Source organism: Nematostella vectensis, chromosome 8, assembly GCF_932526225.1.
Source record: "Nematostella vectensis chromosome 8, jaNemVect1.1, whole genome shotgun sequence".
Taxonomy (NCBI): domain Eukaryota; kingdom Metazoa; phylum Cnidaria; class Anthozoa; order Actiniaria; family Edwardsiidae; genus Nematostella; species Nematostella vectensis.
In genome coordinates this window covers 923,097-991,264 of record NC_064041.1, presented here as the reverse complement: position 1 = coordinate 991,264, position 68,168 = coordinate 923,097, and the positions used below count along the sequence as shown (strand labels likewise).

Here is a 68,168-nt window from a genome sequence, read left to right as displayed (position 1 = left end):
TGCAATAACATGCTAATCAGCTTCCTATGAATCTTTACCACGCATTCTTCATAAAATAGCCTTATTTTGACATCTGTGTTTGGTCACCCACAGCCCAAGCCTAGGTTGGGCGTCCCAATTTTTTCCTTTGAATTTTAATGTTATTCTAAAACAAAGTTATCATAACTTCAATTTCAGAGTAAGAACGTCAAATTGCCTAAAAAAGGACTGAAATAAAACGTATTTTGCCAATCTGTTTTGGGTTTTAACAATAAGTACTGATCAGTGATCGCAGGGAAACCGATGAGGAATAAAAACAGTAAACGGCTAGTTATAGGACGTCAATAACGGAATGACTTAATCATTTTCTTGGTATCCATCCGGGCATCGAACAGATGGAATATTAAGAGATCTTGGAGATCTTAAGACGAATTAACGTCAGAAACAAAAAGCGGAAGGATCATAAAAGGTCGCTTCAGAAAAGGATGGAAGATATTACGATTTTCTGCCTGAGAGCCTATGCTATCGAATCTCGATAAAGTTGGAATAAGAAAGACATTCTTGACAGCTAAACTATTTCGTTTCTTATTAGAAGCGCAATGTCCTTATTAAAACGAGTCCAACTGCGAATGATATGAGTTCGGATTAAATGTATTCAATATTTGTAAATGATTTGGTAAAAGCCGAACAGTCCAAAGACCACCTCACCCACCTCTCTGAATGAGCCAGAAGATGTAAAAGATCAAGAGGATAAGAAAAAGGCAAACTCAATTCTTTCAAGTCTCGCTCCATCTGGGATTTTCACCCTAACGTAAAATATCGAAATATTTGTTAATAATGTATCCAATGATCTACTTATTATAGAATCAAACTTTCTACTCTTTGAAGGCAATAAGCTTAAAAGCTAAAGCAAAATATTGACCCATCTCATTTGCGTTCACCACGTGACCTTATTTTGTCAATAAGAGGACACTGTCGTTTGTAATAAGCACCCGTGTGTGCACAGCGTCTGGAGGTAATTACTAAGAAATCAAACAATCCATTGGAGAACGCCTAACGTAAACGGCAGACAATTGCTTCTCACTTCTACAACAGGTTAAGATTCGAGTTGGCGATTTCATTTCCCTTCAAGGTCCTTTGCACTGAGAGCTGCGAGCATCGCGGATAATCCAAACACCCTTTTGAAGTCCAGCACTTCTCAACACAAGTCAAAGACGAGCCTACAAATATGCTAATGGTCTATTCACGTATTTCAACATTCAACTTTTAAGACATCAACGAAGCATAAATAATCCCACACCAGATTTTGGCTCAAAAAGGAAATAACAAGCTTGGGAGCCGTGAAGGAAAGAGTCCCCACTTTTATGATCAGCTGCAGCAATGAATAACACTACATCTGTAAACCATCTCTGGTTTACATCTTATGTGCTTCAAGCTATATTAATCGGTGAGGGATGTGTAGTAACTGTAGCCAACGCCATCGCGATTGTTGTACTACTCCGCAAGTCCTTCCGGACCAAAAAGTCGACCTTCTTTGTGTTGAGTATGACAGTGGCAGACCTTCAGGTCGGAATTGCGGGGATTTTGTATTACTTAAAAATTATGTTTTACACTCACTGGCTTGAAGTTGCCATACCAGCGTCTCTTCTCTCGTTAACTGGTGTTGCAGTAGAGAGGGCATATGCGGTGTTCTTTCCGTATATCCGAGAGAGATAATATGTCACGTGATAACCCTGCCATCGTTTTTGGTGACCTGGCGTCACGTGATCCATCTGCAGAGAGAGGCAATATGTCATGTGATAATCCTGCCATCGTTCTTGGTGACCTGGCGTCACGTGATCCATCTGCAGAGAAAGGCAATATGTCACGTAGTAATCCTGCCATAGTAAGTAGTGACCTGGCGTCGCGTTTCACTGTTTCTTGCGAACAGGAATCACGTGATGAGCCTAATATTCACACTGGTAAATAAGTTTCTGATGGCGATTCTATTTGTGTTGGTAAACAACTGCCGCAGATTACTATGACATTACTTACTGACAATTGACCTGTTCATCTCGGTCGAGCAGTGTTAGTTCGACATCCGAATGCTCAGCCGAACCTCAACTGCTCACCATTCAAGTGAATACCAGAAACACTTTTATATCGTCTATGAAAATTCAGTCCTAAAAGCGGAGTCAGCGGTTTTACAATATTTACTACATGTACTTTCCACTAGGCTACGACAGGTATCCCGGTGATAAGTTCAACTTAAAAAGCGACTCTAGCCAGTTAGGGTCATAACTAAAATTGGAGGCATTTTGTAAATAAAGAAATTATCCAATCACAGCAGAGTACCCACCCTCTCCCCCTTGGTATTTGTATGCCAAGCTATCACGCTATCAAATATACAGCCTAACCGTTTCTTTGAAGCTGTTTGACACCCCGAAAATAATATGCAATAATCAATATCGAAAAACACGCACTTATAGTTCACTAAGCGCTGAACACAGACCCGGGAAGCACCGTCGACTCGATGGTAATGCGTTGTAAAAAGCTAAGTACAGCAACTAAAACAAGAGTGTAAAAGTTTTACTTGATACAAAATTAAATAGAGAAGTGCTAACTTTGCCCCTCTGTTTTTCTATCAAAATGACGAGGTATTCAAGTTATTTTAAACTGTTCTTCAAGGCAGTTACTTCATACCAGGGGTCTACTATAAAGCCGGAGATTTTCCATAGATTTTACTTAATTTTCTCAATAGTTTCACGTGTGATCAAAATGCAACGGCGTACAGTGAATGTATCAAACAATAAAAGTACATATAAAAAAATAAGCGAGAGAGAGAGGGGGCTTAAACTTTAACAACCTATTCTGGGTGCAAGTTTACTTGAGTGACCACAGTCATTGTACTCCACTGGACACTAAAATCTTTTTTTGCTTCAAAAGCTTATTTTTCTCAGTCCACCCAAAATGTAGTTTTCATAATTTAATTCTTTATCATCAGGGCGTTGACTATATATTTTCAAGTGTGACAGTTTTTAGAATTAGGAGAGAAGTATTTTTTGGACACAACCCATGTATTCTAGTATAAAAAGGAACCTTAAAAAGAAATCCAAGGTGCTAAGCAAAAAATAATAGTTCCTTGTGTATAACCAGTGTGTGTAAGTGTATAACCTTACACATCCCTGGTGGAACTTACCCTCCTGGTGAAATTTCATTTGTCATGTCAACTAAGGGAAATTCATGAATGTTGTTAAATTTTACAAGTCTTGTGCACACTAGAAACAATTTTTCATTATTTTGGCCTAAAAGTGTGGAAAAGCAGCAGAAATGATCATAATTTGAATTTAATATGCTGAGATTGCATTGTTTCTATTATTTTGTGCCACTAATTTACTTTGCGTATTCTAGCGGGGAATTATGTGATCCTGTGCTTTGCACTTGTGCACCAGAAATTAATACTGTAGCCACCATCATCTCCAGAAAACCAACCTAACAACCCCTTTCCAAATACTCCAAAGCATTTAAAGCAGACATACTGTATGAGAAAAGTTTGGTGACAGTTAACTTATATGATGTATTCAGAAGAAAATCACCCCCATTCCCACCCCTGGATCTGTCTCTGTATGGGTGTGTTCATTAGAAATGAGGTATAGAGACATGAAAGCCCTACAGAAAATATCAGACAGGATAATTTTCGAACAGTTAAAAATTATATTTTTTGATATTAAATCAGGCATCCCATTTTAGCCTGACAATGTTTTGAAAATTACAAAATAATATAACTGAATGGTCAATTGTCAATTACACCCACATGAACTCTCTACTTTTGAACAGAAATTCTGTCCGCTTGACTAAAGGGTGCAACAGTTTACATGAACATTTCATCTTTATAAAAGAAAAGATAACAGGGGTTTGATGTATAAGCACTAAACTTCTGATTCCTTTCCATGCAGAAGTCTTGAAATGTAGGCATGTATTTTTATACAGAGCCAAAGAGAATACGGCAGAAATTGCTTTGTTTATTTGGCAGTATCCACTCAAACTTTACCATCTAACATGGTATAAGATAGGTGTGCAATGATTTATTGTAGAATACTGCAGAAAACTCCACTTGTCATGTATCTCAAGAGCATACCCCTTGAAAAAATATCCCAGATAAATAAGCTCCTACTCATGTGCTAACTAGGCCAGTCCCTTTCAATTTCATGATTTTTCATCGATCTTTATTCGCAACGGCTACTGTAGCACCTCAACCAAAACGAAAAGACAAGACAAAAAAGGTTCACCACAACTCTGCTTCTTGCTTGTTTTAGTCGGCTACCTTTCTTCTGCGACTTTGATGTATGCGAGTTACCTCAAACACGCTCTCAGGTACGTGAGATTCCATGATACAGCATGGGGTACCCACGAGGTATTCGCTTGCTCAAAGCATCAAAATGATGAAAAACTATTGTAGATTCTGTCGATGTATTTCCCTTTTTGCTGACACCGTCCGGACCTAACGAAAATCGCAACTTTCTCAGATCGATCGGGCACACATGAGGGCGAAATTTTGAGTGACGTTGGCCGTAAATCTTGAAATAAATATTTTCTCGCCACGATCGCCATGATTCTGTTTTACAACATGGCGTTCGGGTTTCTCTAGCATGCAGTAAACGCAATAAATCATAGGAAGGAGTATTATTCGGCCGACAGAAGAACGTTTTCTGCGTGGGTCTCTCGCCGCGGCAATGGCCGCCCTCAAATTTTAGTTATGACCCTAGCTGTTAGCAATATTGAAATTATTGAACAAAAACAGGCAAAGTTTCGGTTTTGTTAACCACGCAAAAGACGTATCACATCTTTAAACCTCAGTTTACCCTAATAAAAGACCAGTATACATCAATGCCTCTTATTTCAATTATGCTATCATATCTGTACCTTAAAGCCGAATTCGTTGTTGCGCGACCACGGCGAATCAAAAATCTTTGTCTCGTTTGGGAATAGCGTGTAGTCAGACAAAAGCTTTGGGGCGGTTTGTCTGGTTATGATTGTTTGGTTTGATTGACTACGCGCTATTTTGGATTCTGGGAGGTCGCGCAACAACGAATTTGGCTATAATGATCCGATCACTTTTCCTTTTCCTTAAGCCATCTCAGTACGACATTTGACATTATACCTCCTTGCACGTGGACGTTTGTACCTACTTGTGTCACAGAATGATTATGTAATTTTTGTAATTTAATGCAGTTAGTTTATTGGTCTTAAGGGTGGTACCTCGCATGGGACTCCGTGTCCCGTTGCCCCTTCCCTTTTCTGTATTGATTGTTTCGTACTATAATGTCCCATTGTACCTGAATGAGGTGGCAATTATTGTTGTTGACATAGAGTTCCGAAAAAATGCTCTGTACTCGTGGAAGTCTGACGAGAATGACGACTTAGACCAGGCCTTTATACCCGTGGTCTTTATTCCTTTGAAATACACTGCGCACCTAGTTCTTCGCAGGAGCGCGCACTATTTTTTTCAACATTGCGACACTTAACATGTGCACGTAAGTAAAATTACATTCTTTGCTTAAAAATTATTGTATAAAATAATGTTGCTTTCGAGATTTAGCGCTTAAACACAAGCTATAAAATTCTCAAAAGATTCTAATCATAACTCGTTTGAGAAATTCATTCAAAAGCACTATTTTATTTTATATTGTTACAATACGATGTTGTACTTTAAAAGAGCTAAAAACAGACTACAGTAGATTTACTATTTACTAGCAATAACCCAGGTAAAACTTTAACATATTGTCAAAGGATCTCGATTAAACAGGTTGCTATTAATTTTTTAAACTCGCAATCTTCATAAAATAGCTTTATTTTGACAAAAGCATATGGAGCCAATCAGAGGCCAAGTTAGAGTCACCTGGGGAACACGACACAGCATAGAGCCAATCAGAGGCCAGTTTATAGTCACCTGGACAACACGACACAGCATGGAGCCAATCAGAGGCCAGGTTACAGTCACATGGGGAACATGACACAGCATGGAGCCAATCAGAGGCCAGGTTATAGTCACCTGGGGAACACGACACAGCATGGAGCCAATCAGAGGCCATTTGGTAATTCTGCTCCTCCACCTTATGAAAACTCAACTACGGGAAACACACAGAGGAATCCGGGTTCTCGAGCAGGGCATACAGGACAAGGGAATGAAGGCGATGTGGCAGCTACGACCAATCGAGATTCAGGTAAACATCCGGGAAAAAGCACCGGAAAGAAGGAAGTGCATGCGATGATGTTTACACATCCGGGAGAGTACGATAATGTTGAGATTGTGTTGCCTCAGAGCAGACACCATGCGAGCAATCACAGAGCAAGTAGGCATCGCGTAACCCCCGTAACAAACTCCTATGAAAAAGGGTGTCTAAATCAAGATAATCACGTGACGTGTTGACATTACAGGACAAACCATCAGAGGAGGAAACGATTATTTCAGCATGCGCAGACAATATATTAATGAAGCAGACACTGGACTTGCGAGAATAGATATCTTCAAGCAATTGTACATATAGATAATGGCAGCAGCAGCCAGGCAATCGAACGTTAAGAGTGTCCCTAACACAGCCAATTCATAGTCTAAGGTCTCGCATTTTCACAAACAGAGTTATTTTTAGTCAGCCTTCTCGGAAAATTTAGTTGACGATTACCAAATTTTAGAATGTCGCTCGCTTTCATTATTTTTCTACTATATATTTATTATTCAACTAGGTATCTCAAAACGTCGTTTGTATAAAATCAAAAACGACCCTGAGTAGTTCGGACTACCCATTACACCAATTATACAAACTTTATTCATTTGGATTGTGCTAAGGCGCATACAAGCTATTAGTGATATAACTTGACTGATATGCTTCTGCGTCCTAACAGTGAGTTGATAGATCGGAATAAGAAAAAATACTGCGTCACATTTCTGTGTTTTTAAAGAAAATCACACGGACATTTTTAGTTCCATCTGTTAAGTGTAATCGGTTAACTCACTTTACACATGATGCATTGCTTTAGTAACCCTTTTCAACGCCAGCAAAAGTGAAAATATTTGTTAACATTTTTTTTCAGGAAAGTCTTTATAAGACTCAGAATGTCTGTGGACATGAATTTATTTGAAACTGTTCTTGGTTAAGCAAAGAACAATAAAGCAATGCATTATGGGAGGTGTATCGTCTGTTTTTAATCATGTGCAGCATTCCCACACTTCCCTACCCCCCCCCCCCCCTCTAAAAATACGTAGTCACAAAAAGTGATAGCCCTAAATCAGAAACGTTTTTAGGATTCTAACTGGCACCCCTGTGATTAATGCATAAATGGTACTTTCTTAGTGAGTTTTCTGGTCCAGACCAAGACACCATCTGGACAAGCAGGCATAATTATAAACTCTCAGGGAAAGCGGACATAAAGATAATCCCTAAAGGGATAGCAGATATAAAGGTAAGCCCTAAAGGGATAGCAGAAATAAAGATAAGCCCTAAAGGGATTGCAGACATAAAGATAAGTCCTAAAGGGATAGCAGACATAAAGATAAGTCCTAAAGGGATAGCAGACATAAAGATAAGCCCTAAAGGGATAGCAGACATAAAGATAAGCCCTAAAGGGATAGCAGACATAAAGATAAGTCCTAAAGGGATAGCAGACATAAAGATAAGCCCTAAAGGGATAGCAGACATAAAGATAAGCCCTAAAGGGATAGCAGACATAAAGATAAGCCCTAAAGGGATAGTAGACATAAAGATAAGCCCTAAAGGGATAGCAGACATTAAGATAAGCCCTAAAGGGATAGCAGACATAAAGATAAGCCCTAAAAGGATAGCAGACATAAAGATAAGTCCTAAAGGGATAACAGACATAAAGATAAGTCCTAAAGGGATAGCAGACATAAAGATAAGCCCTAAAGGGATAGCAGACATAAAGATAAGCCCTAAACGGATAGCAGACATTAAGATAAGCCCTAAAGGGATAGCATACATAAAGATAAGCCCATAATTCATGTTAGCCTGGCATCACGTGTACATCTGCAGAAAGAGGCAATATGTCACGTGATAATACTGCCATCGTTGTTGGTGACCTGGCGTCACGTGACACATCTGTGGAAATAGGCCATATGTCACGTGAAAATCCCGCCATCGTTCTTGGTGACCTGCCGTCAAGTGACATATCTGTGAAAATAGGCAATATGTCACGTGATAATCCTGTCATCGTAAGTAGTGAGCTGGCGTCACGTGACACTGCTACTTGCGACCAGGGATTACGTGATCGGCCTAATGTTCAGACTGGCGAGCAAGTGTCTGTGTGTGATTGTACTTGTGTTGGTAAACCACTGAGATTTGCCTATTGACAATAAGTCTGTTCTTCTTGGTTGAGCAGTGTTCAGTTCGCCATCCGAATGCTCAGCGGAACTTCAACTTAAGTTATCATGTTCAGGATCGGAAGTCCTTGGGTTTCGTATTTCTTTCTAGGAACAAGATTTTGTTTATTATTGATAATTTCTTTAGTCTAGCTTGCAGCGCATGCGATATCGTTGTAGACCTTTTGAGAGCCTAAATCATTCTCAAAAGGTCTACACCATGGGTGTGTTCAATTTCAAATATGTGGCAGAAAAGTGATTTATTCTGTTGGTTTGTACAGCTTTGTTTTAACTTCATCAAATCTTGTGCATATTCACTTGCCACACTCACCCGTATGTCTAGATATCGACAGTTTTATTAGCTTATACATAAAACGTTGATGTAATCAAGTGTATGATATGCATGCGCTGTTTAGTTTCCAAAGCTGCTCACTTGCAATCATCAGCACAGTTTTTTAGAAGATCACATAAGAAGCTGGGAAAGATGTCTTTGACACTGCCTAAAAGCGAAGTTACAAACCAAACGGGTTACTTTCGTTCAATAATTTCAGAAAGCGTTACGGTAAAAAGGACGCTGCATGTACACTAGTGGTAAGTACTTGTTTCTTCAAGGAGGGATGTGGGGTGGGTAAACGGTCGGACAAACGTTTTGGTTTAGAAGTCACATCGATGGGTTACCAATATTTGTTACCATATTTTACTTATATACCACATTTTCTTAAGTATGGGGCTCCGCTCACGCGGCTCTTCGCTAGAACTTTAGAAAGTGATGGTAGCTGTCCAACGTCGTTCCCAGGGCCCTCTCTCATTTTGTATTTGGGTCGGCGGGAAATTGGATTGCTGCTTATTTGGAGGTAGCTTGATAAAGAAATCCGTGACCAGTTTAGGCAATTCTACTTTTTACTTTTCAGGCAAATAAGATAACTGAAATAAAAGAAATCCTTTTGTCCTTTCGATCTTGAAAATACATTAAAATCCAATTTTTTGCTAATCGAACCTTGTCTAGAGTTCAAAATAATGTCATACATTTTCCTCTAAAATCTAGCTTATAATAATTTTGCAAAAGAAAAGGGAAATTAATCTTTCTCTAGCTTTTTCTCTATTTCTATCTATAAAAGACAGAAATGTAGAAACTTAGAACGCATGTTTCCATGTCCCATATGACACAAAGTCCGAGTAATGGTAATGTTCCGCACTGTATGACACAAAGTCCGAGGCCCAGCGGAACCCGAATCCTTGTGGCTCCTCCTGATGATAATCTTAAAATTTTTAACATGAATAATAATCACCAAGCGGGGGTCGATTCAGATTTTTTGCTCCTGTCGAATATGGTAAGATCTAGCAATTTTTAAAATGCTAATCAGCTTGTTATTGATTCTTTAACTCGCAATCTTCATGAATAACCTTATTTTGACATCTGTGTTTGGCCACCCACAGCACTAACAGTAGGTTGTGGCCCCCATTTTTTCTTTTAGATTTAATACTTATTCTAAAACAAAATTACCATAGCTTCAATTTCAGAGGCAGAACCTCAACTTACCCAGAATAAAGACTGAAAAAAACGTTGTCGTATTTGGCGAATCTGTTTTGGTTTTAGACAATGAGTTCTGATCGCCGGGAAACTTATGGGGAATGAAAACAGTAAATGGCTAGTTATAAGTCGTCATTGAACTGGAATAATTTTCATCGAACAGATGGTAAACAAAGACAGTAATACAATTCAGGGCATTACAGACGAAATAACGCCAGAAACAAAAGAAGAAAGGAACATCATAGAAAAAGTTGGAAGACATCTGTGTTGCCCAAGTACTGGAACGTTTTTGCCTGAGAGCCTATGTATCGGATCTCGGTGAAGTTGGAAAACGAAAGGCATTCTTGACAGTTAAACAATTTCGTTTCTTATTAAAAGCGTAATATCCTAATTAAAAAGATTCCAACTGCGAATAATATGAGATCCAAAATGAAATGTGTTCGAGATTTGATAAACTGCCATAAACTTTGTATTAGAAGGGTAACGACGGAAGTCTTGCTCAATCAGGGTTTCTCACCCTAGCGCCAACTTGCGAATTATCAAAACTTAACAAACACCATCTGTCCAATTATCTTACAAGTTTTGAAATAAAATAGCTAACCGCTTTAGGTAAAAGCCTTGAAACTAAAGCAAAATATTGGCACATCTTTTGGTATTTTATTCACGCTTAACCACGTGACCTTGATTTGGCCAATAGGGCACTGTCGTTTTGTAATAAGAATCCTATCTGTGTAGAACGTCTTGAGGTAATTACTAAGAATCTAACAGTGTATAGGGGGACGTCTAAGGTAAACGGTTTGATTGCTTCTCACTTCTACAACAGGTTGAGTTTCAAGTTGGCGATTTCATCTCCCTTCAAGATTTTTCGCACTGAGAGCTGCGAGCATCACGAAGACACCAGACACCTTTTTAAAATCCAGCACATCTCAACAAGACATTAGGAGAGCATACGAGTTCGTTTCGATCCATCCACGTATTTCAGCATTCAACTTTCAATACATCAACAAAGCATAAACAATTCCAGACCAAATTTTGGCTTAAAAAGAAAATCACAAGCTCAAAAGTCGTGAAGGAAAGAATCCCGGTTTTTATGATAAGCTGCAACGATGAATAACACTGCATTTGGTCAGAGACGGTTTTCAATTGATGTGTTTCAAGCTATATCTATCAGTGAGGGATGTGTAGTAACTGTAGCCAACGCCATCGCGATTGTTGTACTACTCCGCAAGTCTTTCCGGACCAAGAAGTCGACCTTCTTCGTACTGAGTATGACAGTGGCAGACTTGCTGGTCGGTATTGCGAATATTTTCCATTACTTAGACATTGTTTACCTTGGCTGGCTTGTTGTTTCCATAAGAGTGTCTCTTCTATCGTTAACTGGCGTGGCAGTAGAGAGGGCATATGCGGTGTTCTTTCCGTTCAAGCATCGCTCATCTCGAACCAGGACCTACGTAATTTGGATCGTCTTATTGTGGACATGGTCATCAACATTGCTATTTCTTCTTAGATTTAAAATATTTTTTTATTTGTTCTCAATATCGGAAATCACAGTATGTTTAGCCGTCATAACTATTTGCTACGTCTCTATTTGGGTCAAGATGAGATTCGGGAAAACTTTTGATAACGAGCGAGCCTCAAGGAACAACGCAAAGCTCGCCAAGACTCTGAGCATTGTCACCTCAACAACGCTCGTTTGTTATCTTCCTTTTTTAATATATTTGGCATTAATACAAAGGAGCGGAAAATCCCTGCGGACTAATGTGTTTATTCTTTTGCTCTTGAGCAACTCGTTCTGGAATGTTCTGGTATATTCCATCCGCATGCCACAGTTCAGAAAGGAGCTGTTTAACCTCGCCAGACTGTGTGTACTCTGTACATCATGTAGACGAATCAGACCTCATCAACCTGACACAAAAGGTAATATGTCACGTGGTAACCCTGCCATCGTTCTAGAAGACCTGGCGTCATGTGAAACATCTGGAGAAAGAGGCAATGTCACGTGATAATCCTGCCATTGTGAGTAGTGACCTGGCGTCACGTGACACTGTAACTTGTGACCAGGAGATCACGAGATTAGCCTCATGTTCAAACTGGCGAGTAAGTTTCTGAGTGCGATTTTATTTTCGTTGGAAAACATGACAATGAACCTGTTCATCTCGGTTGAGCAGTGATTACTTCAACATCCAAACGCTCAGCGGAAGTTCAACTAAAGTTCTCATCTTAAGGATCGGAAGTCCTTAGGTTTCGTATATCTTTCTTAGAACAAGATTTTGTTTATTGCTTACCATTTCTGTCTAGCTTGCAGCACATCCCATATCGTTTGCCTAAATCCAGGGTGCGTCCAATTTCAATTATTTGGCAGAAAAGTGATTTCTTCTGTTGGTTGCTAAGACTTTGTTTGAACTTCTTGAATTCTTATTGTAAACAGATATTGTCAATTTCATTATCACTTTATACACCTATTTCAAAAAACGCGTTTGTCAAATGGCAGTTCTCCTATAAAAAATAACCATGAAACTCGTCAAATTTCTACTGAATGTAGGAAAATGTGGATAATTTCTGTGATTATATTACTTATGATCTTTATTCTTACAAATAATTATACCTTTTAGCAGTGATTGGTCTTAGAACTGCCAATTGCCATTCGCCATTTGCACTGAAAACATTATTGAAATAAGTGTATGAGTTGTCACGTGCATGTTGCGCATGCGCTGTTTAGTTTCCAAAGCAGCTCAATCGCAATTATCGACTCACTTTCTGAGAAGACCACATTAGAAACTGGGGAAGATGTCTGCCTAAGATTTGACAGTAACGTAAGTAACGTTCTTTGGGCATGTTTTTCCCATGAGAAACTAAAAATTTATGTCGTCATCGATTCCAATTAACCACGTGGTTATTCTGTTTCCCCTCCTGACGATCACATGACATTTCCGAAACCGAGTTGCCTTACGATTTGATATCACAAAAATGTGAATAATTTTGTTTTTGATAACGTCTTTGATGGCGTTACAAGTATTTGCCAATAGGGGGGGGGGGGGGGGGACAAATGGGTGGGTGGGTAGGTAGGTAGAGATGGATAGATAAATTGAATATTAAAGAGGTTTACTGATTCAACTACTTAATTTAAAATGGTTCAATGAATGATGGTAGATCAAACTTTGGCGCGTCCTATTTGTGCGTAACGGCTGTACATTAAAAGTGCGCCTTTAATGCTTTAAATTTACGGTCACATGTTAAGGTTGGAAGGAAACTTGCGATGCTTAATTACGATGATGAACGTTAATAAGATAACTTTCCAGTTGGTAAGAAGTTTTAAATGTCCGAAAAGTTCTGAGTTTTTTTTTTAAAGTTCACCGACCCAGCAGTGAAATTCCATATCCTGTGATCTTTGCTAAAAATTCCATATCTTGTGATCTTTGCTAAAAATTCCATATAATCCTGTGATCTTTGCTTAAAATTCCATATCTTGTCATTTTTGCTTAAAATTTATATCTTGTGATCTTTGCTAAAAATTCCATATAATCTTGTGATCGTTGATTAAAATTTCATATCTTTTGCTTAAAATTCCATATAATCTTGTGATCTTTGCTTAAAATTCCATATCTTGTGATCTCTGCTTAAAAAGGAATGTGTCATGGCGTAGTTCATGGCCGAGTAGAATGACCGAGAGCCAAGTCTGCTCGCCCAGGCCCCAAGAGTATACAATATTGCTAACAGTCTACGGAACAGATGCTCATTTGCATAATCCACTGTCCGGCGTCCTCGATTCCATGCGACGCCATTTTTTGTCATTTGTCATGACAACAGCCCACGCTTTGACAAAAGCGATGTTTTGCTAAGTTTTATTACATTTATAACATTAGATAGTATGCTCGCCTGTTATACTTTTTAAACAAAAAATATCATGACAATAAAGTATAAGGGTCAACTTATCTCATGTTAGCAAAACAACTTCCTAAGAAGTCTAAAAAGAATCAAGATTTTGTTGATATTTTGAAGAGAATGAATCACATGAGAAAAGTTCTAACTCACTAAATTTCGCATTTTTGGTATATCCAGTCATAAGCAAAGTTAAAAGCCGAGACTCACAGCATAGCTAAAACTGTTACTTTACTTAATCTGAGTGAACTCTGAGCACATATTTCCACCTGGTTTTAAAATTATTAACACATTGACCCCTCAACCGGCCTGTACCGGCTTTGGGAAGTACCCACAACCCAACAAATTCATAAATGCAAAATAAACACAACAAGATGAAGATACTCAGGCATCAGTCTAAGGGATAAATGGTCTTGCAGATATGCATCCAACCAAGGTGTTTGCATCTACTCTTAAGCCAAATAATAGCACAGGTTCTTTGACAAATCTCAAATCGAACAAGGAGAGAAAAGCAGAATCACCCCTCTCAATAAAACGCTCAAAATACCACACAAGAATGAGAGATCAGCAAACACAGCTCAAGACACAAATAGATACCTTTATTCTGATCCTCCAGGTACATTTCCTTGGCCTCAAAACACAATTTCCATTCCTTGAAGGATTGTACAACCACGAAAATGTCTTTACGTATTGCAAAGCATTCTGGGAGATCCAGGGGAAAATTTACGAGGGAAGGGCCAGTCAACACTCCTCTCCCCGAAGTCAGATGGTTTTTTATAAGTCTTTTCACCCCGAAGCCAAACAAATCAATTCCAGGTCATACAGACCCAGAATAGCAGTGTAAACAATTTTGGAATCAATTTGGTTTCAGAAAAGACAGCATTTAGGAGATCTGTAGTGATTCATTAGAAAATTATTTTCTCATCCAGGCAAAGCCAAACAAGAAAAAATCATCATAAATCCACCTTTGCTTGCAAATATCCATAAGCAAAGCACTCAATTATGCCCCAAAAGACTTCATGATGTCCTGAGACACTCTCCTAATATGCTCATAGCTGTGTTTTTTTATGAAAAATACAAGCAACCATCAACTTGTGCTGGCTTCAGCACAACGACGAGGGATTAAAAGTGGGGACCGCAAAGTACTGTTGGAAAGCTTGGATACCGCTGACTAGGTGCAGCTGTGTTTGACTTTAACGGGCTGTATAAAACTCAAAATAGGGGGAGGGAGGTATCTGTTTTCAGTCTGTTTTTTGTAATTTCAGCTCCAAAAAAGCCAGGAGTCAATGGGTTAAACGATTACGAGCTTGCATGGTTTTACCGTCTCCAAGCCGCAAAGCACGCATGTAATTATATTCTAAATATCTCGAAAAGGCGTAGAAATCGCTGGAAAGTTTGTATTGGACGTTTGATAAGAATTCCTTCAGGAATATGTCTTGGAGGTTTGATTTCCGTAGCACCCTTTATTAAGAGCAAAAAGTCCTTTAATAGCATAGACATGCAACAACAGCCAATAATTATGTTTGCTTCTAAAAACATTTTTGGTACACCTTGTCATAGACTCGTTTTATGAAAATCATATATCAATATATGAATCTCCAACTAATAAACTATCGGTAAGTGAAAGATGGGCTCCAGATCCTAACGAGTTAAAAAATAGGAGGATAAATTCAAAAGTGTGTCATTCACTCATGCTCGACTAAATCTTTGTTCTAGCCGTAGAAGCGTGCGTAAATAGCAAAAGAATGAAATGAACAAGTGACCGTGCATTCCAGCATGGCAACTGCGTTAAAAATAAACTTCCCTCTTTTTTCTCCAAAATTTTGTTTATTTGGACTTAATAAAATTTTGTTATTATGCGTGAACATTACTGTTTAGGATGAGGCACAATTTAGAAAATGAAAACGGATAAAACGATCAAAATATAATTTTATTCACGTCCTAGAGATTTTATGCTAATAAGTCGAGCATGATTTTTATTGTAAATTTCCTCTTCGCATTATCATGGGGGCAAGACACCGAGAGAGAGGGTAGAAAATCAGCGAAAGATTCCTTTAAGCCTCTTTGAAGCTAGAAACATAACTTTTGGTACTCCGCCTGAAGAAGGAAAATGCCATTTATATGATAGTGTAGGCTGTTTCATTTATGAAAGTTGTTTTACCAGCTTTTAAGCAAAGCGATTCAATCGAATCAAAATGTAAACATATGGCCAATGACTGATATTAACAACAACAAAAAATACTCGCAGAATGGGTTTTCTATGACAAGAGTCATCAAACTTTCATGTGACCCATAGTCCCAAATTTGTCAGGTTAAAACGGTTAAAATCGAGAGAGTCCTTGTTTAAAAACTAATTTAAACCACGCAGTGCATGTTGCAGTGCTTCAAAAAGGTTAGTGAAAAAAAAGTTAGAAGACCCATTTTTAGCTATGGTTGCAAATCAGACAGCCTTTGTTACATCAACCGTATGCTAGCTCAAAGGTAAACCTCCGTGAGCCAACTAAGAGGTCATCAATGACAATTAATTTTATAATTTTAAATAGAACCTTTAAACGACCAGAAAGGCGTAATGTGCCATTGAAATTGTTGTGTGTTGTTGTGAACAATAATGCGATAAATTTTAGTGAAGGAAAGAACCAAATACGTCCGATCTTCAAGATTTCTAAGAAATGATCATGTTAATGTGAATGATTTACAAAGTTTGGCGATCAGCTTAGAAACTTTGAGTAAAACAGCCTTCTAACTCAAACCACCAAATGCACTGTTCGGTCGCCTATTTCTCCTCAGAAGCTCTCTTCCAGCATATCTATATTTTTAGTGCGTTTCCAGAAAAAAAAATTAAAAGAATTCGGCTAGAAAAGTTGCTCACGTTAAATTTTGAAATGTTTCAAAGTTTGTGCTCAAGTTCAGGCTTGAGTTTATTATCATTGAGCTAGGTAGAAAGCTTGATAAGTTATCTCATCCCTGTGAAACTATGACTTAAAATGGCGTCGCATGGAATCGAGGACGCCGGACAGTGGCTTATGCAAATGAGCATCTGTTCCGTAGACTGTTAGCAATATTGTATACTCTTGGGGCCTGGGCGAGCAGACTTGGCTCTCGGTCATTCCACTCGGCCATGAATAACGCCATGACACATTCCCTTTTAAGCAAAGATCACAAGATATGGAATTTTAAGCAAAGATCACAAGATTATATGGAATTTTAAGCAAAGATCACAAGATATGAAATTTTAATCAACGATCACAAGATTATATGGAATTTTTAGCAAAGATCAGAAGATATAAATTTTAAGCAAAGATCACAAGATATGGAATTTTAAGCAAAGATCACAGGATTATATGGAATTTTTAGCAAAGATCAGAAGATATAAATTTTAAGCAAAGATCACAAGATATGGAATTTTAATCAACGATCACAAGATTATATGGAATTTTTAGCAAAGATCACAGGATTATATGGAATTTTAATCAACGATCACAAGATTATATGGAATTTTTAGCAAAGATCAGAAGATATAAATTTTAAGCAAAGATCACAAGATATGGAATTTTTAGCAAAGATCACAAGATATGGAATTTCACTGCTGGGTCGGTGAACTTTAAAAAAAACCCTCAGAACTTTTCGGACATTTAAAACTTCTTGCCAACTGGAAAGTTATCTTATTAACGTTCATAATCTTAATTAAGCATCGCAGAGCACTTACACGCGTAAGAATCGGCTACCACTCTCGAAATAGAAAATGGGCGATATCTGAGGCCATATCGAAAGCCATAAGGAAGATTAAGCCATTCTTGCGATTCTCGTGAGGTACTTTCCACTGGCAGCTTAAACGCGCTAACATTAGGGCTTGAGGAGCTACTCCTTTTTTACTTGACATGCATTAGACCAGTGACCGAATACGCATGTCCTGCGTTCCACCATTGCTTGCCACATTACCTATCAATTGATCTCGAAAGATGCCAGAAACGGACCCTTGGCATATAATCTATCTCTGTCTTTCCTACGAATGCGCGCTGTCCAAAGCGGGGCTGGAAACGTTACCCATTTGCCGTGAAACAATATATCAGAAATTATTTACCGACATTTAGTATCCAGCTCATAGGTTGCAAAGTTTCCTTCCAACCTTAACATGTGACCGTAAATTTAACGCATTTAAGTTTCTGAGCCAGCTTGTCTTTGTAATCTTTGTTATCGACTTTTCAAAGTCCGCAGCTCCCAGAGATCGTTTCTTTGAAGTTTAGTTTATTGGCTTTGTCACACAAAAAAAAAAAAAAAAATGCTACGGTTTACAATAGGAAATAAACAAATAAAGAAAAAATAAGAAACAATGAAAATAAAGAAAATAAGAAACAATGTGACGGGAGAAGAAAACAGGGCGTAAGCCCCAATTGAAATTCTTTCCCAACAAATTACAAACAATAACAATTCTAAAACGAAAATAAAAATTGAATTACATAAATTTAAGATCTATGAAATTATGGAGGTTGGTAAAAGGCAAGTTTCTCTAAATAGTGAGTTGTCAGCTGATACCTGAAAGACGAAAGCGTAGTGCAAGATTTCATAAGTGAAGGAAGACTATTCCAAAGTTTGACAGTTCTAGGGAAATTTCGAATTCCTGTAATAATTGTGTGTTTTATCTAACGCAGAAAGAAAGAAATATCACAGAATTTGAATCCTTTTGATCCTTGCTCTCCTTCTCGGTAGTTGAGGTCTTTGTGAAGACTGCGTAGGAGAATGTTTGACCATCGAATATGAAGGCAATTCAGGCAAAAGCTTGGACTTCCTGTGGATTTATCCAGAGACTCTTTCATTTCCTCGATCCAGGCCATTGTTTATATTCTCGTCCAAGATGGCGGCTAAATAGCTAGACAAACGTATTAATATCAAAAGGACGGTTATTGGGGAAAGGGCTTTAAAATCTAAAGATTCTCCTTCTTGCTTGAATAAAAAGGTAGGTATCTAATTGTAAAAAAATGCAGAATATATTTTTGTTTGATTTTGAAACGCTAGACTCTCGATCCAACTGGGGTGTCTACAAAACGAAGACCTAAACCTAATACCTAAAACCTTGTGACCCCAAAAGCTACGACCCCTAAAGCTACGACCCCCCCAAAAATTCAGTTATTATTTAGTCTACCTTTTGTTTCTCAAATGGCTACACAGCGCGAAAGGTTCATATGGAATCAGTGATCCTAATAAGGTAATTCAGCAAATTTTGTTGTGCTTTTCATTGAGGAAATATTCTCATGTGCGCGCCAATGTCAATGAACAATTTTAATCGTCGTTTATTATTTGTCCCATTAAAAATTGTAGTTGCATTTTTCAGACACGCTCCTTTGCCCATTATCCCAAAAACTCTCCCGGTAACCTAACAGACCCGGCAATTACCGGTTATTTAGAAAAATGCCCCCAGAGAAGTTTTCGAACTCCCTCTGGCGGGGAAGAGCGTTTATCAAAACAAAGCTTTTGCGTAGCGTGCCAATACGGATTCCCGACATAATTTTCAAAGTTTATGAATAGATTGGCTAAATAGTTATTGAAATCCTAGTTTTGTCGATGTCTGTAGACAACTTGCACCCCAACAATTGCTGTGGCATCGACATTTTTCGAAAGAAAGACAAAGAACAAGTAAATAAAGTCTCATTTTGTAAAAAAAACTTCTAATAATTTCGCAAAGCTGTTTATATTTTTAGGCGCACTGTGACAGCTAAATGTCAAATCATTTGACAGAGATGAAACCTGATTGGTTGGAAGGAAATCCGATAAAATGATGTAAGCCTTGATTGGCCCACTTTTTCCGGGCAGTGGAATTGTTTTCTCTGTGATGAAAACTTTCTACAACTCGACACAACTAGAACATGAAGCAATTTCCCATATAAAGTTAGCCGGCAATTAAGATTTTGGAAGAAACACCCGAAAAAGTTTACTGGGTGACATTCCGGGTTTCTGGGTTTATTGGCGTTTCAAGAAACGACCACCTGGAAACACAAGTAGATCACTATTTCCCAATTAAAAAAAAACAAATTCAATAAGCTTATTATTTCATAAGGATCACTGATTCCACATGAAACTTCCACGCTGTGTAGCCATTTGGGAGACAAGGTAGGCTAATAACGGTAAGTTTGGGGGTCATAGCTTTTGGGGTCGTAGCTTTTGGGGTCACAGGTTTTAGGTTTTAGGTCTTTGTTTTGTAGACATCCCGATCCAACTATAAATTCCTTCAGAATATCGAGCAATTTTTATCATTGGGCGTCAAAAACCTTGTACCGCAGAAATAGTTCTGGTGTCTTTGGAAACGTTAACATGTAAATAGTCATGTGTGGTATTTCCACGATCATAACTTTATTGGAATTTCAGTGGATGCTCTGTTGAACTGCGTACGTGAAGGATGATTCAACAAAACAATCCAAAGAATCTTATCTATAAACTAACGAACAGACTTAATCAGGGGACTTCTCCCGTGGGAGAGATGGTACCAACGGAACAGCGGATTGATATGTGTTAAGGGAGAGAAGGAGACTGGCCCAATGAGAGGGGGGCGTGCCTTCCCTGCTTATTCTTTTTATTTCTATTTCTAAACTACTTTATCGAGTAACTTATTATATGTTTAAACTAAATGGGTCAGCACGAATGGAACCAGGTCACATGCGAGGTGCTGCCCCTAAAGATAAAATTACAATAATAATAATAATGATGATGATGATGATGATGGTGATGGTGATGGTGATGATGATGATAATAATGAAATAATCACATTTGACAGCAGCCCATAGGGGATTAGTTCTACAACTGATCATTCTTTACTATTTTCACAGATGTTGTTACAATTCACTACTGTGCTCCTTGCATTGAATGCATGTTTCCACTTTTCACACTGCAAATATCTCCCGTCATGGGATTCCCTAGACTCCCGTCCAGATCCTCCATGGTACGACAAAGCCAAGTTTGGTGTTTTTATGCACTGGGGAGTGTACTCGGTGCCTAGTTTTGGGTCTGAATGGTTCTGGAATCACTGGAAACAGCAACATTATCCATCATGTATTGAGTTCATGAAGAAGAATTATCCTTCTGGATTCTCCTATGCTGACTTTGGCCCCATGTTCAAAGCCGAATTCTTTGATCCTAATTACTTTGCCAAGCTGGTTGCAAAATCTGGAGCAAGGTAAAAAAAATTGTAACTGTGTAGATAGAGGAAAGTAGCATGTTTTTTTTATTGCTTCTACTTCAAGTAATGCTGTGTGTGTAAATGGAAGTAGTGGCGTGGAATGGTTGTTACTTTCTTGTTTATTTTTCTTCTAGTTTGAGATCTCAGTTTTTTACCTTATAGCTGTCATGCTGACAAATGCCTTTAATTATTTGAATTAGATATTTTTAGCTGACAGAAATCAGGCTGATTCTGTTAACATGTCTCCATTCCGCTAGTATATGTAGAATGGGAGGAAGGGGGGCAAGTACAGTGCCTTTGGGTACACCTCTGGAATAGAAATATTGGCTTGGCCCTCGTTTGCAGGTATTTTGTGTTGACAAGCAAGCATCACGAAGGATGGACAAACTGGAAATCCAATACTTCCTGGAACTGGAATTCTGTCGATAATGGACCCCACCGGGATCTAACAGGTACTTTAACATTCATGGGTTAGTCAAAGTGAGGCAAAGTTAAGATTTAGTATTATTTATGAACACTACAAATCAACCATGCATTACATTAGATTGCTCAATGTTTTCTAGATTATATAATACTTCCAACTTCCAAACAAAACGTTTTCTCATGACAATTTGTCATGAGAGAAGAAGTCTAATGTTTTGGTATTTCTTGGGCATCAATTTTGGCCATTCCTGTAGTTTTTAAGGGTTATTTTTCGAATTTCTTGATAAGCATCCCTATCACTTTTACCCTGAAGAACGCCCCCCCCCCCCCCTTCCTAGGTACTGCCCTTTGGGTTATATAATTAAATACACTAGGGTCTTAAATCAAGCCAGCAAAGAATGCATTCAATAATCAGTTGAAAAAAAATTAATCCAAACTGTTTTTCAAACTATTTTTAGACGATATGGCAACAGCAATTCGACAGTACAAGAACATCACATTTGGTCTTTACTACTCGCTCTATGAATGGTTTCACCCATTATACCTGGAAGACCAGCACAACAAGTACAAAACACAGGGATTCGTTAAGGTGAGGGATTCGTGCCGGTTAAGACACATGGATTCTTTGAGTGCAACCTTATAGGAAATAGGTGTATGATGATGATGAATGTAATACTGTATGATGATGATGAATGTAATACTGTATGATGATGATGAATGTAATACTGTATGATGATGAATGTAATACTGTATGATGATGAATGTAATACTGTATGATGATGAATGTAATACTGTATGATGATGATGAATGTAATACTGTTTGATGATGAATGTTATACTGTATGATGATGAATGTAATACTGTATGATGATGATGAATGTAATACTGTATGTTGATGATGAATGTAATACTGTATGATGATGATGAATGTAATACTGTATGATGATGATGAATGTAATAATGTATGATGATGAATGTAATACTGTATGATGATGATAAATGTAATACTGTATGATGATGATGAATGTAATACTGTATGATGATGAATGTAATACTGTATGATGATGATGAATGTAATACTGTATGATGATGATGAATGTAATACTGTATGATGATGAATGCAATACTGTATGATGATGATGAATGTAATACTGTATGATGATGAATGTAATACTGTATGTTGATGATGAATGTAATACTGTATGATGATGATGAATGTAATACTGTATGATGATGAATGCAATACTGTATGTTGATGATGAATGTAATACTGTATGATGATGATGAATGTAATACTGTATGATGATGAATGTTATACTGTAATATGATGATGAATGTAATACTGTATGATGATAAATGTAATACTGTATGATGATGAATGTAATACTGTATGATGATGAATGTAATACTGTATGATGATGATGAATGTAATACTGTATGATGATGAATGTTATACTGTATTGATGATGATGAATGTAATACTGTATGTTGATGATGAATGTAATACTGTATGTTGATGATGAATGTAATACTGATGATGATGAATGTAATACTGTATGATGATGATGAATGTAATAATGTATGATGATGAATGTAATACTGTATGATGATGATGAATGTAATACTGTATGATGATGAATGTAATACTGTATGATGATGAATGTAATACTGTATGATGATGATGAATGTAATACTGTATGATGATGAATGTAATACTGTATGATGATGATAAATGTAATACTGTATGATGATGATGAATGTAATACTGTATGATGATGAATGTAATACTGTATGATGATGATGAATGTAATACTGTATGATGATGATGAATGTAATACTGTATGATGATGAATGCAATACTGTATGATGATGATGAATGTAATACTGTATGATGATGAATGTAATACTGTATGTTGATGATGAATGTAATACTGTATGATGATGATGAATGTAATACTGTATGATGATGAATGCAATACTGTATGTTGATGATGAATGTAATACTGTATGATGATGATGAATGTAATACTGTATGATGATGAATGTTATACTGTAATATGATGATGAATGTAATACTGTATGATGATAAATGTAATACTGTATGATGATGATAAATGTAATACTGTATGATGATGAATGTAATACTGTATGATGATGATGAATGTAATACTGTTTGATGATGAATGTAATACTGTATGATGATGAATGTAATACTGTATGATGATGAATGTAATACTGTATGATGATGATGAATGTAATACTGTATGATGATGAATGTAATACTGTATGATGATGATGAATGTAGTACTGTATGATGATGATGAATGTAATACTGTATGATGATGATGAATGTAATACTGTATGATGATGATGAATGCAATACTGTATGATGATGATGAATGCAATACTGTATGATGATGATGAATGTAATACTGTATGATGATGATGAATGTAATACTGTATGATGATGAATGTAATACTGTATGATGATGATGAATGTAATACTGTATGATGATGATGAATGTAATACTGTATGATGATGATGAATGTAATACTGTATGATGATGATGAATGCAATACTGTATGATGATGATGAATGTAATACTGTATGATGATGATGAATGTAATACTGTATGATGATGATGAATGTAATACTGTATGATGATGATGAATGCAATACTGTATGATGATGATGAATGTAATACTGTATGATGATGATGAATGTAATACTGTATGATGATGATGGATGTAATACTGTATGATGATGAATGTAATACTGTATGATGATGATGAATGTAATACTGTATGATGATGATTAATGTAATACTGTATGATGATGATGAATGTAATACTGTATGATGATGAATGTAATACTGTATGATGATGATAAATGTAATACTGTATGATGATGATGAATGTAATACTGTATGATGATGAATGTAATACTGTATGATGATGAATGTAATACTGTATGATGATGATGAATGTAATACTGTATGATGATGATGAATGTAATACTGTATGATGATGATGAATGTAATACTGTATGATGATGATGAATGTAATACTGTATGATGATGAATGCAATACTGTATGATGATGATGAATGTAATACTGTATGATGATGAATGTAATACTGTATGATGATGATGAATGTAATACTGTATGATGATGATGAATGTAATACTGTATGTTGATGATGAATGTAATACTGTATGATGATGATGAATGTAATACTGTATGATGATGAATGTTATACTGTATGATGATGATGAATGTAATACTGTATGATGATGAATGTAATACTGTATGATGATGATGAATGTAATACTGTATGTTGATGATGAATGTAATACTGTATGATGCTGATGAATGTAATACTGTATGATGATGATGAATGTAATACTGTATGTTGATGATGAATGTAATACTGTATGATGATGATGAATGAAATATTGTATGATGATGATGAATGCAATACTGTATGATGATGATGAATGTAATACTGTATGATGATGATGAATGTAATACTGTATGATGATGATGAATGTAATACTGTATGATGATGATGAATGTAATACTGTATGATGCTGATGAATGTAATACTGTATGATGATGATGAATGTAATACTGTATGATGATGATGAATGTAATACTGTATGATGATGATGAATGTAATACTGTATGATGATGAATGTAATACTGTACGATGATGGATGTAATACTGTATGATGATGATGAATGTAATACTGTATGATGATGAATGTAATACTGTATGATGATGATGAATGTAATACTGTATGATGATGAATGTAATACTGTATGATGATGAATGTAATACTGTATGATGATGATGAATGTAATACTGTATGATGATGATGAATGTAATACTGTATGATGATGATAAATGTAATACTGTATGATGATGATGAATGTAATACTGTATGATGATGATGAATGTAATACTGTATGATGATGATGAATGTAATACTGTATGATGATGATGAATGTAATACTGTATGATGATGATGAATGTAATACTGTATGATGATGATGAATGTAATACTGTATGATGATGATGAATGTAATACTGTATGATGATGATGAATGTAATACTGTATGTTGATGATGAATGTAATACTGTATGATGATGATGAATGTAATACTGTATGATGATGATGAATGTAATACTGTATGATGATGATGAATGTAATACTGTATGTTGATGATGAATGTAATATTGTATTATAATGATAAATGTAATACTGTATGTTGATGATGAATGTAATACTGTATGATGATGATGAATGTAATACTGTATGATGATGATGGATGTAATACTGTATGATGATGAATGTAATACTGTATGATGATGATGAATGTAATACTGTATGTTGATGATGAATGTAATACTGTATGATGCTGATGAATGTAATACTGTATGTTGATGATGAATGTAATACTGTATGATGATGATGAATGTAATACTGTATGATGATGATGAATGTAATACTGTATGTTGATGATGAATGTAATACTGTATGATGATGATGAATGTAATACTGTATGATGATGATGAATGTAATACTGTATGATGATGATGAATGTAATACTGTATGATGATGATGAATGTAATACTGTATGCTGATGAATGTAATACTGTATGATGATGATGAATGTAATACTGTATGATGATGAATGTAATACTGTATGATGATGATGAATGCAATACTGTATGATGATGATGAATGTAATACTGTATGATGATGATGAATGTAATACTGTATGATGATGATGGATGTAATACTGTATGATGATGAATGTAATACTGTATGATGATGATGAATGTAATACTGTATGATGATGATGAATGTAATACTGTATGATGATGATGAATGTAATACTGTATGCTGATGAATGTAATACTGTATGATGATGATGAATGTAATACTGTACGATGATGGATGTAATACTGTATGATGATGATGAATGTAATACTGTATGATGATGAATGTAATACTGTATGATGATGATGAATGTAATACTGTATGATGATGATGAATGTAATACTGTATGATGATGAATGTAATACTGTATGCTGATGATGAATGTAATACTGTATGATGATGATGAATGTAATACTGTATGATGATGATGATGAATGTAATACTGTATGATGATGATGAATGTAATACTGTATGATGATGATGAATGTAATACTGTATGATGATGATGAATGTAATACTGTATGATGATGATGAATGTAATACTGTATGATAATGATGAATGTAATACTGTATGATGATGATGAATGTAATACTGTATGATGATGATGAATGTAATACTGTATGATGATGATAAATGTAATACTGTATGATGATGATGAATGCAATACTGTATGATGATGATGAATGTAATACTGTATGATGATGAATGTAATACTGTATGATGATGATGAATGTAATACTGTATGATGATGATGAATGTAATACTGTATGATGATGATAAATGTAATACTGTATGATGATGATGAATGCAATACTGTATGATGATGATGAATGCAATACTGTATGATGATGATGAATGTAATACTGTTTGATGATGAATGTAATACTGTATGATGATGATGAATGTAATACTGTATGATGATGAATGTAATACTGTATGATGATGATGAATGTAATACTGTATGATGATGATGAATGTTATACTGTATGATGATGATGAATGTAATACTGTATGATGATGATGAATGTAATACTGTATGATGATGATGAATGTAATATTGTATGATGATGATGAATGTAATACTGTATGATGATGAATGTAATACTGTATGATGATGATGAATGTAATACTGTATGATGATGATGAATGTAATATTGTATGATGATGATAAATGTAATACTGTATGATGATGAATGTAATACTGTATGATGATGATGAATGTAATACTGTTTGATGATGAATGTAATACTGTATGATGATGAATGCAATACTGTATGATGATGATGAATGTAATACTGTATGATGATGATGAATGCAATACTGTATGATGATGATGAATGTAATACTGTATGATGATGATGAATGTAATACTGTATGATGATGATGGATGTAATACTGTATGATGATGAATGTAATACTGTATGATGATGATGAATGTAATACTGTATGCTAATGAATGTAATACTGTATGATGATGATGAATGTAATACTGTATGATGATGATGAATGCAATACTGTATGATGATGATGAATGTAATACTGTATGATGATGATGAATGTAATACTGTATGATGATGATGAATGTAATACTGTATGATGATGATGAATGCAATACTGTATGATGATGATGAATGTAATACTGTATGATGATGATGAATGTAATACTGTATGATGATGATGGATGTAATACTGTATGATGATGAATGTAATACTGTATGATGATGATGAATGTAATACTGTATGATGATGATTAATGTAATACTGTATGATGATGATGAATGTAATACTGTATGATGATGAATGTAATACTGTATGATGATGATAAATGTAATACTGTATGATGATGATGAATGTAATACTGTATGATGATGAATGTAATACTGTATGATGATGAATGTAATACTGTATGATGATGATGAATGTAATACTGTATGATGATGATGAATGTAATACTGTATGATGATGATGAATGTAATACTGTATGATGATGATGAATGTAATACTGTATGATGATGAATGCAATACTGTATGATGATGATGAATGTAATACTGTATGATGATGAATGTAATACTGTATGATGATGATGAATGTAATACTGTATGATGATGATGAATGTAATACTGTATGTTGATGATGAATGTAATACTGTATGATGATGATGAATGTAATACTGTATGATGATGAATGTTATACTGTATGATGATGATGAATGTAATACTGTATGATGATGAATGTAATACTGTATGATGATGATGAATGTAATACTGTATGTTGATGATGAATGTAATACTGTATGATGCTGATGAATGTAATACTGTATGATGATGATGAATGTAATACTGTATGTTGATGATGAATGTAATACTGTATGATGATGATGAATGAAATATTGTATGATGATGATGAATGCAATACTGTATGATGATGATGAATGTAATACTGTATGATGATGATGAATGTAATACTGTATGATGATGATGAATGTAATACTGTATGATGATGATGAATGTAATACTGTATGATGCTGATGAATGTAATACTGTATGATGATGATGAATGTAATACTGTATGATGATGATGAATGTAATACTGTATGATGATGATGAATGTAATACTGTATGATGATGAATGTAATACTGTACGATGATGGATGTAATACTGTATGATGATGATGAATGTAATACTGTATGATGATGAATGTAATACTGTATGATGATGATGAATGTAATACTGTATGATGATGAATGTAATACTGTATGATGATGAATGTAATACTGTATGATGATGATGAATGTAATACTGTATGATGATGATGAATGTAATACTGTATGATGATGATAAATGTAATACTGTATGATGATGATGAATGTAATACTGTATGATGATGATGAATGTAATACTGTATGATGATGATGAATGTAATACTGTATGATGATGATGAATGTAATACTGTATGATGATGATGAATGTAATACTGTATGATGATGATGAATGTAATACTGTATGATGATGATGAATGTAATACTGTATGATGATGATGAATGTAATACTGTATGTTGATGATGAATGTAATACTGTATGATGATGATGAATGTAATACTGTATGATGATGATGAATGTAATACTGTATGATGATGATGAATGTAATACTGTATGTTGATGATGAATGTAATATTGTATTATAATGATAAATGTAATACTGTATGTTGATGATGAATGTAATACTGTATGATGATGATGAATGTAATACTGTATGATGATGATGGATGTAATACTGTATGATGATGAATGTAATACTGTATGATGATGATGAATGTAATACTGTATGTTGATGATGAATGTAATACTGTATGATGCTGATGAATGTAATACTGTATGTTGATGATGAATGTAATACTGTATGATGATGATGAATGTAATACTGTATGATGATGATGAATGTAATACTGTATGTTGATGATGAATGTAATACTGTATGATGATGATGAATGTAATACTGTATGATGATGATGAATGTAATACTGTATGATGATGATGAATGTAATACTGTATGATGATGATGAATGTAATACTGTATGCTGATGAATGTAATACTGTATGATGATGATGAATGTAATACTGTATGATGATGAATGTAATACTGTATGATGATGATGAATGCAATACTGTATGATGATGATGAATGTAATACTGTATGATGATGATGAATGTAATACTGTATGATGATGATGGATGTAATACTGTATGATGATGAATGTAATACTGTATGATGATGATGAATGTAATACTGTATGATGATGATGAATGTAATACTGTATGATGATGATGAATGTAATACTGTATGCTGATGAATGTAATACTGTATGATGATGATGAATGTAATACTGTACGATGATGGATGTAATACTGTATGATGATGATGAATGTAATACTGTATGATGATGAATGTAATACTGTATGATGATGATGAATGTAATACTGTATGATGATGATGAATGTAATACTGTATGATGATGAATGTAATACTGTATGCTGATGATGAATGTAATACTGTATGATGATGATGAATGTAATACTGTATGATGATGATGATGAATGTAATACTGTATGATGATGATGAATGTAATACTGTATGATGATGATGAATGTAATACTGTATGATGATGATGAATGTAATACTGTATGATGATGATGAATGTAATACTGTATGATAATGATGAATGTAATACTGTATGATGATGATGAATGTAATACTGTATGATGATGATGAATGTAATACTGTATGATGATGATAAATGTAATACTGTATGATGATGATGAATGCAATACTGTATGATGATGATGAATGTAATACTGTATGATGATGAATGTAATACTGTATGATGATGATGAATGTAATACTGTATGATGATGATGAATGTAATACTGTATGATGATGATAAATGTAATACTGTATGATGATGATGAATGCAATACTGTATGATGATGATGAATGCAATACTGTATGATGATGATGAATGTAATACTGTTTGATGATGAATGTAATACTGTATGATGATGATGAATGTAATACTGTATGATGATGAATGTAATACTGTATGATGATGATGAATGTAATACTGTATGATGATGATGAATGTTATACTGTATGATGATGATGAATGTAATACTGTATGATGATGATGAATGTAATACTGTATGATGATGATGAATGTAATATTGTATGATGATGATGAATGTAATACTGTATGATGATGAATGTAATACTGTATGATGATGATGAATGTAATACTGTATGATGATGATGAATGTAATATTGTATGATGATGATAAATGTAATACTGTATGATGATGAATGTAATACTGTATGATGATGATGAATGTAATACTGTTTGATGATGAATGTAATACTGTATGATGATGAATGCAATACTGTATGATGATGATGAATGTAATACTGTATGATGATGATGAATGCAATACTGTATGATGATGATGAATGTAATACTGTATGATGATGATGAATGTAATACTGTATGATGATGATGAATGTAATACTGTATGATGATGATGAATGTAATACTGTATGCTGATGAATGTAATACTGTATGATGATGATGAATGTAATACTGTATGATGATGAATGTAATACTGTATGATGATGATGAATGCAATACTGTATGATGATGATGAATGTAATACTGTATGATGATGATGAATGTAATACTGTATGATGATGATGGATGTAATACTGTATGATGATGAATGTAATACTGTATGATGATGATGAATGTAATACTGTATGATGATGATGAATGTAATACTGTATGATGATGATGAATGTAATACTGTATGCTGATGAATGTAATACTGTATGATGATGATGAATGTAATACTGTACGATGATGGATGTAATACTGTATGATGATGATGAATGTAATACTGTATGATGATGAATGTAATACTGTATGATGATGATGAATGTAATACTGTATGATGATGATGAATGTAATACTGTATGATGATGAATGTAATACTGTATGCTGATGATGAATGTAATACTGTATGATGATGATGAATGTAATACTGTATGATGATGATGATGAATGTAATACTGTATGATGATGATGAATGTAATACTGTATGATGATGATGAATGTAATACTGTATGATGATGATGAATGTAATACTGTATGATGATGATGAATGTAATACTGTATGATAATGATGAATGTAATACTGTATGATGATGATGAATGTAATACTGTATGATGATGATGAATGTAATACTGTATGATGATGATAAATGTAATACTGTATGATGATGATGAATGCAATACTGTATGATGATGATGAATGTAATACTGTATGATGATGAATGTAATACTGTATGATGATGATGAATGTAATACTGTATGATGATGATGAATGTAATACTGTATGATGATGATAAATGTAATACTGTATGATGATGATGAATGCAATACTGTATGATGATGATGAATGCAATACTGTATGATGATGATGAATGTAATACTGTTTGATGATGAATGTAATACTGTATGATGATGATGAATGTAATACTGTATGATGATGAATGTAATACTGTATGATGATGATGAATGTAATACTGTATGATGATGATGAATGTTATACTGTATGATGATGATGAATGTAATACTGTATGATGATGATGAATGTAATACTGTATGATGATGATGAATGTAATATTGTATGATGATGATGAATGTAATACTGTATGATGATGAATGTAATACTGTATGATGATGATGAATGTAATACTGTATGATGATGATGAATGTAATATTGTATGATGATGATAAATGTAATACTGTATGATGATGAATGTAATACTGTATGATGATGATGAATGTAATACTGTTTGATGATGAATGTAATACTGTATGATGATGAATGCAATACTGTATGATGATGATGAATGTAATACTGTATGATGATGATGAATGCAATACTGTATGATGATGATGAATGTAATACTGTATGATGATGATGAATGTAATACTGTATGATGATGATGGATGTAATACTGTATGATGATGAATGTAATACTGTATGATGATGATGAATGTAATACTGTATGCTAATGAATGTAATACTGTATGATGATGATGAATGTAATACTGTATGATGATGAATGTAATACTGTATGATGATGATGGATGTAATACTGTATGCTGATGAATGTAATACTGTATGATGATGATGAATGTAATACTGTACGATGATGGATGTAATACTGTATGATGATGATGAATGTAATACTGTATGATGATGAATGTAATACTGTATGATGATGATGAATGTAATACTGTATGATGATGATGAATGTAATACTGTATGTTGATGATGAATGTAATACTGTATGATGATGATGAATGTAATACTGTATGATGATGAATGTAATACTGTATGATGATGATAAATGTAATACTGTATGATGATGATGAATGTAATACTGTATGATGATGATGGATGTAATACTGTATGATGATGAATGTAATACTGTATGATGATGATGAATGTAATACTGTATGATGATGAATGTAATACTGTATGATGATGATGAATGTAATACTGTATGATGATGATGAATGTAATACTGTATGATGATGATAAATGTAATACTGTATGATGATGATGAATGCAATACTGTATGATGATGATGAATGCAATACTGTATGATGATGATGAATGTAATACTGTTTGATGATGAATGTAATACTGTATGATGATGATGAATGTAATACTGTATGATGATGAATGTAATACTGTATGATGATGATGAATGTAATACTGTATGATGATGATGAATGTTATACTGTATGATGATGATGAATGTAATACTGTATGATGATGATGAATGTAATACTGTATGATGATGATGAATGTAATATTGTATGATGATGATGAATGTAATACTGTATGATGATGAATGTAATACTGTATGATGATGATGAATGTAATACTGTATGATGATGATGAATGTAATATTGTATGATGATGATAAATGTAATACTGTATGATGATGAATGTAATACTGTATGATGATGATGAATGTAATACTGTTTGATGATGAATGTAATACTGTATGATGATGAATGCAATACTGTATGATGATGATGAATGTAATACTGTATGATGATGATGAATGCAATACTGTATGATGATGATGAATGTAATACTGTATGATGATGATGAATGTAATACTGTATGATGATGATGGATGTAATACTGTATGATGATGAATGTAATACTGTATGATGATGATGAATGTAATACTGTATGCTAATGAATGTAATACTGTATGATGATGATGAATGTAATACTGTATGATGATGAATGTAATACTGTATGATGATGATGGATGTAATACTGTATGCTGATGAATGTAATACTGTATGATGATGATGAATGTAATACTGTACGATGATGGATGTAATACTGTATGATGATGATGAATGTAATACTGTATGATGATGAATGTAATACTGTATGATGATGATGAATGTAATACTGTATGATGATGATGGATGTAATACTGTATGCTGATGAATGTAATACTGTATGATGATGATGAATGTAATACTGTACGATGATGGATGTAATACTGTATGATGATGATGAATGTAATACTGTATGATGATGAATGTAATACTGTATGATGATGATGAATGTAATACTGTTTGATGATGATGGATGTAATACTGTATGCTGATGAATGTAATACTGTATGATGATGATGAATGTAATACTGTACGATGATGGATGTAATACTGTATGATGATGATGAATGTAATACTGTATGATGATGAATGTAATACTGTATGATGATGATGAATGTAATACTGTATGATGATGATGAATGTAATACTGTATGTTGATGATGAATGTAATACTGTATGATGATGATGAATGTAATACTGTATGATGATGAATGTAATACTGTATGATGATGATAAATGTAATACTGTATGATGATGATGAATGTAATACTGTATGATGATGATGGATGTAATACTGTATGATGATGAATGTAATACTGTATGATGATGATGAATGTAATACTGTATGATGATGAATGTAATACTGTATGATGATGATGAATGTAATACTGTATGATGATGATGAATGTAATACTGTATGATGATGATAAATGTAATACTGTATGATGATGATGAATGTAATACTGTATGATGATGATGAATGTAATACTGTATGTTGATGATGAATGTAATACTGTATGATGATGATGAATGTAATACTGTATGATGATGAATGTAATACTGTATGATGATGATAAATGTAATACTGTATGATGATGATGAATGTAATACTGTATGATGATGATGAATGTAATACTGTATGATGATGATGAATGTAATACTGTATGATGATGATGAATGTAATACTGTATGATGATGAATGCAATACTGTATGTTGATGATGAATGTAATACTGTATGATGATGATGAATGTAATACTGTATGATGATGATGACTGTAATACTGTATGATGATGATAAATGTAATACTGTATGATGATGATGAATGCAATACTGTATGATGATGATGAATGTAATACTGTATGATGATGATGAATGCAATACTGTATGATGATGATGAATGTAATACTGTATGATGATGATGAATGTAATACTGTATGATGATGAATGTAATACTGTATGATGCTGATGAATGCAATACTGTATGATGATGATGAATGTAATACTGTATGATGATGATGAATGCAATACTGTATGATGATGATGAATGTAATACTGTATGATGATGATGACTGTAATACTGTATGATGATGATAAATGTAATACTGTATGATGATGATGAATGTAATACTGTATGATGATGAATGTAATACTGTATGTTGATGATGAATGTAATACTGTATGATGATGATGAATGTAATACTGTATGATGATGATGACTGTAATACTGTATGATGATGATAAATGTAATACTGTATGATGATGATGAATGCAATACTGTATGATGATGATGAATGTAATACTGTATGATGATGATGAATGTAATACTGTATGATGATGATGAATGCAATACTGTATGATGATGATGATGAATGTAATACTGTATAATGATGATGAATGTAATACTGTATGATGATGAATGTAATACTGTATGATGATGATGAATGCAATACTGTATGATGATGATGAATGTAATACTGTATGATGATGATGAATGTAATACTGTATGATGATGAATGTAATACTGTATGATGATGATGAATGTAATACTGTATGTTGATGATGAATGTAATACTGTATGATGATGATGAATGTAATACTGTATGATGATGATGAATGTAATACTGTATGATGATGAATGTAATACTGTATGATGATGATGAATGTAATACTGTATGTTGATGATGAATGTAATACTGTATGATGATGATGAATGTAATACTGTATGATGATGAATGTAATACTGTATGATGCTGATGAATGCAATACTGTATGATGATGATGAATGTAATACTGTATGATGATGATGAATGCAATACTGTATGATGATGATGAATGTAATACTGTATGATGATGATGACTGTAATACTGTATGATGATGATAAATGTAATACTGTATGATGATGATGAATGTAATACTGTATGATGATGAATGTAATACTGTATGTTGATGATGAATGTAATACTGTATGATGATGATGAATGTAATACTGTATGATGATGATGACTGTAATACTGTATGATGATGATAAATGTAATACTGTATGATGATGATGAATGCAATACTGTATGATGATGATGAATGTAATACTGTATGATGATGATGAATGTAATACTGTATGATGATGATGAATGCAATACTGTATGATGATGATGAATGTAATAATGTATGATGATGAATGTAATACTGTATGATGATGATGAATGCAATACTGTATGATGATGATGAATGTAATACTGTATGATGATGAATGTAATACTGTATGATGATGATGAATGTAATACTGTATGTTGATGATGAATGTAATACTGTATGATGATGATGAATGTAATACTGTATGATGATGATAAATGTAATACTGTATGATGATGAATGTAATACTGTATGATGATGATGAATGTAATACTGTATGATGATGATGAATGTAATACTGTATGATGATGATGAATGTAATACTGTATGATGATGAATGTAATATTGTATTATAATGATGAATGTAATACTGTATGATGCTGATGAATGCAATACTGTATGATGATGATGAATGTAATACTGTATGATGATGATGAATGTAATACTGTATGATGATGAATGTAATACTGTATGATGATGATGAATGCAATACTGTATGATGATGATGAATGTAATACTGTATGATGATGATGAATGTAATACTGTATGATGATGAATGTAATACTGTATGATGCTGATGAATGCAATACTGTATGATGATGATGAATGTAATACTGTATGATGATGATGAATGCAATACTGTATGATGATGATGAATGTAATACTGTATGATGATGATGAATGTAATACTGTATGATGATGATGAATGTAATACTGTATGATGATGATGAATGCAATACTGTATGATGATGATGAATGTAATACTGTATGATGATGATGAATGTAATACTGTATGATGATGAATGTAATACTGTATGATGATGATGAATGTAATACTGTATGATGATGATGAATGTAATACTGTATGATGATGATGAATGTAATACTGTATGATGATGATGAATGTAATACTGTATGATGATGATGAATGTAATACTGTATGATGATGATGAATGTAATACTGTATGATGATGATGAATGTAATACTGTATGATGATGATGAATGCAATACTGTATGATGATGATGAATGTAATACTGTATGATGATGATGAATGTAATACTGTATGATGATGAATGTAATACTGTATGATGCTGATGAATGTAATACTGTATGATGATGATGACTGTAATACTGTATGATGATGAATGTAATACTGTATGATGATGATAAATGTAATACTGTATGATGATGATGAATGCAATACTGTATGATGATGATGAATGTAATACTGTATGATGATGATGAATGCAATACTGTATGATGATGATGAATGTAATACTGTATGATGATGATGAATGTAATACTGTATGATGATGATGGATGTAATACTGTATGATGATGAATGTAATACTGTATGATGATGATGAATGTAATACTGTATGATGATGATGGATGTAATACTGTATGATGATGAATGTAATACTGTATGATGATGATGAATGTAATACTGTATGCTAATGAATGTAATACTGTATGATGATGATGAATGTAATACTGTATGATGATGAATGTAATACTGTATTATGATGATGGATGTAATACTGTATGCTGATGAATGTAATACTGTATGATGATGATGAATGTAATACTGTACGATGATGGATGTAATACTGTATGATGATGATGAATGTAATACTGTATGATGATGATGAATGTAATACTGTATGATGATGATGAATGCAATACTGTATGATGATGATGAATGTAATACTGTATGATGATGATGAATGCAATACTGTATGATGATGATGAATGCAATACTGTATGATGATGATGAATGTAATACTGTATGATGATGATGAATGCAATACTGTATGATGATGATGAATGTAATACTGTATGATGATGATGAATGTAATACTGTATGATGATGATGGATGTAATACTGTATGATGATGAATGTAATACTGTATGATGATGATGAATGTAATACTGTATGCTAATGAATGTAATACTGTATGATGATGATGAATGTAATACTGTATGATGATGAATGTAATACTGTATGATGATGATGGATGTAATACTGTATGCTGATGAATGTAATACTGTATGATGATGATGAATGTAATACTGTACGATGATGGATGTAATACTGTATGATGATGATGAATGTAATACTGTATGATGATGAATGTAATACTGTATGATGATGATGAATGTAATACTGTATGATGATGATGAATGTAATACTGTATGTTGATGATGAATGTAATACTGTATGATGATGATGAATGTAATACTGTATGATGATGATGAATGTAATACTGTATGATGATGATGAATGTAATACTGTATGATGATGATGAATGTAATACTGTATGATGATGATGAATGTAATACTGTATGATAATGATGAATGTAATACTGTATGATGATGATGAATGTAATACTGTATGATGATGATGAATGTAATACTGTATGATGATGAATGTAATACTGTATGATGATGATGAATGTAATACTGTATGATGATGATGAATGTAATACTGTATGATGATGAATGTAATACTGTATGATGATAAATGTAATACTGTATGATGATGAATGTAATACTGTATGATGATGATGAATGTAATACTGTATGATGATGATGAATGTAATACTGTATGATGATGATGAATGTAATACTGTATGATGATGATGAATGTAATACTGTATGATGATGATGAATGTAATACTGTATGATGATAAATGTAATACTGTATGATGATGAATGTAATACTGTATGATGATGAATGTAATACTGTATGATGATGATGAATGTAATACTGTATGTTGATGATGAATGTAATACTGTATGATGATGAATGTAATACTGTATGATGATAAATGTAATACTGTATGATGATGAATGTAATACTGTATGATGATGATGAATGTAATACTGTATGATGATGATGAATGTAATACTGTATGATGATGATGAATGTAATACTGTATGATGATAAATGTAATACTGTATGATGATGAATGTAATACTGTATGATGATGATGAATGTAATACTGTATGTTGATGATGAATGTAATACTGTATGATGATGAATGTAATACTGTATGATGATAAATGTAATACTGTATGATGATAAATGTAATACTGTATGATGATGAATGTAATACCGTATGATGATGATGAATGTAATACTGTATGATGATGATGAATGTAATACTGTATGATGATGATGAATGTAATACTGTATGATGATAAATGTAATACTGTATGATGATGAATGTAATACTGTATGATGATGATGAATGTAATACTGTATGTTGATGATGAATGTAATACTGTATGATGATGAATGTAATACTGTATGATTATAAATGTAATACTGTATGATGATGATGAATGTAATACTGTATGATGATGATGAATGTAATACTGTATGTTGATGATGAATGTAATACTGTATGATGATGATGAATGTAATACTGTATGATGATGATGAATGTAATACTGTATGATGATGATGAATGTAATACTGTATGATGATGAATGTAATATTGTATTATAATGATGAATGTAATACTGTATGATGATGATGAATGCAATACTGTATGATGATGATGAATGTAATACTGTATGATGCTGATGAATGTAATATTGTATTATAATGATGAATGTAATACTGTATGATGATGATGAATGTAATACTGTATGTTGATGATGAATGTAATACTGTATGATGATGATGAATGTAATACTGTATGATGATGAGTAATCAATGATAAGGATGCTGATCCTGATGTCTTTTCCAAGGGCAAAGTTATACCAGAGCTCCATGACTTGGTCACCAAGTTCAAGCCTGAATATATCTGGTCTGATGGTGACTGGGATGCTAGCCCAGACTACTGGACAAGCAAGAAGTTCTTGGCATGGTTATACAATGACAGGTAAATTACCTCTCATGCGCCGGAATAATAACAGACAATAACATTTAAGATTTAAAATTTATAAAAGTACCCCCTCCAAAAAAATTAAGTTCATAAAAAATCACTTATTTAAACCTTTGTCTACTATAAGTAAACAGCTTTATGTAATTATTCAATATTGGTCTCTTACCATTCATCTTTTACATGGTTCCATTACAATCAATCTTGGAGTACTCCAAGAAGCACCAGGATGCTTGTGTAAACATCACACCATGAGTATTTGTTCTAGCATTATAATAGACTACTTCAAACTCACTTGGTCATAAATTTACTGGGTTATTTAAATAAATTGAAAACTGTTGGCATTTAGTCAATTAATGACCTTTCCAAACTGTCAGGCATTTAGCCACTACAATAAAAAATTGTATGGTTTAGTCAGCCCTTGTGAAGACTTTGGGATGACAAACAGGGACTCGTATTTGGACCTGGGCATTAATTTTGTAAATATATATACGGCATTTTTTGTCTTGTTTTCCAGTCCTGTGAAGGAGACCGTGTTGGTGAATGACAGATGGGGGGCTGGCTGTATGTGCCATCATGGCTCCGTTTACACTTGTGCTGATCACTACAATCCAGGTAATCCCCCACCCAAGGAGGGGTTGAGGCCGTTTACACTTGTGCTGATCACTACATTCCAGGTAATCCCCCACCCAAGGAGGGGTTGATGCCGTTTACACTTGTGCTGATCACTACATTCCAGGTAATCCCCCACCCAAGGAGGGGTTGAGGCCGTTTACACTTGTGCTGATCACTACAATCCAGGTAATCCACCACCCAAGGAGGGGTTGAGGCCATTTACACTTGTGCTGATCACTACAATCCAGGTAATCCCCCACCCAAGGAGGGGTTGAGGCCGTTTACACTTGTGCTGATCACTACAATCCAGGTAATCCCCCACCCAAGGAGGGGTTGAGGCCGTTTACACTTGTGCTGATCACTACAATCCAGGTAATCCCCCACCCAAGGAGGGGTTGAGGCCGTTTACACTTGTGCTGATCACTACAATCCAGGTAATCCCCCACCCAAGGAGGGGTTGAGGCCGTTTACACGTGTGCTGATCACTACAATCCAGGTAATCCCCCACCCAAGGAGGGGTTGAGGCCATTAACACTTGTGCTGATCACTACAATCCAGGTAATCCCCCACCCAAGGAGGGGTTGAGGCCGTTTACACTTGTGCTGATCACTACAATCCAGGTAATCCCCCACCCAAGGAGGGTTGAGGCCGTTTACACTTGTGCTGATCACTACAATCCAGGAAATCCCCCACCCAAGGAGGGGTTGAGGCCGTTTACACGTGTGCTGATCACTACAATCCAGGTAATCCCCCACCCAAGGAGGGGTTGAGGCCATTAACACTTGTGCTGATCACTACAATCCAGGTAATCCCCCACCCAAGAAGGGTTGAGGCCGTTTACACTTGTGCTGATCACTACAATCCAGGTAATCCCCCACCCAAGGAGGGGTTGAGGCCGTTTACACTTGTGCTGATCACTACAATCCAGGTAATCCCCCACCCAAGGAGGGTTGAGGCCGTTTACACTTGTGCTGATCACTACAATCCAGGTAATCCACCACCCAAGGAGGGGTTGAGGCCGTTTACACTTGTGCTGATCACTACAATCCAGGTAATCCCCCACCCAAGGAGGGGTTGAGGCCATTTACACTTGTGCTGATCACTACAATCCAGGTAATCCACCACCCAAGGAGGGGTTGAGGCCGTTTACACTTGTGCTGATCACTACAATCCAGGTAATCCCCCACCCAAGGAGGGGTTGAGGCCATTTACACTTGTGCTGATCACTACAATCCAGGTAATCCACCACCCAAGGAGGGGTTGAGGCCGTTTACACTTGTGCTGATCACTACAATCCAGGTAATCCCCCACCCAAGGAGGGGTTGAGGCCGTTTACACTTGTGCTGATCACTACAATCCAGGTAATCCCCCACCCAAGGAGGGGTTGAGGCCGTTTACACTTGTGCTGATCACTACAATCCAGGTAATCCCCCACCCAAGGAGGGGTTGAGGCCGTTTACACTTGTGCTGATCACTACAATCCAGGTAATCCCCCACCCAAGAAGGGTTGAGGCCGTTTACACTTGTGCTGATCACTACAATCCAGGTAATCCCCCACCCAAGAAGGGTTGAGGCCGTTTACACTTGTGCTGATCACTACAATCCAGGTAATCCCCCACCCAAGGAGGGGTTGAGGCCATTTACACTTGTGCTGATCACTACAATCCAGGTAATCCCCCACCCAAGGAGGGGTTGAGGCCGTTTACACTTGTGCTGATCACTACAATCCAGGTAATCCCCCACCCAAGAAGGGTTGAGGCCGTTTACACTTGTGCTGATCACTACAATCCAGGTAATCCCCCACCCAAGAAGGGTTGAGGCCGTTTACATTTGTGCTGATCACTACAATCCAGGTAATCCCCCACCCAAGGAGGGGTAGAGGCCGTTTACACTTGTGCTGATCACTACAATCCAGGTAATCCACCACCCAAGGAGGGGTAGAGGCCGTTTACACTTGTGCTGATCACTACAATCCAGGTAATCCCCCACCCAAGGAGGGTTGAGGCCGTTTACACTTGTGCTGATCACTACAATCCAGGTAATCCCCCACCCAAGGAGGGTTGAGGCCGTTTACACTTGTGCTGATCACTACAATCCAGGTAATCCCCCACCCAAGGAGGGGTTGAGGCCATTTACACTTGTGCTGATCACTACAATCCAGGTAATCCCCCACCCAAGGAGGGGTTGAGGCCGTTTACACTTGTGCTGATCACTACAATCCAGGTAATCCCCCACCCAAGGAGGGGTTGAGGCCGTTTACACTTGTGCTGATCACTACAATCCAGGTAATCCCCCACCCAAGGAGGGGTTGAGGCCGTTTACACTTGTGCTGATCACTACAATCCAGGTAATCCCCCACCCAAGGAGGGGTTGAGGCCGTTTACACTTGTGCTGATCACTACAATCCAGGTAATCCCCCACCCAAGGAGGGGTTGAGGCCGTTTACACTTGTGCTGATCACTACAATCCAGGTAATCCCCCACCCAAGGAGGGTTGAGGCCGTTTACACTTGTGCTGATCACTACAATCCAGGTAATCCACCACCCAAGGAGGGGTTGAGGCCATTTACACTTGTGCTGATCACTACAATCCAGGTAATCCACCACCCAAGGAGGGGTTGAGGCCGTTTACACTTGTGCTGATCACTACAATCCAGGTAATCCACCACCCAAGGAGGGGTTGAGGCCATTTACACTTGTGCTGATCACTACAATCCAGGTAATCCACCACCCAAGGAGGGGTTGAGGCCGTTTACACTTGTGCTGATCACTACAATCCAGGTAATCCCCCACCCAAGGAGGGGTTGAGGCCGTTTACACTTGTGCTGATCACTACAATCCAGGTAATCCCCCACCCAAGGAGGGGTTGAGGCCGTTTACACTTGTGCTGATCACTACAATCCAGGTAATCCCCCACCCAAGGAGGGGTTGAGGCCGTTTACACTTGTGCTGATCACTACAATCCAGGTAATCCCCCACCCAAGAAGGGTTGAGGCCGTTTACACTTGTGCTGATCACTACAATCCAGGTAATCCCCCACCCAAGGAGGGGTTGAGGCCATTTCCACTTGTGCTGATCACTACAATCCAGGTAATCCCCCACCCAAGGAGGGGTTGAGGCCGTTTACACTTGTGCTGATCACTACAATCCAGGTAATCCCCCACCCAAGAAGGGTTGAGGCCGTTTACACTTGTGCTGATCACTACAATCCAGGTAATCCCCCACCCAAGAAGGGTTGAGGCCGTTTACACTTGTGCTGATCACTACAATCCAGGTAATCCCCCACCCAAGAAGGGTTGAGGCCGTTTACACTTGTGCTGATCACTACAATCCAGGTAATCCCCGTCCCAAGGAGGGGTTGAGGCCGTTTACACTTGTGCTGATCACTACAATCCAGGTAATCCCCCACCCAAGGAGGGTTGAGGCCGTTTACACTTGTGCTGATCACTACAATCCAGGTAATCCCCCACCCAAGGAGGGGTTGAGGCCATTTACACTTGTGCTGATCACTACAATCCAGGTAATCCACCACCCAAGGAGGGGTTGAGGCCGTTTACACTTGTGCTGATCACTACAATCCAGGTAATCCCCCACCCAAGGAGGGGTTGAGGCCGTTTACACTTGTGCTGATCACTACAATCCAGGTAATCCCCCACCCAAGGAGGGGTTGAGGCCGTTTACACTTGTGCTGATCACTACAATCCAGGTAATCCCCCACCCAAGGAGGGGTTGAGGCCGTTTACACTTGTGCTGATCACTACAATCCAGGTAATCCCCCACCCAAGGAGGGGTTGAGGCCGTTTACACTTGTGCTGATCACTACAATCCAGGTAATCCCCCACCCAAGGAGGGTTGAGGCCGTTTACACTTGTGCTGATCACTACAATCCAGGTAATTCCCCACCCAAGGAGGGGTTGAGGCCGTTTACACTTGTGCTGATCACTACAATCCAGGTAATCCCCCACCCAAGGAGGGGTTGAGGCCGTTTACACTTGTGCTGATCACTACAATCCAGGTAATCCCCCACCCAAGGAGGGGTTGAGGCCGTTTACACTTGTGCTGATCACTACAATCCAGGTAATCCCCCACCCAAGGAGGGGTTGAGGCCGTTTACACTTGTGCTGATCACTACAATCCAGGTAATCCCCCACCCAAGAAGGGTTGAGGCCGTTTACACTTGTGCTGATCACTACAATCCAGGTAATCCCCCACCCAAGGAGGGGTTGAGGCCGTTTACACTTGTGCTGATCACTACAATCCAGGTAATCCCCCACCCAAGGAGGGGTTGAGGCCGTTTACACTTGTGCTGATCACTACAATCCAGGTAATCCCCCACCCAAGAAGGGTTGAGGCCGTTTACACTTGTGCTGATCACTACAATCCAGGTAATCCCCCACCCAAGGAGGGGTTGAGGCCATTTACACTTGTGCTGATCACTACGATCCAGGTAATCCCACACCCAAGGAGGGGTTGAGGCCGTTTACACTTGTGCTGATCACTACAATCCAGGTAATCCCCCACCCAAGAAGGGTTGAGGCCGTTTACACTTGTGCTGATCACTACAATCCAGGTAATCCCCCACCCAAGGAGGGGTTGAGGCCATTTACACTTGTGCTGATCACTACAATCCAGGTAATCCCCCACCCAAGGAGGGGTTGAGGCCGTTTACACTTGTGCTGATCACTACAATCCAGGTAATCCCCCACCCAAGAAGGGTTGAGGCCGTTTACACTTGTGCTGATCACTACAATCCAGGTAATCCCCCACCCAAGGAGGGGTTGAGGCCGTTTACACTTGTGCTGATCACTACAATCCAGGTAATCCCCCACCCAAGGAGGGGTTGAGGCCGTTTACACTTGTGCTGATCACTACAATCCAGGTAATCCCCCACCCAAGAAGGGTTGAGGCCGTTTACACTTGTGCTGATCACTACAATCCAGGTAATCCCCCACCCAAGGAGGGGTTGAGGCCATTTACACTTGTGCTGATCACTACAATCCAGGTAATCCCCCACCCAAGGAGGGGTTGAGGCCGTTTACACGTGTGCTGATCACTACAATCCAGGTAATCCCCCACCCAAGGAGGGGTAGAGGCCGTTTACACTTGTGCTGATCACTACAATCCAGGTAATCCCCCACCCAAGGAGGGGTTGAGGCCATTTACACTTGTGCTGATCACTACAATCCAGGTAATCCCCCACCCAAGGAGGGGTTGAGGCCGTTTACACTTGTGCTGATCACTACAATCCAGGTAATCCCCCACCCAAGAAGGGTTGAGGCCGTTTACACTTGTGCTGATCACTACAATCCAGGTAATCCCCCACCCAAGGAGGGGTTGAGGCCGTTTACACTTGTGCTGATCACTACAATCCAGGTAATCCCCCACCCAAGGAGGGGTTGAGGCCGTTTACACTTGTGCTGATCACTACAATCCAGGTAATCCCCCACCCAAGAAGGGTTGAGGCCGTTTACACTTGTGCTGATCACTACAATCCAGGTAATCCCCCACCCAAGGAGGGGTTGAGGCCATTTACACTTGTGCTGATCACTACGATCCAGGTAATCCCCCACCCAAGGAGGGGTTGAGGCCGTTTACACTTGTGCTGATCACTACAATCCAGGTAATCCCCCACCCAAGAAGGGTTGAGGCCGTTTACACTTGTGCTGATCACTACAATCCAGGTAATCCCCCACCCAAGGAGGGGTTGAGGCCATTTACACTTGTGCTGATCACTACAATCCAGGTAATCCCCCACCCAAGGAGGGGTTGAGGCCGTTTACACTTGTGCTGATCACTACAATCCAGGTAATCCCCCACCCAAGAAGGGTTGAGGCCGTTTACACTTGTGCTGATCACTACAATCCAGGTAATCCCCCACCCAAGGAGGGGTTGAGGCCGTTTACACTTGTGCTGATCACTACAATCCAGGTAATCCCCCACCCAAGGAGGGGTTGAGGCCGTTTACACTTGTGCTGATCACTACAATCCAGGTAATCCCCCACCCAAGGAGGGGTTGAGGCCATTTACACTTGTGCTGATCACTACAATCCAGGTAATCCACCACCCAAGGAGGGGTTGAGGCCATTTACACTTGTGCTGATCACTACAATCCAGGTAATCCCCCACCCAAGAAGGGTTGAGGCCGTTTACACTTGTGCTGATCACTACAATCCAGGTAATCCCCCACCCAAGGAGGGGTTGAGGCCATTTACACTTGTGCTGATCACTACAATCCAGGTAATCCCCCACCCAAGGAGGGGTTGAGGCCGTTTACACTTGTGCTGATCACTACAATCCAGGTAATCCCCCACCCAAGGAGGGGTTGAGGCCGTTTACACTTGTGCTGATCACTACAATCCAGGTAATCCCCCACCCAAGGAGGGGTTGAGGCCATTTACACTTGTGCTGATCACTACAATCCAGGTAATCCCCCACCCAAGGAGGGGTTGAGGCCGTTTACACGTGTGCTGATCACTACAATCCAGGTAATCCCCCACCCAAGGAGGGGTAGAGGCCGTTTACACTTGTGCTGATCACTACAATCCAGGTAATCCCCCACCCAAGGAGGGTTGAGGCCATTTACACTTGTGCTGATCACTACAATCCAGGTAATCCACCACCCAAGGAGGGGTTGAGGCCGTTTACACTTGTGCTGATCACTACAATCCAGGTAATCCCCCACCCAAGGAGGGGTTGAGGCCGTTTACACTTGTGCTGATCACTACAATCCAGGTAATCCCCCACCCAAGGAGGGGTTAAGGCCGTTTACACTTGTGCTGATCACTACAATCCAGGTAATCCACCACCCAAGGAGGGGTTGAGGCCGTTTACACTTGTGCTGATCACTACAATCCAGGTAATCCACCACCCAAGGAGGGGTTGAGGCCATTTACACTTGTGCTGATCACTACAATCCAGGTAATCCACCACCCAAGGAGGGGTTGAGGCCGTTTACACTTGTGCTGATCACTACAATCCAGGTAATCCCCCACCCAAGGAGGGGTTGAGGCCATTTACACTTGTGCTGATCACTACGATCCAGGTAATCCACCACCCAAGGAGGGGTTGAGGCCGTTTACACTTGTGCTGATCACTACAATCCAGGTAATCCCCCACCCAAGGAGGGGTTGAGGCCGTTTACACTTGTGCTGATCACTACAATCCAGGTAATCCACCACCCAAGGAGGGGTTGAGGCCGTTTACACTTGTGCTGATCACTACAATCCAGGTAATCCACCACCCAAGGAGGGGTTGAGGCCGTTTACACTTGTGCTGATCACTACGATCCAGGTAATCCACCACCCAAGGAGGGGTTGAGGCCGTTTACACTTGTGCTGATCACTACAATCCAGGTAATCCACCACCCAAGGAGGGGTTGAGGCCGTTTACACTTGTGCTGATCACTACGATCCAGGTAATCCACCACCCAAGGAGGGGTTGAGGCCGTTTACACTTGTGCTGATCACTACAATCCAGGTAATCCCCCACCCAAGGAGGGGTTGAGGCCATTTACACTTGTGCTGATCACTACAATCCAGGTAATCCACCACCCAAGGAGGGTTGAGGCCATTTACACTTGTGCTGATCACTACAATCCAGGTAATCCCCCACCCAAGGAGGGGTTGAGGCCGTTTACACTTGTGCTGATCACTACAATCCAGGTAATCCCCCACCCAAGGAGGGGTTGAGGCCATTTACACTTGTGCTGATCACTACAATCCAGGTAATCCCCCACCCAAGGAGGGGTTGAGGCCGTTTACACTTGTGCTGATCACTACAATCCAGGTAATCCACCACCCAAGGAGGGGTTGAGGCCGTTTACACTTGTGCTGATCACTACAATCCAGGTAATCCACCACCCAAGGAGGGGTTGAGGCCGTTTACACTTGTGCTGATCACTACAATCCAGGTAATCCACCACCCAAGGAGGGGTTGAGGCCGTTTACACTTGTGCTGATCACTACGATCCAGGTAATCCACCACCCAAGGAGGGGTTGAGGCCGTTTACACTTGTGCTGATCACTACAATCCAGGTAATCCCCCACCCAAGGAGGGTTGAGGCCGTTTACACTTGTGCTGATCACTACAATCCAGGTAATCCACCACCCAAGGAGGGGTTGAGGCCGTTTACACTTGTGCTGATCACTACAATCCAGGTAATCCCCCACCCAAGGAGGGTTGAGGCCGTTTACACTTGTGCTGATCACTACAATCCAGGTAATCCCCCACCCAAGGAGGGGTTGAGGCCGTTTACACTTGTGCTGATCACTACAATCCAGGTAATCCCCCACCCAAGGAGGGGTTGAGGCCGTTTACACTTGTGCTGATCACTACAATCCAGGTAATCCCCGTCCCAAGGAGGGGTTGAGGCCGTTTACACTTGTGCTGATCACTACAATCCAGGTAATCCCCCACCCAAGGAGGGGTTGAGGCCGTTTACACGTGTGCTGATCACTACAATCCAGGTAACCCCCCACCCAAGGAGGGGTTGAGGGGCAAAATATGAATAAATGGTAGTAGCTTAACTCATGGACTTTTACTCTCATGTATTTATATAGAATCTTAGTCCAAAGAGGAGTGCCCACCCTTTATGCCAGCACCTGGTTTTTCTTGTGCTATCTTAACCATCTACCAAGGAGGAGGTTTCTGGGGCTCCAAAAACTGCCTTACTCCAATGGTAATCGGAAAAATAATGAAAAATAATTATTTAAAAAGATTAACATATCACCCTGAAAATTGATAAACTTCAGAAACCCAATAAAACAAGAAATTCTAATAAATGTAAGAAAGGTTTTATAGGTATCCGTGTGGTATTTCTGATATTCACTACAATACAAAACCTAGGTGGTGTTTCAGGGTTGGATCCAGGTTTTTGAGTGAGTAGTTTCCACCGAAACACCAACAATAGGGGTGTTTGGGGGCATGCTCCCCCAAGAAAATTTGACATTTCAAGCTCTATAAATGCCATTTTCTGCATTTTCAGAAAAGTTAATTACCCCAAAAAACATGCTATCATATCTATAGGAGTGTTACAAAAGCACAAGTGGGAAAATGCGATGTCAATTGATAAAAGGTCTTGGGGATACAGACGCAATGCTACCATCGACGAGTACTACACTACAAAAGAACTGGTTTCACAGCTAGTGACTACTGTCAGGTAAGGTTCTGCCAGATTGTTCAATTATTCCTCTATAAACCATCGTTCCTCTAGAAACCAGTTCATCTACTGGGGGCATCAGGCTTCATGGTATTGCAGTATTCCCTGGAAAATGTTGTTGTTATCTCAATGAATTGCTAAAAAAGCAGTATTCAATATTCAGATTCTGCCTGCTCGCTATGTAGGATTTGACCACTGACCAGCTTGTTCTCAGGAATTCCTCTCGGGTTTCCTGTGGTTGGGTTTCCTGTGTATGGTAAGGGTTGTGACGTCACAGGAAACCATTCCGCTTGTCTCAGCCCCCATGATGCCTCACGGCCGTTCTTTTGCAAAGTAAGCCCGGCAAGAGCTTGATGAATGATATTCCTTGATACAAGCTCTGCAATTACGGTGATTCGGTATTGTGTTTCTGTATTGTGCCCCAGCTTTCACAGATTGACCGGCTAGGTATGTACCTGAGGTACTCGATTTGTTTGTTCTAGTTGTGGAGGTAATCTACTACTGAATGTTGGCCCCACCGCAGATGGACGTGTGATTCCAGTGTTTGAAGAGCGACTGCTGCAGATGGGAGAATGGCTTGACGTGAATGGTCAAGCTATCTATGACACAAAGCCCTGGAGAGCTCAGAATGACACAGGCAATGTTTGGTAAGTCTACCTTAAGGCATATCATACAAGCAATGTATGACAAGTTTACCTTAAGGCACATGACACAAGCAATGTATGGCAAGTCTACCTTAAGGCACATGACACAAGCAATGTATGACAAGTTTACTTCAAGGCATATGATGCAAGCAATGTATGGCAAGTCTACCTTAAGGCATGTGACACAAGCAATGTATGGCAAGTTTACCTAAGGCATATGACACAAGCAAATCGTATGGTAAGTCTACCTTAAGGCACATGACACAAGCAATGTATGGCAAGTCTACCTTAAGGCATGTGACACAAGCAATGTATGGCAAGTCTACCTTAAGGCACATGACACAAGCAAATCGTATGGCAAGTCTACCTTAAGGCATGTGACACAAGCAATGTATGACAAGTTTACCTTAAGGCATGTGACACAAGCAATGTATGGCAAGTCTACCTTAAGGCACATGACACAAGCAATGTATGGCAAGTTTACCTTAAGGCACATGACACAAGCAATGTATGGCAAGTCTACCTTAAGGCATATGACACAAGCAATGTATGGCAAGTCTACCTTAAGGCACATGACACAAGCAATGTATGGTAAGTCTACCTTAAGGCACATGACACAAGCAATGTATGGCAAGTCTACCTTAAGGCATGTGACACAAGCAATGTATGGCAAGTCTACCTTAAGGCATGTGACACAAGCAGTGTATGGCAAGTCTACCTTAAGGCACATGACACAAGCAAATCGTATGGCAAGTCTACCTTAAGGCCTATGATACAAGCAATGCGTATGGCGAGTTTACCTTAAAGCCTATGATACAAGCAATGCGTATGGCAAGTCTACCTTAAGGCACATGACACAAGCAATGTATGGCAAGTCTACCTTAAGGCACATGACACAAGCAATGTATGGCAAGTCTATCTTAAGGCACATGACACAAGCAATGTATGGCAAGTCTATCTTAAGGCACATGACACAAGCAATGTATGGCAAGTTTACCTTAAGGCATGTGACACAAGCAGTGTATGGTAAGTCTACCTTAAGGCATGTGACACAAGCAATGTATGGCAAGTTTACCTTAAGGCATGTGACACAAGCAATGTATGGCAAGTCTACCTTAAGGCACATGACACAAGCAGTGTATGGTAAGTCTACCTTAAGGCATATGACACAAGCAATGTATGGCAAGTCTACCTTAAGGCCTATGATACAAGCAATGCGTATGGCGAGTTTACCTTAAAGCCTATAATACAAGCAATGCGTATGGCAAGTCTACCTTAAGGCCCTTGATACAAGCAATGCGTATGGCAAGTCTATCTTAAGGCCTTTGATACAAGCAATGCGTATGGCAAGTCTACCTTAAGGCCTGCATAACCATTCATACATGTTTGTCAAACACTTAAATCGAACTCTCGCGCGAGCATGTTTTAGTAGGTGGCTAAACGCAAAAACCTTTTCATAAAACATAAACGTGCGCACTTTTTCCTTGATAGTGCGCGAGTACAACTGCGAGCTAGGGTAAGATATGTGAGATAAAATAATGATCCGCTAAATGGGTCAACGATCCACCCTGCTCAAATTCCTGGCTATGAAACCTGGCTAAGTCTGTCTGGTGTTCAATACTGACAATTGTTTATTTCTACGAATTTGATTATTATCTTTTCACCTCCCCTTTTGCCACTCCATTACCCTTCCCTCCCCTCATCTTTCATCTTAGTCTGTTTCTCGACTTTTATCTTTTCAGGTACACATCAACAAAGGAAGCTGTGTACGCAATCGCTCTTGATTGGCCAAGTTCAGGTCACCTGATTCTCAATGAGCCAATCACTTCATCCAGTACTGTCGTAACCATGTTGGGCTCAGCCGAGCAGTTGAGATGGGTGGCTGGTCCCCGGCATGGCTTAGTCATCACAGTTCCTACCATACCCTTGCCAAAGATGCCCTGTAAATGGGCGTGGACTTTTAAATTGGAAAATATTAGATAATCTTTCTAATTGTTTTTTTGATAAAATAGGATCGACAGTAGTATAGTCGTCCACAGTAACTGGGATTCAAAAGTATCCGGATTCGTTTCGCCGAAAACGCATCACTTGATTCGTGTCCACACTATCGTTTTCGCAGCGTATTCGCCTGGATCGAGCCGTTCACACCAACACGGATTCAAAAGTAAGAAAACTCTAAAAGGTACGGTGTGACGTTATTTTTATGATATGCGCATGTCATACCAGCAGACGCGTCTGCAATATGACCCCATCGTTTTCATTTTGATACGGATTCGACCGTCTACACTACGGACCAAAGTATACGTATTCATTCTTATTCACTTTCAACAGCGTTTTCAAAAGTATCCGAATTCGCCGGATCCGACCCCTTCTTATGGTGGACGGAAGGCCTAAACGTATAAAAAAGTATACGGATTCAAACGAATCCGTGTTAGTGTGGACGGCCCCTGAGGCATGATCATTAGATATTCGAGGGGGAGGTTTGGGTAATTTTTTCATGTACGACATTTTTTTATTATTGATATTGTTTTGACCTGTAATTCAATCATCAATAATTGCAATGGTCGAATAAAAGCCAGTGTTATTATTGTGTCATTATTGATAATGCGTTTGATGCACTTACCAGGACGGCAGCAACAAAATATCCGCATTCTAAATCCTGTTACTGAATTCTACGCCTTAAAACCCTATTAGTGCTCCGTACTGTAATTCATCACTGGTTGTAAGGGAATAGTATCAGCTGAAGAAGCACACGGCGGCCTTCTCGCTATAGGGCTTTTAAAATATTCCCAATTCACTTGGCACAGACCCATTTCATTCTGATAAAAAAGAGCTGAACCATCGGATTCGGATTTTAAACAGTTTTGCTATTTAATATTAAGGTCACACTTTCTGTAATTACTCCATTTATGAGGTCACATATATAACTCTTGTCATTGTTTTCAAGATTCCTCCGTTAAAACTCAAGAAAAACCGTCAATTTCGTCAGCTTATGTGTCCAGAGACGCACTGATGTAGAAGTGTTCAATTAAAAAAGTTTGGTGGGCGACGAGTAGTTTCCAAATCAAGCGTCTGTTATTGGCGTCTAATATTGGCTGAAGGAATTTGGGGGATTGCAGATGGTACGGACACTATGGAAGATGACGCGTCGGCGCGCAAGGCCATTTCGTAAAAAAACTTTCTTTAAAATTGTTCTCGCCATGCAAAGCTCGCAACTGTATTTGATAACGTCAACCGAAAAAAGGTATTTGAATGGAAATGGAACATGGAAAATGAAGATATAGCAGACAGGTGCGTACACAGGGGGTGCGCAGGGTGCGTGCGCATCCCCCCCCCCCACCTTGGCGGTCAAATAGTGGGTCATTTCTTATTAAATGCTTTTACCAAATGTATGATGACTGCCCCCCCCCCCCCTCAGCCAATCCTGGGAGGAAGATCTACTCTGGAAGGCTGTCAAAATGTTATGCGACGCTTGTTACAGCGTTAGGAGGTTCGTGCGGATGATATTATTTGGATTTTGTGCAGCAAGCGCTGGTTTACGAAGAACAAAAACAAAAACAAAAAACAGGCGAAACAGTAATAAAAGAATCGGAATCTGTGCTGTCTGGAAAAAAATGAGAAAATACAAACGCGACCCACCGGTGTGGTTTAAGTGTAATGTTCGGCATATTCAGTATTACTGTACCTTCAATAAGAGATCTTTAATGAAGCTAGAGGATTTAATGAAGTAGAGGATCCAGACAGCGACGCCTCAAGTCATATAAGCAACAAAGAGAGGAGTTATGTATAGCATTTTATATTTGCCTGATCTCACTTATTCTCAATGGCAGCTGTTTGTCAAATTCGGAGGCAATAAGTTAATGATGCAAGTGGTACACCTCGTTGAATTGGAATACTTGTAGAAAAAAACTGCATCTTAATATTTTTCAAGATCGACAGGGAAAGGAAATCAGAAATTTCTCAAGTTTTTTCCAATTTTTCGGATATTTTTTTTCGCCCGAAAACTGAGAAGACGAGTCGCCGAAATGGTCACGGATTGGGTTCGGGTTGTATGGTCTATTTTTTTCTCTTTTGGTTGCATGCTGTCCTAGTTCGATCCTCAGTCGACAAGTGATATTTTTTTTTTTTACTTTTCATTTATTATCTAGTTTCTCTTTTCTTATGTATCCTTGATCTTCCCCTGCCCTCAGTGTGACCTTACGTTTTTATTTTTTCCGGTATACCTTTGGAATGGGAATCTGCGATATGGACGATCAGCGGTTAATAACAAAATCCATGATGGCGGACGCGAAGGTAGTCTTTGCTTGAGCCGTGTCGGTTTGGCAGTGTTTTGCGTGTGTTCCATGCTTCTTTTTGTCTCTTAGAAAGCTCCGAAGCCAGAAGAGTCTGCAATAGATCCCAATTCGCTAAGAAAATATTCCCGTGGAGATCGTAACAATTTTAAAGTAAGTGATCGCTTTTGTTGTGTTGAATGTTTGTCACCACGTGTGTTAAGAAAAATGAGCGGAGATTTTATAGTTTTAGTGGAAGTTGTCATGGCATCTTTGCTTGAGATCCGTGTTGCACTTTTTGGCGAAAAGTCGCATTAAGCAGAAGTTCTCTTTTTGGAATAAACTATGAATACAGCTGTTTGACAACAGACGTAAACAATCTACAAAAACTGCGGTATCAAGGCCGATGTTTTAGATTCTGATTCAGATACAACAACCGTATTAGAAGATCAAGTGAAATTTATCGTGGAAATATACAGTTAATAAAATTCATGTACGCCGAGTCATCAGACTTTAATTTTTTTTAGAGAGTAAAAGACAAGAAACTCAGAGGAAACCTGAGAAGCTATGAATCGCATCACAAGAAAGCAGCCATGCAGGCTGCTAGGGCAGAACTGTTGCTTACAGAAGACCCAGGGTATGTGTGGTTCCAAGGGAACAGGCACTTGGAAATTTGGCCTGGAAAGAGTTCAATTTTGGTATCCATTCTGTAGAAGAAGTTGATTCATTGAGTGCATAGAAAAATCACCAATTTAGATAAATAAACAGCATTTTAACACTTTAAATAATGTTGTCCTAGATACACAATATAACGAAAAATAAAAGAAGCAATATTACAAGCGATTTCACATTCCCCTTAAAAACACCTTAACTTGTTTTACAAAACTATAACTTTGAAAATATTTGTTTATATGTAGCTTTATTTCCAGCCATTGTCATGTGCAAATTGTTCCAAGTATTATTTTTGTAGCTTTCTTGAGGCTGAAGGGATGGAGAAGACATTTTCTTTCAAACAAAAAGAAATAGCTGATGCTGTTGATGTGGCAAGCTCACAGAAGGTAATTTAACATACCACAGAAGGTAACTAAGTCATAACATACCACAGAAGGTAACTAAGACATAACATACCATAGAAGGTAACTTAGACATAACATACCGCATAAGATAACTAAGTCATAACATACCACAGAAGGTAACTAAGTCATAACATACCACAGAAGGTAACTTAGTCATAACATACCATAGAAGGTAACTAAGACATAACATACCATAGAAGGTAACTAAGACATAACATACCGCATAAGATAACTAAGTCATAGCATACCACAGAAGGTAACTAAGTCATAACATACCACAGAAGGTAACTTAGTCATAACATACCATAGAAGGTAACTAAGATATAACATACCACAGAAGGTAACTAAGACATAACATTCCACAGAAGGTAACTAAGTCATAACATACTATAGAAGGTAACTAAGACATATCTTATTATAAGAAATTAATGTTGGTTGATATTAACATGTATTAAATCAACTGGAATCAACTTGTGTCACGAATTTGGGCCTAATGTATTCAAATAAACTTAAATTAATGTGGATCCTGAAAGACATATTTTTTGGCAATTTGCTGCTCTGAAATATTCTATTTACAAAATACTATTATCATCAAGCATGCAAGCTTTTATGGCTAGAGAGAACAATGACCGAATTGAAAAATTACCTAACGTGTTGAATATTAATAGTTTATCAGGTCCACGTTCAGTTGTATCTCTTTGCGCCAACACTTAAAGAAATGGACACTCGTCAACAAAGAATTATCTCGTGCTTCCCAAGATAAGACTTTGTTTTCGATCTTTCATAAAATTCAGTATTAATTAACAATTTCTAAGTTAAAGTTCAACTTAATTAATGTTTTACAAATTAACAATAAACTTAATTAAGTGGAATGTTAATTTCCTATAATAAGGCAACATACGGCATTACTTATTTTGCCCAAAGTAGTTTACTAAGACTCTGCATACATACCAAAGGACACCTCAAGCAGACTCTGGTTGTTACAGCACAACCACAAAAAATAAGAACACCAAGAATATGCTTAGGAACGTCTGTCTTTCTACAAATCCCAAGTTAGACTTTAGACAACTGAAGACTGAGACTTGCTTATGTTCAACTGTTTAAATGTCTTACATGTGTGTTCTGAAAAAAAACACCCACCCACACATGAGAAGCTAGAAATTTCCACTTTTTGGGGTTTTGCTTGTAACACTGTAATAAGTTTGAATAAACTTTATATAATATGGTGTTTTGCATGGTTTGATTTAGGAAATCATAAATATATAAAAGATTGCAATGAAAATTTGGTTATCACACTATAGATGCAATGCATTTCTTTCAAAGTCATACGAAAACCAACAAAATGACAAACACATACCAAAGATTTGAGCTAGTTTTCTTTTATCCCTTGACAGGGTTAAGTGGCTGTAGATTTCTAGTCCCTAATTGCTATAGTACTTTGGTTACCACACCTCGCTAACGCTCTCCCTAGAAGCAGGTGAAAGTTTACTCATCAACAAGGTGCTGATTGTCAAATTAAGTCATGTAACAAGAACATGTAACTAATTATATTTTCTCTGTGGCAATGAAGGATTTGTTTGACTTAATTCTTGGTACAACACAGTAAATGTTTTTTACTGTTATCTTCTTTTCACAGTTCTTTGAATTGAAGCTGGACAAATTTGGGCCATATAGAATAGATTACACAAGAAATGGAAGGTAGGTGTGTCATATGCCTTATATGGTCATGTCATGCCTTATATGGTCATGTCATGCCTTATATGGTCATGTCAAAAGCCTTATATAGTCATGCCATAGGCCTTATATGGTCATGTCATAGGCGTTATATGGTCATGTCATGCCTTATATGGTCCACTGTTTATTCAATCTGTTATTAAATGAGAGGCAAAACTAGTCTTTCTAGACTAGTCTATTCTTTAAAGAATAACATTGGTCTTTGAGGTGCTCTAGTAATCTGCCTGATATATGGTGAGAGACGTAGAGTTTCTAACCTTACAGTTAGTTTTTATGTGAGAAGAGCTCATGAGCAAAACCAGAGTTTGCAAAATAGAACAAAACTCAATCACAGGAGGTTAATTATTATAGTCCTACTGTATCTTTTTTTTCTAATGATTTTTCCTTGTGTTAGGCACATGCTGTGTAGTAACAATCTTTCCTTTTGGTGTTAGGCACATGCTAATAGGGGGTCAAAAAGGACACATTGCCACTTTTGACTGGCAGAATAAGAAGCTAGGATGCGAAGTACATGTGCAGGAGACAATCAGAGATGTAAGGTTAGTATATTATGGTATATGACATGAGTACACTCCAGTAGCAATCTCCAGTCAGATTTAAAGGTTTTTATGTGCCGTTACATACTAAACTAGCCCCGGTACTAAACTAGCCCCGGTACTAAACTAGCCCCGGTACTAAACTAGCCCCAGTACTAAACTAGCCCCAGTACTAAACTAGCCCTGCTACTAAACTAGCCCTGCTACTAAACTAGCCCCAGTACTAAACTAGCCCCAGTACTAAACTAGCCCCAGTACTAAACTAGCTCCAGTACTAAACTAGCCCCAGTACTAAACTAGCCCCAGTACTAAACTAGCCCCGGTACTAAACTAGCCCCAGTACTAAACTAGCCCCGGTACTAAACTAGCCCCAGTACTAAACTAGCTCCAGTACTAAACTAGCCCCAGTACTAAACTAGCCCCAGTACTAAACTAGCCCCGGTACTAAACTAGCCCCAGTACTAAACTAGCCCTGCTACTAAACTAGCCCCAGTACTAAACTAGCCCCAGTACTAAACTAGCCCCAGTACTAAACTAGCCCCAGCACTAAACTAGCCGCTGAACCCCATCCCCCTCTGGTTATGGTAACTGGACGCAGTTGGTATCTTATGGATTCATCAACTCTAAGGCAAAACTCCTTCTACCTTTAATGCATTGATTTTCCTTTGTCTGTTAATCTTTTTTACTTTCAAGCTGATTTGAGGCTGCAATACCCCCTACATGCTAGGTAACCTCAGTTGTTTGCTTGTAGCTGGCTACACATTGAGACCATGTTCGCTGTGGCACAGAAGAAGTATGTCTATATTTATGACAACAAGGGCATTGAGTTGCACTGTCTCAAAAGACATCCATATGTGAATCGAATGGAGTTTCTTCCCTACCACTTTCTGCTCTCCACAGTGGTATGTAGCCAAGGTTTAGGGGTGGCAGAGCTCAAGACATCTCAAGGGTCGTGGGTGGGGCATTGATTTAGATCTGAAATTTGGAACTAAAGACACAGTGTGTGTGAAAGGTCGGGGGTGGTTACACATCAGCCCTTAGTGACTTTATATAGGTGAGTTTTCATTTCTCCCTCATGACATCAATATTCATATTTAGATGAATGAAGACACAATGGTGCTATTGCAAAAACATGCAATTGCCCAAGGTTATGCAAAATTTTCAAATGTTCAACAATATCTGCTAACATATGCTTATTTTGCCATAAAGAAAAGCAAAAAGTGTAATGTGAAAACCAATGCTTTTGTCTGTCCTAACTAGCCTTCTAATTGATTAAAGGGTTAATAACAAGTTTGAAAGAATTTGTAGGGTCTTATTTGACATCACGTGTTCTTTGTCTTTTCAGGGCAACCATGGAGTACTTAGATATCAGGACACATCAACAGGAAAGATGGTGGCTGAACATCGGACAAGACTTGGCCGTTGTGATACCATGGCTCAGAACCCATGGAATGCCATTATCAACCTAGGGCATCACAATGGTATGAAAAATTATCATTTGTTCAGGCCCCACAGATCTCTCTAGACGCTGATCCATACAGTAACTTTATAAAGCTGATCCATAATTTTATAAAGCGGTCGGGGGGGGGGGGGAGGGGGCTAGATCAGAGGGTCCAGTCTTAGTTTGTTTTAAATTTTAGTAACTTTCTGGTAGTAGTTTTTTTGGTGTGTAAGGAACAACAGAGTCCTGGATCCCCCGAAGTGAAGGCAATCTAATAAGATAGCAAAACAACTCTACAGTAAAAATTTTCAACTTACCTACATGATTAATCACTGTTTTCTTGTGGGTCACATGACAAACATTGTATTTACTCCAGGCACAGTTACAATGTGGAGTCCCAGTTCACCAGATCCGCTTGTTAAGATGTTGTGTCACCGCGGACCTGTGCAGGCAATTGCCATTGACAAGCAGGGATTGTAAGTTGGAAACAATTATTTGTTTTACCTATACCTGGTTCTACAGCATTTAATGTAGCTTGTGTACCCTAGGGGCTGGTTCTACAGCATTTAATGTAGCTTGTGTACCCTAGGGGCTGGTTCTACAGCATTTAATGTAGCTTGTGTACCCTAGGGGCTGGTTCTACAGCATTTAATGTAGCTTGTGTACCCTAGGGGCTGGTTCTACAGCATTTAATGTAGCTTGGGTACCCTAGGGGCTGGTTCTACAGCATTTAATGTAGCTTGTGTACCCTAGGGGCTGGTGAAAAAGGCTTCAGTAGGTGTCTAGCTACTGTAGTGGTTTATGATCAGGGCACAAGTGTGTAGCTAGGGGTTTGTTACATAATCAGGGCCAGGTGTGTAGCTAGGAGCTTGTGATCAGGGCCATGTGTGTAATCAGGGGCATGTTATCAGGGCCAGGTATGTAGCTAGGGGCTTGTGATCAGGGCCAGGTGTGTAGGTAGTGGTAAAATCAATCCCAATTGACATCTGATACTCAATTTACAATATTTGATTGAAAGTATAACCATTGAACTTGCTTGGATTAGCCGATGGAAATGGATTCCTTGTGCGTCTCTGCAATGAACAAGGGCTTAAAATGGTGGTGTGATTGGCCTTCTTTGATGTTTTCTTGTTCAACAGATATATGGCTACTACAGGTCTGGATGGGCAGATGAAGATGTGGGATGTGCGGACATACAAACAGCTCAACTCCTACCTCACCTTTACTCCGGCCAGCAGCCTCACTATCAGCCAGAGACGGCTTCTGGGCGTGGCCTACGGACCCCACGTTGAGGTGATCTTATCTTATGTGTATACTGGATTCTTTCAGCCTCAAAAGTCTCACTACAAATCTTAACTAGGTTTCAACTCTTTTTGCTATGAGACCTTAACTAGGTCTTAATTAATGCACTGATAGTATTTGTTTTTGTTAAGGTGCAATGAAAGCTGTTTGACAATGAAAATATTAATTGCTAGATTTTTTTATTTTCCAATCATAGAATTTCTTAGGACATTTTGTGTGTAGGAAAAAAGTAGTAAATATCCGTTAAGTGCCAGGCCAATCAAATTTATAACGTTTATAGTGTTTCTTTTGTGCATGCCAGCATGCATATACAGTACACTGATCGGTTGCATTGTTCTTACTCTGACCATTATTTAATTTCTTCTGCTTTCCACAGGTTTGGAAAGACCCCTTTCAAGAGAAGCAGAAGAGGCCATACATGAAACACCTAATTCCATCATGCTCTATACACAGCCTTCAGTTCTGCCCCTATGAGGATGTGCTGGGCGTAGGTCACTCACAAGGAATATGTAGCCTACTAATACCTGGTAAGGAATATGTAGCCTACTTATACCTGATAAGGAATGTGTAGCCTACTTATACCTGGTAAGGAATATGTAGCCTACTTATACCTGGTAAGGAATATGTAGCACTTATACCTGGTAAGGAATGTGTAGCACTAATACCTGGTAAGGAATGTGTAGCACTTATACCTGGTAAGGAATGTGTAGCCTACTTATACATGGTAAGGAATGTGTAGCACTTATACCTGGTAAGGAATGTGTAGACTTATACCTGGTAAGGAATGTGTAGCACTTATACCTGGTAAGGAATGTGTAGCACTTATACCTGGTAGGAATATGTAGCCTACTTTTACCTGGTGAGGAATGTGTAGCACTAATACCTGGTAAGGAATGTGTAGCACTTATACCTGGTAAGGAATGTGTAGCACTTATACCTGGTAAGGAATGTGTAGCACTTATATCTGGTAAGGAATGTGTAGCACTTATACCTGGTAAGGAATGTGTGGCACTTATACCTGGTAGGAATATGTAGCCTACTTTTACCTGGTCAAGAATGTGTAGCACTAATACCTGGTAAGGAATGTGTAGCACTTATACCTGGTAAGGAATGTGTAGCACTTATACCTGGTAAGGAATGTGTAGCACTTACACCTGGTAAGGAATGTGTAGCACTTCTACCTGGAAAGGAATGTGTAGCACTTATACCTGGTAAGGAATGTGTAGCACTTATACCTGGTAAGGAATGTGTAGCACTTATACCTTGTAAGGAATGTGTAGCACTTATACCTTGTAAGGAATGTGTAGCACTTATACCTGGTAAGGAATGTGTAGCACTTATACCTGGTAAGGAATGTGTAGCACTTCTACCTGGTAAGGAATGTGTAGCACTTAAGGAATGTGTAGCACTTATACCTGGTAAGGAATGTGTAGCATTTATACCTCGTGAGGAATGTGTAGACATACCTGGTAAGGAATGTGTAGCACTTATACCTGTTAAGGAATATGTAGCCTACTTATACCTGGTAAGGAATGTGTAGCACTAATACCTGGTGAGGAATGTGTAGACTTATACCTGGTAGGAATATGTAGCACTTATACCTGGTGAGGAATGTGTAGCACTAATACCTGGTAAGGAATGTGTAGCACTTATACCTGGTAAGGATTTTGTAGCACTTATACCTGGTAATGAATGTGTAGCACTTATACCTGGTAAGGAATGTGTAGCATTTATACCTGGTGAGGAATGTGTAGACATACCTGGTAAGGAGGTGTAGCACTTATACCTGGTAAGGAATGTGTGGCACTTATACCTGGTAAGGAATGTGTAGCACTTCTACCTGGTTATGAATGTGTAGCACTAATACCTGGTGAGGAATGTGTAGCACTTATACCTGGTAAGGAATGTGTAGCACTATTACCTGGTAAGGAATATGTAGCCTACTTATACCTGGTAAGGAATGTGTAGCACTTATACCTGGTAAGGAATATGTAGCACTTATACCTGGTAAGGAATGTGTAGCACTTATACCTGGTAAGGAATATGTAGCCTACTTATACCTGGTGAGGAATGTGTAGCACTTATACCTGGTAAGGAATATGTAGCCTACTTATATCTGGTGAGGAATGTGTGGCACTTATACCTGGTAAGGAATATGTAGCCTACTTATACCTGGTAAGGAATTTGTAGCACTAATACCTGGTGAGGAATGTGTAGACTTATACCTGGTAAGGAATGTGTAGCACTTATACCTTGTAAGGAATGTGTAGCTCTTATACCTGGTAAGGAATGTGTAGCACTTATACCTGGTAAGGAATGTGTAGCACTTCTACCTGGTAAGGAATGTGTAGCACTTAAGGAATGTGTAGCACTTATACCTGGTAAGGAATGTGTAGCATTTATACCTCGTGAGGAATGTGTAGACATACCTGGTAAGGAATGTGTAGCACTTATACCTGTTAAGGAATATGTAGCCTACTTATACCTGGTAAGGAATGTGTAGCACTAATACCTGGTGAGGAATGTGTAGACTTATACCTGGTAGGAATATGTAGCACTTATACCTGGTGAGGAATGTGTAGCACTAATACCTGGTAAGGAATGTGTAGCACTTATACCTGGTAAGGATTTTGTAGCACTTATACCTGGTAATGAATGTGTAGCACTTCTACCTGGTTATGAATGTGTAGCACTAATACCTGGTGAGGAATGTGTAGCACTTATACCTGGTAAGGAATGTGTAGCACTATTACCTGGTAAGGAATATGTAGCCTACTTATACCTGGTAAGGAATGTGTAGCACTTATACCTGGTAAGGAATATGTAGCACTTATACCTGGTAAGGAATGTGTAGCACTTATACCTGGTAAGGAATATGTAGCCTACTTATACCTGGTGAGGAATGTGTAGCACTTATACCTGGTAAGGAATATGTAGCCTACTTATATCTGGTGAGGAATGTGTGGCACTTATACCTGGTAAGGAATATGTAGCCTACTTATACCTGGTAAGGAATTTGTAGCACTAATACCTGGTGAGGAATGTGTAGACTTATACCTGGTAAGGAATGTGTAGCACTTATACCTGGTAAGGAATGTGTAGCACTTATACCTGGTAAGAAATATGTAGCCTACTTATACCTGGTAAGGAAAGTGTAGCACTTATACCTGGTAAGGAATGTGTAGCACTTATACCTGGTAAGGAATGTGTAGCACTTATACCTGGTAAGGAAAATGTAGCCTACTTATACCTGGTAAGGAATGTTTAGCACTTATACCTGGTGAGGAATGTTTAGCACTTATACCTGGAAAGGAATGTGTAGCACTTATACCTGGTAAGAAATGTGTACCACTAATAATACAAATAAACATTTCTGAATAGCCCATTATGAGTGTCGGGTAGCAGGCTACACCGTCGGGTAGCATAGATAGTCTTGTCTTCCATTACAGTTTCTGAATCCAACATTCGCTGGCAGAAAGGCTTCTCTAACGACAGGCGTGCCTATGCTATTGTGATAGTAGAGTTTTTCATTAGGTGCGGGTGAGCCAAACTACGACGCCCTGGAGGCCAACCCATACCAGAACAAGAAGCACCGCCAGGAGGCCGAGGTCAAAGCACTTCTTGAGAAGGTGAGCGGCGCCAACTGTTATACAAATCATCCATTTCCATCGGCCTATTTCGATCATATAACAGGAATTATTTCCGTAAAATATCGTTAATGAAGTACCCCACTTCACCTGTTGATGGTTATTTTTAAGTTATCTTGCAAATAGACTGTTGTATTTATCAAATGTCAACAATGACAAAGAAGCGAATGGTCGGGATTCTTTAACGCAAAGACGACGGCGACAGGATAAAGTTACCAAAAATACCTTCATGCTCACCGCTGAAATCCATACTAGATTTGATAAAATTCACACTTCATAGACCCAAAAATAGCAGATCAGTCTAAAACCTTCATGGATATGTCAGCTATTGCGGGGAATGTCTGGTTTACCGCGAACATATCCCCGTCCTCGCTAGACTTTGTAACTTGAAGTTTTCATGTCATAGCAACAATAGTGTTTAGAATCCTTTCACACTCAGCAACAAAAGCAATGACAACGTAAATAGAATTAGCCACAAAAGCCTCAGCGCATGTTTTTCGTGCCTGTCCTTCCACAGCCTGATTTTAAATTTGTTGTTTCAGATTCAGCCGGAAATGATAACTCTAGACCCAATGGAGATCAGTAAAGTGGACAGAAAGATGAATGTACCTGGCGCCAAGAACAAGAAGAAACATGACGATGACGATGATGATGATGAGGTGTGGAAGCTTTGTAAAGTAGTTTTTATGTGTCCCTCCATCACAGATGACAGCGATCAATATTATATTATGATCACAATTATATATTAAGACTCCCGCCGCATCGGCGACTCTGGGTTTCATGCAATCTTCAGTTTTCTTTTATGGTTGTGGCATAACATTTATTTTCACGCCGGCAGTTAGTAACTAGGAAGAGGATGAGAGGATGAAATATTTTGCGTAAAACAATGTCTAAAACCTTGCCAATTCCGACTTATCAGGGTGGCGGAGATGACAAGTTTGAGCCGAAGCACAAGAAGAAAGGTCGTAGTTCTTCTAAAAAAAGACATTCCAGGAAAAAAGGGCACGAGGAACAGCAGAAAAAGGTAATTTCGCTGAGAGTCTACTAGCTTGACCAGACAAGACTTGACTTTCTAGCTTGACCAGACAAGACTTGACTTTCTAGCTTGACCAGACAAGACCAGACTTGATGTACAAACTTGACCAGACAAGACCAGACTTGACGTACTAGCTTTCTAGACCAGATTTCACCTACTAGTTCCTACTTGACTCAGAGCCTATTCGTCCTCAAGGAATGATTGTCTATTGTTCATTTTTATTTTTGTTTTGTTTTCTGTAGGAAACGATTCGTAAAAAAATAAACGAGAAAAGGAAGAAGAAGCGCCAGGATAAAGCGGATGCGAGCCGTATTGGACTAACTACACTTGACAGATTCACCGCTAAATCCAAATCATGACCTGTCTCTCGAATTATCGCGAGGGCACACACTCAATGATGCCACGTAGGGTGGGATCCTTAGCACTAGGCGACCTTCACTTAGAAATCACGTGACTTTTGAGCTTTTACGAATGAGCCAGAAAGATTCTTTAACAGAAAAGGCTTATTTGCATTGAAATATTTTTTTGTCGCTCATTGGTGTGATGCCCTCATCAATTCTGTGTTTTACTTTTGCGTGAGATTGCTACTCAAAAAGTCACGTGAGTTCTTAGTGCAAGTAGGAAAAGCATTGCAACATCTTAAATACGCAATTCTCCTTACGCAAACATCAGACCATCCCTATTCATAGGCTAGGAGAATTTAACATGAGATAAATTTATTATTTTGCAAAGATGGTGGAATTATTATTACATTTAAAAAAATCATTTTATACTACTTGTTTGGTCATTTCAATTGTTTCATGGTCGCACTTTCGACCACTTCAAACATTTTCGTCCATCTTGTAAATAAACTTGGCAACTCCAACCACGTGAAGCGTGCCTAAGAAGAAACCCTATACCCTTCACTAAGGTCTAATCTATAGAGTTTGACTGATAATTTAAAAATCGGGACCGATAAATGTCCATTATGTAAAGGGTGTCCGTTATCTAGTGTTTCCATTGTTGTTTCTGTACTAACTGGGATTTCCGAGGAAAAGACTTGAACCTTATGTCCAACTTCCCAAGCAATGCCTGCTTTTTGAGACAGTAGGGGACTTATGCAAGGACACGGCGGGAACGCGGAAAATTAATTGGAAATTTAAAGAACCAGACGTAATACGTACTCTTTCTGATACATTTTAGTTTTTTTTTCAACCCTTAACGTGAATAAACTATCCGTATTCGTTATGTTAGAAGTAAGGTTCTAGGCTTGTGTATTCTTTTTGGAGATTACAAAACGAGTTAATTTTATCAAAACTAGTCTAGAATTGAGCAAAAAGCATGAGAGCACGATCTTTTTGCCCGTCGCCGTCCCTAGTCTCTCGCGCTGCTGTAATTCCGTTCCCATTTGCGGGCCTCCTAACATTTGTTACCTGACCTGCACCTGACTTACCTGCTTATCGGGAACACTTCCTTTACTTCGGTGAGGCTGTACTCTCCTGGCAAGTTGTCTTTGTCAGCGACAATAGAGAGTTTGAGGACATTGAATTATAACAACTTACTAACCGAGAGTGAGGTCATGCCGGGAAATATCAAACTGAGGCGCCAAAGCCGAGGTTTGAAATTTCCCGGTATGACCGAACGTTCGAGGTAAGTTAGTAAGTTGTTTATTATATTGCTTTTTAAAATAAAAAATGACAAGAAAACAAGTCAAATTTCGCTTCCGCGCGAATATCGATTAGTTTATCGATCGATTTCAAAAAGGCGGGAAAACAAGAAACACTCGCGCGCTGCCAAATCAGAAATGTAAATGAGTGAAAAGATTCAACAACAAACAACAAGTAATTGGACATCCTCGGGGACCCAGGGCGTCGCGGAGATCGGGCACACAGGGAGCGCGCGGCGCGAGTCTTTCTTTCTTTGGTAATTGGACGACTTTTCAGGCTATTTTCTTTCTATTTGCACTCTTTGGAAGCTACAGGTTTTATCATAGGTGAAGTTGATCCAAAAAATTACCAGAAAAGCTCAGATGTCAGTCTTCACGGCATGAATGGACTGTTTAGTTCGAAAACTCCACGGTATGTAGAAAACAAAAATCAGAAGCAAAATGAAAAGGCTAATCGCTTTGTGCTGCTTTATGATTTGATGGAAATATTGCATTTACAAATAACAGGTAGTACTTTTATCTTCAAGAGACTTTTCTGGGTCTTTACACCCCTTGTTATTCATTCATTTGTCTTTGTTTATCCGATATAAATAACTAAAGCTGTGTTATTCTTGGCTATCGGTGGCGCTCGCTGGCTCGTCATCTTATTCCGGAGCTATCAACAACACAAACCCAGTGAGATACTGGCACGTAAGCAACATGCGCGACCA

At 37.8% G+C, this 68,168-nt stretch overlaps 2 protein-coding genes across 2 annotated transcripts; both read left to right on the top strand.

Moving 5' to 3' along the window:
- Positions 1-10,969: 10,969 nt before the first annotated feature.
- Positions 10,970-53,357, top strand: LOC125570183 (alpha-L-fucosidase-like). The gene is made up of 9 exons (XM_048731416.1): positions 10,970-11,152; positions 20,561-20,907; positions 21,256-21,362; positions 21,792-21,922; positions 40,222-40,355; positions 40,873-40,970; positions 49,994-50,126; positions 50,609-50,773; positions 52,513-53,357. Exons 1-9 carry the CDS (start codon positions 10,970-10,972, stop codon positions 52,751-52,753), a joined length of 1,539 nt encoding a protein of 512 aa, XP_048587373.1. The 3' UTR covers positions 52,754-53,357.
- Positions 53,358-54,908: 1,551 nt separating this feature from the next.
- On the top strand, positions 54,909-66,799 carry LOC125556801 (probable U3 small nucleolar RNA-associated protein 7). Its single transcript, XM_048731698.1, has 15 exons — positions 54,909-55,063; positions 55,135-55,215; positions 55,569-55,678; positions 56,012-56,099; positions 57,754-57,815; positions 58,286-58,390; positions 59,139-59,289; positions 59,733-59,868; positions 60,205-60,304; positions 60,968-61,121; positions 61,507-61,657; positions 64,665-64,759; positions 65,320-65,436; positions 65,697-65,801; positions 66,056-66,799. The coding sequence occupies exons 1-15, from the start codon at positions 55,001-55,003 to the stop codon at positions 66,170-66,172; spliced, it is 1,635 nt and encodes a 544-aa protein (XP_048587655.1). The 5' UTR covers positions 54,909-55,000; the 3' UTR covers positions 66,173-66,799.
- Positions 66,800-68,168: the final 1,369 nt, after the last annotated feature.

Bases quoted from the DNA above. Each gene is read 5' to 3' on its own strand.
- LOC125570183 (XM_048731416.1), top strand. From the start codon at position 10,970: ATGAATAACACTGCATTTGGTCAGAGACGGTTTTCAATTGATGTGTTT. The intron at 21,923-40,221 runs GTGAGGGATTCG...GTCTTTTCCAAG, and splicing joins AAACACAGGGATTCGTTAAG to GGCAAAGTTATACCAGAGCT. The intron at 50,127-50,608 runs GTAAGGTTCTGC...TGTTTGTTCTAG, and splicing joins CAGCTAGTGACTACTGTCAG to TTGTGGAGGTAATCTACTAC.
- LOC125556801 (XM_048731698.1), top strand. From the start codon at position 55,001: ATGGGAATCTGCGATATGGACGATCAGCGGTTAATAACAAAATCCATG. The intron at 55,064-55,134 runs GTAGTCTTTGCT...TTTGTCTCTTAG, and splicing joins CCATGATGGCGGACGCGAAG to AAAGCTCCGAAGCCAGAAGA. The intron at 59,290-59,732 runs GTATGTAGCCAA...TTGTCTTTTCAG, and splicing joins ACTTTCTGCTCTCCACAGTG to GGCAACCATGGAGTACTTAG.